Source organism: Nuphar pumila, chromosome 2 (genome assembly GCF_984573655.1).
Source record: "Nuphar pumila chromosome 2, dmNupPumi1.hap1.1, whole genome shotgun sequence".
Lineage (NCBI taxonomy): Eukaryota > Viridiplantae > Streptophyta > Magnoliopsida > Nymphaeales > Nymphaeaceae > Nuphar > Nuphar pumila.
Genome location: NC_143250.1, coordinates 139,931,164 through 140,003,252, shown reverse-complemented (window position 1 = coordinate 140,003,252; position 72,089 = coordinate 139,931,164). Strand labels below are relative to the sequence as shown.

General features: G+C 37.6%; 2 protein-coding genes across 3 annotated transcripts in view; one reads left to right on the top strand and one right to left on the bottom strand.

The window, feature by feature from the left end:
• Nucleotides 1-23,764: 23,764 nt before the first annotated feature.
• Nucleotides 23,765-62,227, top strand: LOC149847334 (putative magnesium transporter NIPA6). Of its 2 annotated transcripts, none has more exons than XM_089996937.1 (10): nt 23,765-24,065; nt 24,244-24,486; nt 24,603-24,659; nt 24,751-24,841; nt 25,033-25,193; nt 25,340-25,449; nt 30,816-30,953; nt 60,294-60,386; nt 60,861-60,978; nt 61,486-62,227. In XM_089996937.1, the coding sequence occupies exons 2-10, from the start codon at nt 24,336-24,338 to the stop codon at nt 61,617-61,619; spliced, it is 1,053 nt and encodes a 350-aa protein (XP_089853063.1). In that variant the 5' UTR covers nt 23,765-24,065; nt 24,244-24,335; the 3' UTR covers nt 61,620-62,227. The 2 variants fall into 2 exon arrangements, with proteins under 2 accessions (XP_089853063.1, XP_089853062.1); XM_089996936.1 differs by having other exon boundaries at nt 25,322-25,449.
• Nucleotides 62,228-64,182: 1,955 nt separating this feature from the next.
• Nucleotides 64,183-72,089, bottom strand: part of LOC149847333 (uncharacterized) — a 20,377-nt gene continuing 12,470 nt past the window's right edge. Inside the window, exon 9 of the mRNA XM_089993985.1 lies at nt 64,183-64,545. Coding sequence (XP_089850111.1) covers nt 64,237-64,545 — 309 coding nt within the window. The 3' untranslated portion in view covers nt 64,183-64,236. The remainder of the gene's footprint in view (nt 64,546-72,089) is intronic.

Genomic DNA, 72,089 nt, shown 5'->3' with positions numbered 1-72,089 from the left:
AAACATTGGAATTCGATGAAGAACCAATTGAAATTTGAAGGACCAGCGTGAAACTGGAATTTTGAAGGACCAATTTGTGAAAATTGGAAATTTGGAAGGATCAATTGGAAATTTTGAAGGACCAATGTAAACATTGGAATTTTATGAAGAACCAACTGGGATTTTGAAGGACCAATTTATAGAATTGGAATTTGGAAGGACCAATGGAAAACATTGGAATTTGATGAAGGACCAATTGAAATTTGAAGGACCAGCGTGAAACTGGAATTTTGAAGGACCAATTTGTGAAAATTGGAAATTTTGAAGGATCAATGCGAGAATTGGATTTGGTGAAGGATTCTGATGAAGGACCAGTGTTAGACTGGATTTGGAAGGACCAATGTGAGAATTGGATTTTACGAAGGATTTTGATGAAGGAACAGTGTTAGACTGGATTTGGAAGGACCATTATAGAAGGTTGCGCTGCTTCTATGAATGGTTTCAGGATTATCCCTTATCCTGAACGGGAATGAAGGGATTTTAAAGAGAATAAAACTCAATTTGGATATTCAAGGAGATGGAATATATAAAAGGGAAAACCCGAGTCGGAACCCAGATTTTCAAGATAAAAGATGAAAGAGAAAATTGAATTTCGAAAACTTAAATTTCTAAAGAAACAATTGTTTTCCAATGCGAGGATTGGATTTAAAAGGAAGTCCGAGTCGAAACTCCAAACTTCAAATGAAAATAATAGAAGAAAAAGCCCGAATTGAAATTCGGTTTTCTAAAGCAATGATGGATTTCCAATGCGAGAATTGGATTCAAAAGGAAGTCCGAGTCGGAACTCAAAACTTTGAATAAAAAATAATAGAAGAAAAGCCCGAATTGAAATTCGGTTTTCTAAAGAAATGAGGGATTTCCAATACGAGGATTAGATTCAAAAGGAAGTCCGAGTCGGAACTCGAAACTTCGAATGAAAAATAATAGAAGAAAAGCCCGAATTTGAAATTCGGTTTTCTAAAGAAATGATGGATTTCCAATGCGAGGATTGGATTCAAAAGGAAGTCCGAGTCAGGACTCGGAACTTCGAACGAAAGAATAAAAAGGAAGACCCGAGTCGGAACCCGAATCTTTTAAAAAGATAAAAGATAAAAGAAAACAATTGGTTCAATCAGAACCAAAGGGAAGCCCGAGTCGGAACTCGAAACTTCAAATGAAAAGATAAAAGAAAGACTCGAGTCGGAACCCGAATCTTTAAAAGGAAAAGATAAAAAGAAAATTAAGAATTGATGAGAATGGAAGATGATTCAGGTTTATCCCTTAACCTGAAAGGGAAATTGAATAAAATTTATAAAAATGGGGAAGAATTTAAAGGAATTGATTTTGAACAAGAACTTCATAGGTAGCATTGGTGCTCTTATGAGGGGTCTCAGGATTTTTCCTTATCCTAAACGGGAAAACAGAAGAAGGAAAAAAGGAATACCTCATGGGAAAGAGGCATCAGGTTTATCCCTTAACCTGAAAGGCTAATTTTTGAAAATAAGAATTTGACAAGAAAAATTAACAAAATCAATGAAGGATTAATAAATTTGACAAAATTGAAAAAAAAAATTGATAAGACTGATGAAATTGCCAAACAAATAATAAAAAGAAAGAGTTGATTGAGAAGAAAAAAAATTTTGTTTGATCCTACCTGCAGGTGGGATCTTTTAAGAAGTAGGAGAAGAATATGAGGAAATCATTTTTGAAAAGAGGATTAACTGCGAGAGCTTGATTTTAGAAGGGGGATCATTCACGAGAGATCATCATGAAGGTTAATTTTTGAAGCAATGATTTTAAAATCAATTTTTAGAAAATATGATCAACACGAGGGTTGATATTTGAATGAAATGATTCGAAATCAATTTTTTTAGAAAATATGATCAACACAAGAGTTGATGTTTGAATGTAATGAAATCAATTTTTTTGAAAATGAGATCAACACAGGGGTTGATCTTTGGAATGCAATGATTCAAAATCGATTTGTAGAAAGATATGATCAACACGAGGGTTGATCTTTTGAATGCAATGTTTCGAAACCAATCTTGGAAGATAAGACCAACACAAGGTTTGATCTTTTGAACATAAATGATTTGAAACCCATTTTGGAAGATAAGACCAACACAAGGGTTGACCTTTTAATGTGATGGTTCGAAAACTTATTTTTGAAAACATGATCAACTCGAGGGTTGATTTTTTAATACAATGGTTCGAAAACCTATTTTCATCAATATGATCAACACGAGGGTTGATTTTGACAAAGGTTGGACCCAAGAATATTTGACCTTTTTGGTCATCATAATGAAGATTTTTGAAATTTCATGATTTTTGGAAAGACCCTCATAGGTAATATCATTTCTCTCATGAATAGTGTTAGGATTTTGCCCCACATTCTGAAAAAGAACAGAAATTTAATGACAAAAGAATATTTTGAAGTGTAAATGTAATTTTTAACAAAAGACGCCCCAATATGGCGAAAGAAGTAAGAATTGAACACAAAGGTATGAAGGAAATTGATATTTCATTTACAAGTAACTACCGCAAATAAGAACTTGACTATTTACAAGCATGCGACCAAAAAGATCACAAAAGACTAGGGCTGACTCGCCCCTACAAGACGATGGGAAAAAGCAAAAGGAAGAAAGTAAGAAAAACTTTGATATCATCAGTTTTTTGAGTGATCTGGGAAAGGCTTGGTTAGGACAGTGGGCTGCTCTTCTTCTTCGTCCTCTATCAGAAGATTTTTATCAATGCAGTCCTGGATGATGTTCTTTAGGATAAAGCAGTGCTCGGTGTCGTGCCCCACTGCCCGGTGAAACTTGCAGAACTTGTCCTTCCATTTTCCCAGGGATACCGGAGGATCAGCAACTCTCTGGAGTTTAATCATATCTTTGCTCAACATATACTCCAGAACTTGCTCGAGGGACTGTTCAAGAGCAGTGAATTCGCGGTCATAACCCCAACCTTCACGTTTTATCTTTTCCTTCTGCTTGGCCTGAACTGGCTTATCATTCTGTTTGAAGGGTTCCTTTTGCTGACCCATCTGCTTGGTCTTGTTATCTTTGCTGCCACTGCCCCCAGAATTAGCCGAGAATGTATAATTCACCTTCTTTTTGAGGTCTTGGCTGCTCTTGACGAGAGTGATGCCTTCATAATTCCCATTGTCCATCCCCATCTCGAGCCACTCAGCTCGTTCGATAAGCTCTATGAATGATTTTGATGGGTAAGTGGAGATGAGGCTTCTGAGAGGCTGAGAAAAATTGTTCAGGATAACTTGGAGTGCGTGCTCCTCTAAAATGGGGGTTCTCATCTTGTTGCAGGTATCTCTCCACCTCCGAATGAAGTCTACAGCCTTTTCCTTATCTCCTTGTTTCAAGTTATACAGGTGATTGAGGGTCGGAAGTGCCTCAGTGTTGAGCATGAATCTTTCCACGAACATATTAACAACTTTGTCAAAATTTTGCAGCTCGACGGGGTTGATGTGCTCCGCATACCATTTAGCTGCTACGCCTTCTAGACTGCGAGGAAAGCACAAGAAGAGGGCCCGATTGTCTTCACTGAATCTGGCACATTCGGCAAAGAACATCGCGAGATGGGCCTTTGGGTTACCGGACCTATCGAACTTAATAAATTTTCGGGGGAGATCTTCCAAGCTGCTGTCCCCATCTAGACCAAGGTAGAAGTCTTGTCTGGTATATACCCTATTTCCCTTATCTCGGATCTGTAGGTCTTTGACCATCTTCGTCAATATTTGAACTGAGTCTTCCGCCGGGACTCCATCTTTAGGGTTGTTGACTGATTCGGGTTCCTCCGTCACCTTCTTGACTTGTCGCAGATGTTTCGGGACGAACACAAACTGTTCTTCCTCGGAATCCTCATCTCCTGACTCTGTACCTTCAGAGGTGCTGTCTTGCTGAACCTTCTTCTTGCTGATCCTGACATGCTTCTTCACTGGCTTCCTTTTGACCTTGGTTTTAGAGGATGTTTTCTTTAAACCTGCCCCAGCTTGCTCAAACATCATTTTTGCCATCATCTTTTGAAAGATTTTATACATCGCCGGGTCGACATCATCCTCATCTGAATCATGTTTTCGGGACAATCTGGAAGAGTTCATCTCTTCCACTTCGCTGTTATCGCGCTGCTGAGCTGCCCTTCTCTCTGCTCTCGTTTGAACCATGATTGGAACTGTTGGTGTTTTCTGGCGAATAAATGAAAGGTTCAGATCAAAGAAATTTTGGAAGGAAAAGAGATAATGAAAGAGAATTTTAAAGAGATCTCTCCATAAAAGGATTTTATATGAAGAAGATGGAATATACGAGGAAGAGTATTTTTGAAGATGACAAGACCTTGAATATTTTTTAAAATTGCAGGCAGGATAAAAAAAAATTAAATAAATTAGAAGAAGAAGAATACGCCTGGACTTTTGAGAGATAAGGGAAAGAATTTAAAAGAATGTCCAGGGTTTAAGAAATTTATGGGAGAATAAAGAAATAAAAAAAAAATATACCATCTTGGATTTTGAGAAAATAAAAGATTTTTTATGAAATAAATATCCAGGGTCTTGAAAGATAAGAATTTTCAAGATAATATCTACAAAAAGAATCAATTTATACAAGCAATGATGCACAGAATAGCATTCCCTAGAAGCTGACTCTAAATGTAAATTTTGAAAAGGCTTGTAGGACCTTAATCCTAATTCTAAGGTTTAGATCATCTGATTCCAATCAATGTATGCCGATATACCCAAGCCGAAGCTCGAAGTACGTGGCATAAGAATTATTTCTCCGGTTCTAAGGTAATGGTTTCCCAACATCCTTGAGCACCTACCGATATACCTCGGACTATGGCCCTTAGGTACGTGGTAGGGGGGCGCTGTAAACACCCCAAATTTTCCTCACTCATTCTCAAACAATCCTCCTTGTTCAGTGCCAACCCTGTTAGGTCAGTGTAGGAGTCAAACCCCGAGTCAGTTTCAGAAAAGCACCATTTTACCCATTTTCATTAGGAAAATTACCATTTTACCCCTAGGTCATCCCGGACCCCAGTCAGTCGGAGTCAACCAAGCTCATTGGTCAGTTCAAGACAGTTAGAATATCAGTCATCTCAAGCTCATCTGAGCTCACAATGAACAGACCATTTTCATTTCTGACCATTCCTGCCAAAATGGGATCATTTCTTCAAAAATGAGCTCATTTCTCACTCGAATCCAAGCCAATTGTCTCAAAGTCAGTCATTCCCAGTCAGTCATGTTCCCCAGAGTCTAACTTGAGCTCACCACAAGTTCAAGTGCTCCAATTTCAGTTCAAAACCATTTCCAAGTGTCTAGGAGCCCATTTTAGTCCATTTCAGCTCTTTCAGCTGAAATTGAGCCGAGTTCAGTCAGTTGAGTTAGTGTTTGAGACTTGATTTTAGTTCATCTCAGTATTACTGACCTTTGTTTTAGCTCAAACCCAGTTCAGGTTCGTAATTCACTTCATTCCAATGACCATTCCATACCATTTCTCTAAAAATGGCAGCTTTTCTTGAAAATTCAGTTGGAAAGGTCAGTTGAGTCAGTGTTTGTTGAGTTCATTTGAGTTCTGAAACTCTAAAACCCAGCTCAATCCAGTTCATTTCAGTTGAATCCAGCTCAAACCCTAATTTTCAGCGTTACTCTAGCTTGGCAGAGCTCGAAAATCATTTCTTCAACCATTTTTGCAAATTTTGTCAATTTTAACACTTTTTGAACTGGTACAAGTGTCAATCGGTGTCTAACATCCAAAATTCTTCATTTAGGGTTAGCATTTTGCATAGCATTTCATGTCATTTCTCATCATTTCATATCATTTCTCAGCATTTCATAACATTTCATCACATTTCATTTCATTTTCGAAGTCCAGAACTCCAGCTTTATAAATTTCAATCCAGATTGAGTTTTAAAAGTTTTCAGAAATCAATTTCAAACCTCAGGTTTCCAAAATTGACATTTTCACCCCAGGAGTCTAAATTTGGAAATATTTTCTCAAGAAAAATAATCTGGATTTCTTTCAAAATCAAATTTTTAAATTCTACATTGGATTTGCTTCGCAACGGGGTATTGAACTTCAAAATCCGAGCTCATTTCAAAAACTACCAAAAATAGCTCGTTTTGTCTAAAAATAGATTTGGAAGCATTTTCTCAAGAAAAACAATCTGGATTTCTTTCAAAATTATATTTTTAAATTCTACATTGGATTTGCTTCGCAACGGGGTATTGAACTTCAAAATCGGAGCTCGTTTCAAAAAACTGCCAAAAATAGCTCGTTTCGTTTGGAAATATTTTCTTGAGAAAAACAATCTGAATTTCTTTCAAAATCAAATTTTCAAATTCTACATTGGATTTGCTTCGCAACGGGGTATTGAACTTCAAAATCCGAGCTTGTTTCAAAAACTGCCAAAAATAGCTCGTTTCGTCTAAAAATTTTCTAAAAAGACTATTTTGCCCCTCTAATCGTCAAAATGAATTTCAAAATCAAAATTTGGACCCGCTCTGAGATGGCCCATTCATTTGCATTTTTATTTTATTAAAAAAAAAAAAAGATGCTTCTTTTTATTTGTTTATTTTTGTTTTTATTGATTTTTATTTATTTTTTATTTTTATTTTTATTTTTTTTAGAGAGGAGGTGGGACCCACAAGGTGGTCACCTAAGCCTCCAGCCCCACTTTCCATTTTTTTTCCCCATGTTTTTCTTTCCCTTTTCCTTTTTCCCTCCTTTTCTTTCTTTCCTTTTCTTTTTCTTTTTCTTCCTTTTCTTTTTCTTCTTTCTTCCCTTTCTTTCCTTCTTCCCTTTCTCCCTTCCTTCCTCCCTCTTGCCCAGCCATTCACGTAAAGGTTGTTTCCCTTTCCTTCCCTAATTAAAGCTAAGAACTTAGGGAAAGACATAATCTTCCCTAAGTTAAGAAAACCAAAAAAAGAAAAAAGAAAAAGAGAGTTATGGCTGCTATCTCTCCCCATTCAATTCTCTCTCTCTCTCTCTCTCTCTCTCTCTCTCTCTCTCTCTCTCTTTTGGCTGCAGCTATCCTTGGCTGCAACTCCCAGCCATTGAAGCCACTTTGAAGCACCATCCTCACCACCTGCAGCAGCCTTCTAGCAGCCCACCTTGCTGCACCTTCAACTGCACCAAGGCAGCCACCACCTTCAACCACCACAGCTACTTTGAAGCAGTCTTCAGCATCATTGGCAGCTCCCTTCCAGCCTTCCTTCAGCCCATCTCAAGGAAACTCCAACCACAGCAGCAAAGCCTTCCAGCCACCAGACCATCTTCCCTTGGCTCCAGCCACACCTTATCAGCAACAAACACAGCAGCAACTTCAGCCCTGCCATCAAAGAGTGAACAACTCCAACCGGTGCAAGGAGCTTCCCTCCTTCTCCCTTCAGCTACCTCTTCGGCCATCTTCATAGCAGCCAGCTTCGTCTCCAAACTCCCTTCAACTTCAGCACCTCCAGCCAGTTCCAGCACTCCTATATGTCCCAGCAGCACCACCAATGTTGAATTAACTCCATCACCACAGTTAGAACCTTGAAGCGTCACCTACAGTCGGATCTTAGAAGTACCACCTCTCCCTTTGAGCCGTACCCTAGCAGCCTCCTCTTTTGCTGCTTCAACTCCATTCGTTGCAACCAAACCCTCCAAGGTAAGATCCTCACATCGTTAGTACTTGTTTGATGAAGTTTATGATTTTTTTTTTTTTTTTTATGTCAAGGCTATCTAGGTGAGAGGATCCATCCGATGGATGGATCGGATCCATTTCATTTGTAGCCAATATCAAAATAAGCATCATACCCTCTCAACTTTTATTTCATTTTCTGTTTATTTTCATGTCGACTATACATTTGTAGGCATTACATTTATTTTATTTTATTGCTTTATGAGTGTTTCATTGGTCTCATTAATATTTACCTAGAGAACTATATGTTTTGATTTTATGCATGGAGTCCAGTTATTATTTTATGCTTGATTATTTGTCAATAAATTCTAAATTTTTTTTATGAATGCCTCTGTTTGTCTGAAATCTTCTAACAAAAATTCGGATTGATTTAATGTATGTAACTTCATTTTAAAAATCAAACCCTAAACCGGGTTTTCTGTCTCTCTGAGATTTCAATTTCTGATTTAGCAGAAAAGAACCTTCAAAATCACCCATGTGGGAGATTCAAATCGTCCTTAAAAAAATCATAGTAGATTCATCATTGAATCTACTAATGATCTGGAAATTTTGAGGTTTTTCCAGTCAGTTTTGACCTCTGTAAAAAATCGGATTTCTCAGACCCCTAGGAAAATATCGATTTTCTTTTGTCAGGATATAGACAGATATTAATGCACAGACTCCTCCAAATCTGTAGTCTGTCTGCAAAAACTTTCAACATGAAAGTTGTTCCTAACAAGATTTCCTGTCATTTTCCAAAATTTTGGAATTTTTGGATCTGTTTCATTATTTTTCCCGGATTTTCTCTTTCTGTCTAACAGATTCCAATGTCCAGAAATTCCAGAGATTCAGGTCTCTGATAATAGTGTGGTCTTTTCCAAACCGTAACCCGAATCTCAATAGTGTCAAAATATAAAATCTTCCTATGTTTGTCAGGGACATTTTCCCACAATTTCAGCCATTTTCCCATCTGTCTGCCATTTTTACCACATTTTCTACCGAAACCTGTCTGTTTCCTTCATTTCCTAGAGTCGTCGGATTCCGATCCGACTTGCCGGAGTGACACAGCTCCGATCATAGGTCAAAAACAGAAAGTGTAAAAGGCAAAAATTCTTGCCTTACTGTCATCTGTCATCCCATAAAATTTGGGAAATTTTTATGGAAGTTTGATATCCTAAATCCCCTTTAGAATCAATATTTTAGGCAAAAATCATGAAATTTAGGGTTTTTTATTTGAATTTCCATATTTAAAAATACAAAAAAATTATATTTTCGAGATCCATTCTATTTTTAGGGTTATTTTAGGTGTCCATGCCAAATTTGGTTTAATTCCAAGTTCATTTGCTCCATGTGTTAGTTTATCTTTAAATTCAGAAGCGAAAATCAAGCGAAAATCAGGTTAAATTCGATATTTTATGATATTTTCGCCATTTTAGGTTTTTTATCATGTACATAAGCATGTAGAATCATATTAGGGTTAATTTTAATCTCCTTTGCATTTCATATTTTTCAATTTTGCAAAATTTATTTCAGAAAACCCTGGTTTCAAGGCCATAGTCTTGTTATTGGGGGTATTTTGGTCATTTTGACCTAAATTTCGAAATTTCAATTTCTAATTCTCCCAAAATTTCATGCATATCATCATATTTCATCATATTATGTTTGATTTATTTCATTTTATTTTCAAATTTCCAAAATTTACAAAAATTCTTTCAGAAAACCCTGATTTCAAGGTCATCAGGGGTATTTTGGTCATTTTGACCCCAATTTCGAATTTTCAAGTTTATTTTCGAAATTTATTCATTATTCATCATGTTTATATCAAAGGGGGTATGATTTTGGGTTTATATCTGAATAATATCCGATAATTTCCCATATTTTCGGATAAATTCAGAAAAACCTACATTTTTGTGCTAACCTTGTTTTCTAGTTTTGCAGGAATATTCAAGAAGAAGATTTTATTTTCTTATTTTATTTCAATTCAATGTAACATCAAATGTAATAATTTGGAATAAGAGTTACATTTCTGCTTAGAATAGGGTTGCATTGCATATAGTTTAATTTATGCAAATTTTAATATGTGATGTATGATTCATGCATATTTGTTTCAAATTCACTATGGTTTACACAAATGGCACGTGCACAAGCTTTTATGGAGTTTATAAACTCGGTGGGATTCGTATTTATGGCCATAGTCAGAATACGAAGAAAACCAAGATTTATGATCTTCGTATTAGCCACATTCAGCCTACACACTTAGGCTAACTTCAAAATGCACTGCATTTTTCAAAGTTTTAAAAGGATTTCCCAATTCCTCAATGAAATTCCCTTTTCAAATTCATATTCATTCATTCATATCATTCAAATTGCATTATTTCAAACTCATTTTCCAATTTCAATTTCAGAAAATTCAATTTTCTCAAGAATTTCCAAGTCTTTCTCAGGATCTGATTTTCTCAAAATCCTAAGTTTTCAAATGACATTTCAAAGCATTTCCCAAGTTCAAATCAAGATTTTCCTATGTTTTCAAATTCTCAAATTTCAAAATCCCAAGTTTTCAGAAATCGATTTTCTCATATTTTCTAGTTTTCCTGAGAATTCATTTTCCATTTCAAAAGTCATTTTCCAATGAATTTCTTAGATTTTCTCAGAATTATCAAATCCATTTTCTCAGAAAAGCAATTCCAAGTTTCCAATCTCAAAACCAATTTTCTCAGATTTTTAAGCTTTCCTGAGAAATCACTTTCAAATGCAAATTTCTGATTTTCAATGAACTTCAATGATTTTCCCAGGAATCCCAATTTCAAGCACTTTTTCAATCAATTTTCAAGCATATTTCAAATTTCCAAAGCAAACATCATATTTTCTCAAACTTGCATTTTTTTAAAAATTTCATAGCACAAGCCTGATTCTTTGTGCATTCTAGGAAAAATAGAGCATAATTTAGATATTTGAGTTGAGTTAAAGCACATAATTGGTCCTTGGTTCAATTACCCCTGGTAAAGGCGCCAGGAACGGTTGAACCTCGTACCCACAGGCGGATCCCATTCTACGGAATTTTCCCGCAAATTTTCAAAACGGAGGCGAGTAATTTTCAAAACCAATTTCAAAACTTTGGTCGAGTTTGACTCACGAAATTCGTTTCTCTCTCGCAAGGGAGGGGAAATTTTTTGCGATGATAACAGGCGCGAACCCAAATAAGTGGCCCAGTTGTGAGGCTCTCTCCCGAACTATGGTTCAGTGAGACAGCCCAGCAACGTGAAGACCGGGACAATATAGGTAGGAATGTTTTCAAAATATGATCAACATGCAATAAAATCAGAAGGTTCTAATGCAAGTCCTACAGAGATAGAATTTAAAATAATAGAAGCATACACTTGCATACATTGTTTGCATTCAATCCCTAGAATTGAGGAGAGTTGTATTTAAGACCTAAGTCTAATGTGAACATGGATATAATCTCCTCAATATGGTCCTACCAAACCATACTTAAATCCTATATGCGATGATGTCAGCTTAGGACAGAATCTAGGTTTCCTAAGGTTTGCATGGAAGTGAAGCTGACATTTATAGAATAAAGACTTGGAAAATATTAAAGCAAAGCAAAGGCATAGATTCAACCGGACGAAGACGAGTCCCATCTCGGTCGCCACTTCTGTGATCATCGCAAAATTTTTCCTCTCGTAATATTCTCTCTCTCCCTTCTCTTTTCCTTTCTAACCTCTATTTTCCTCCTTTTTGAAGGGAGAAAAATAAAAGAGAGAAAAGAAGAGAGAAGAGAAAAAGAAAGAAGTGAGAAGAGAAGATGAACTATTTTGCGCGGTCTCACTTGACCTTGATTTGAAAAGTTTTAAAAGATTACTCGCCTCCATTTTTGAAATATTTGCGGGAAAACTGGGAGACGGGATCCGCTCGTCGGTACGAGGTTCGACCGTTCCTGGCGCCTTTACTAGGGGTAATCGAACCAAGGGTCGAATCTATGCCTTTTGCTTTGCCTAAATATTATCTAAGGATTTATTCTAAATCTAAATGCACAAAGAATCATGCTTGTGTAATGCATGGATGTATGCTCCTTTTGAAAGATGTTTTGAAAATTTTTACGTATTCTGAGATGAACTTGATAAGGGAATGAAGAAATAGTTGAATCTAACTTAGAATTTGAGATAGATCAGAGAAATTTTAAGTCTTTGAAGTAAATCAAAGTTGGGAAAATAAATGAGAAAGAATGATTTGAAACTTTTTGAAATGAAATTTCAAAGTCAGAAATGGACTTTGAATTTGAACTTTGGATTTAGGAAGGGAAATAAATACTTGAGATGGAATTGAATTTTAGTTTTTTGAAGTTTTGAAATTGGAATGGACTGAGAAAATTAAATGGTATTTTAGAATAGAAATGGATTTAGATTAGATCCGACAATGGAATTGAAATCTAGAATTTGGAATGGAGTTGGATCTAAAGATGGATTTAAGATCTGAGATCTGAGATCCGAGATAAAATTGGGTTTTGGATCCTAAGATGGATTTGGATCAGAAGTGTAAGATCCAACATGTGATTGAATTCTGGATCCTAAAATGGAACTGAATCTGAAGTCTAAGATCCGAAGTAGAATTGGGTTCCGGATCCTAAGATGGATTTGAATCTGAAGTCTGAGATCCAAGGTGAAATTGATTCTGGATCCTACAAGGAAATTTGGATCTAAAGTCTGAGATCCAATGTAGAGTTGGATTCTGGATCCTAACATGGATTTGGATCTGTGTTCTGAGATACAAAGTGAAATTGGAGTTTAGATCTTAAAGGAGAATTGGATCTGAAGTCTGAGATCCAATATGAGTGTTGAATCCTAGATCCTAAAGAGAAATTGGATCTGAAGTCTGAGATCCAATATGAGTGTTGAATCCTGGATCCTAAAATGGATTTGGAGTTAAATTCAGAAGATGAATAAAAAAACTTCCAAGTTTAATTTGAATTTGAAAAATGAATTTTAGAAATTGAATCTTTGAATATACAAATGAATTTCAAAGTCAAATTAGACCTCGGATTTGAAATTTAGAAGATGAATCAAGAATCTCAAAGTTAAATTGAACTTGGAGATTGGATCGGAGTTTTGAATGAATTTTGGAATGTCAAAGTCAAATTTGATTTTTGAAATCTGATTTGAATCTGAATATGAAATCTCAAAGTTAAATTGAGCTTTGAGATTTGAAAATAGAATTTTGAAAAAATGAAAGGATGAATCGGATTTTATAAGGATTGAAGATAGATTGAGGAAGATATTTACATTTACTTGGAGTTTTTGAAAAATGAATTTTTGAAAGTATGATGTAATTTTATCCTAAATGATGAATGAATTTGAAGAATTTGAAATTGGATTTTGAAAAGCTATTCCATTCTTTAAATGAATTAAAACAAGATTGAAGATATAATACATCCTTGACTATGGTCATTGGATGTATTATATAATAATCTATATTTAGATTCAAGTGAAGAATGAAACACATTTGGTGCTTTTATAGAATTTAAGATGAAATTAATTCTCAATATACCCTGACTATGGCCATTGGTATATATTTTGAATTAATTTTAAGTTAAATTCTGATAAAAGAAGAAAATATTTAAGGAAAATATGATGAATTTTGAAAAATGGAACCAGTGTGGATCCAGTGTTATTTTGTAAAAGATAAAAATGCTAAGTTTTGTCCACACCCTGACTATGGCCATTGATGTGGATCATCAACTTAGTATTAATTACCTCTTACGAAATGGTGCACGTGCCATTCGTGTTTCACCATTGTGAGAATTTTGAGAAATAAAGGCAAAAATGCATGAAAACAAACAATTTCATGATATTTTATAATGCTCATTCATTCTACCTAAAGCTGGAAATGTAAGGTTTGCATTAATATCTAGCTGTTACAACCCATAAAATCAAATTTACAACTTTCAGAAAATAACTTTATCCACATATTTCCTGCAAAACAACTGGTTAGTATGCAAAGGAGAAGAAAATTTGTACATACCATATGGGTGTGAATAGTAAAAGAATGCTTACATGCCGAAGCATTTGAGACCTAAAAGTGTGGAAGCATGAAATATATATATATATACCTATATACATATATGCATATGAATGTATATATACGTATATATCTATATATAGGAGGAATGATATGGTAAACAGGTGTTTCATATTTAAGCCAGAGGAGTGTTGCCGAGCGGGCCCGAAATCCGATTTTTCCTATGAAGGCTGCTGCTCAGTAGCTTCCGGGTTGAGTCCAATTCATCATAGAAGTTGGGTTTGACACAATCAGTGGCTAGAATTACTACCTGGGATGGTGACTCTTGCTCATTGATTCATCGTTTCAACAATGGATGAATCAGTGAATCAGGCAATGAATGTGTCACTGTGAAAATATGGATGGACCAATGGGAACTGCTGCTACCAGGAAATCCTAGAACACAGGAAAATGAATAAAAGAAAACTGAGGGAAGGGCATCGGCCACAGGGGATGACCATGGAGCCGTGAGCAAGGGCCACTCTTGGATTGCTGGGAGTGTACAGTGGAGTGGAAATATGCAGAAAAAGTGTTGTGAAACAGGGGGTGAAATGTACACAGTAGATTGGAATGTTACAAGAAATAGAAACTACATTCCTAGGTCCAACAAACTGGGCTAGGATGACATGCCCAGCTTAATCCTTCAATGATCAATCTAGTAGTCGGATAAATGACTACTGACATTCCATCAATTGCTTCCATTTAATGTCATCTCTTAGTTGAAATTATTTAACACACCAGAACATGAGGACAATGGTTTAACTAAATATGTTTATTACTTAACCATAAATAATTTTGGCAGTCATGACAGTCATGGAGCAATGTAACCGTAAGAATGAATCACTATCACAGCTATACATTTGGAATTTAAATAACAGGTGACAGTTTTATTTACTTGTCAAGATGACTGTTGATCTTGGGTTTCCAAAAAAAAAACTTTCAAGATATCTATTGTGAGCCCACCGGTAAAGAATATTTCAATCTAACTGATAAAACTAATTGCAGAAACTACTCTGAATGAACAGAGTACCTTGTATTTGACAGATATATTTTTTTTCTTTATCAGTAAGAATCCTTATGCAAGGCAGCAACCCCTGACCTTATGGGAAATCTCCTTTTCCCCAATTTAATGTTACCTCCAAATCATAATTACAGGAAGGAGAAAGGATCATTTCGCCAGTTCATATGACACAAGATTTTCAGCAGATTTATTTCTCAGATATAAGGTCTTCAAATTCTCATAGAATTGACTAAAACAAGCATGCTGAAAGAAACAAATGGAAGATGAGCCTCTTACCGTAGATGCAAAAATGGTGATCGCACACTGTCAATATGATGGCGTACTATAATGTCCTGCAGCAAACAAAGGTAGATCAAAATTAGAATGAGAAACTGGAGCAAACAACCTGACAACAACAAAACCTTTGGTTGAGTAAGACGAGAGACAACATTTGGCCTTGCTTCTGATTGATCCAAAACCTTCCTTGATATTAGATCGCAAAATTGTTTCACGCTGAACTTTGGTTTTCATCTAGTGAAACATGTAGTGAATCTTACACTGTTAAGGAATGCAACTTTCGTTTTCCCTATGATAGGCAAACCAAAAAAAAAAAAAAAATGGAGACCGTCTGTAGTGAAGCAAGTAAACCAACAGAGTGAATGATAGCCATTTTCAAGGCAGCAAGATCGTAATTGAAATATACGAATATACATATAGGCGTGACTTTGATTTCTCAAAACAGGAGAATAGCTTAATCTTCTCTAGTGACTAAGATAAAGACTGAAACTAAAAATAAAATTCATGTTCAATCTTGGATGATCGCAACTTAAATCCCAATCCCCTGAGTTCTTGGCAGACTGGTTTGATGTTCAACTTAGCAGATCATCTTAGCTTATTATCCAGCCCTCACCGAGAGCTTAATACCTGATTTTTAACAGGAGGATTTCCAGAGAAGTTGTACTCGATTCATGGTGAGGATTGCAGCAGGGCGATCGTGAGCATCTCTGTGCTATTCAAACAGGGCTCATGTTGGTTGCCCGTAATGGAAAAAGGGGCTGGGATGGTTTCCTGTTCTAATTCCATTGGGGAGATATGGTACCCCACAAAAACCCATTTGAAGTGCAGAGGTTAACAACAGAAGATTAAGACAAATGAATCCAAACAAACTAGAAAATAAAGGAAGACAACTATGGGAAATTCAACTGGAAATAGGAAATGAAGCTGGAAACTACAGTTGGATACATCTTATGATATTAAAACAGAGATGGAATCAAAACCAACTAATATAATCAAAATTAGATAACAATAGATGGAAAGCTTCAAAAGAACCGATTGCCAACCAATAAGATGCTCCGTTGTGCCTGTCACATATGGAATATATTCGCAGCTACCGAGAAATCAAGCAGGAAGGATGTCTTGTAATATTGAATCACAAAGTAAACACAGAAAAGACAAATCGAATGACACAGAGACAACTAGTGATGCTAGAAAATGACAATAAAACAGAGAGAACGACGATGATTGTATACAAAGCAACATACCAAAAGGGAACCAAAACAACACAGATGAACCAGAATGGGCGTATATATATCAAAAATGATTATTATAACGACATGAATGCAACTAAATTAATAAGAAAATGCGTGGTAACAAGAAAAACTAAAAAAAAATTATAACTGAGGAAAAGAAATGTCGAGATCTTCAGACTCCATTGATATTGCACGAAATGTGTGGGTCGGTATTTGCTATATGCAAAACCGACGCCACAATGGTGCTCTGATGAGATGATAAAAAAAAGAAAAAAACTAAAAAAAGAAAAGAAGACAAAATCAGAAATAACAAAGAGAAATGAGAGGGAGAGGCTCTTACCCGCTTTTTGTAGAGAAGAAAATTCAGGAAGGACAGGGGAAGGATGAAGTCAGAGCGGCAATGGAAAAACTCGATGCCAGAGAAGTTGATCCCCAGAAGAAACTGATCGATTGAGTAGATCGTGGGTCGGGTGGTTCCTCTGGAGGCTGAAGATGAAAGCTCCTTTAGTCGACCCAGGAATGAAGAGATTAGCTTGCTTCACTATGTTGCAGAATTCTCCCCAATTGGTCCAGTGATGGGAAGAAGGGAAGCAGAAGGGGAAAACTCGGTGGTGAAGGAGGTCTGGGTTTGGCAGATGATGGATGTCGATAATAGATTCTGCAGGGGAAAGCTCGATCGATAATGGGGAAAAGAAGAAAAGAGGGCAGAAGCAAATGTAAGAAGGGTGGAGGGGTGAAGGCGATGGCTGGAATGGGGCTTCCTGCATCCCCTTTTAAGGAGGAAGGAGGTGATTCGAGAAGGGGAGACAGTTGAAGATGAAGGGCGATCATCAATCGAAGGGCGATCGATCGATCGATCGATCGATGGAGAAGTTCCGGATCAAGCGAACGAGAGAGAGAGGTAGAGGGAGAGAGAGGCGCCGTCTCCCTTTTCCGATTTTTACGAAGGGTTCCCAAACCCTAAAAAAAAAAGATTTTGCAAAAGGGGGCCCTCTCATTTTCGAGATTTTTCAAAAAGAGGGATCCTTAACAAATTTCGATTTTTCAAAAGGGTGCTTTTTAAAAGTTCACTTTTTTGTATTTTCTTCTTTGATTTCCTTGTTCTTTTCTTGAGTTTTTCTATATATATATATATATTTGTATTTTCTTTTGGTTTTTCTATTTTTTGGCATTTTTAGAATAAAATCCTAAAGTTTTACGAGAAACCAAAGATTAAACTATTTTTTTTGTGTTTTTGTAAAATATTTACAAAAGAGAATTTTCTGAGAATTCAGGTTTTTATTTTTGAAATTTTTCTCAAAGAGGGGTTTTGATCCGATTCGGATCAAAACTGGGTCAGAGATAAGACTTTGGGTCTGAATTCTAACGACTCCAAGGAATGAATGGAATTTTTGGTTAAAAATTTACCCGGTTATTCAGAAGATGGAGGTCAGGGGCAAAGAAGGAATTTTTGGATTTTTTGGAAAATTTGGGGTGTTCACAAAGGGAAGGGGTTGGTTAAATAGAGAGGGAATGAGGAGATGGTTACAAAATAGTGGAAAGGGTGGAGATCGTGGTTGGCTGCTGCGTGAAAGGAGGTTTCATGCAGCCGCTTCTCCTTCATCCCTTTTTAAAAAATTTAATAAACCCTACTTAGTGTTTACGGGTTGATCATCAATTTTTTTTTATTCGAGTCTCCCACATGGTGACCCGCGATCCATATGTCATTTTGGGTCCATGCTTTGGGCTTATCCGGATCCATTCGAGGATCTAGATCTTCTTTTTCATTTTTAAAGTTCTAACATTTGAGAAGTATGAATAAGGATCCAAATTGAATCACTATAGATCCAATTACATTAACATAGACCTTAAGTAACTTATTATGGATCCAAAATCCGCTAAGTTCATAAATTTCTATAAGAAATCTAGAGCTAAGGATCCAAAGTTTTCTTTATATTCTAATTTGGAACCATGGATCTAAATTAATATTCACGGATCCAAACCAATTATTATGGATTCCAGGCAATGTATCTGAGATCCAATTAGAAATTTTAATTAGACTCATACCCTATTTAAATCTTCGATGTCCAGGATCCAAATAAAGTAATGTGGATCCAAACATCGCATAGGCTATTATGGATCCTAATAAAGTGTTGTAGGTCTGATATAGAAATTTCCTTATTAAAAAATCGATTTAAACTTCATGAATCCACTCAATTCGTCCTGGATTCAATATCAAATTTGATCATGATATTGAGGATCCAATACCAGAGATCCGATCCATTTGACCAAAATCTAATATTAAATGTCTAATTAAATATTTGGGATCCGACATCTAGGATCTGAATGAAATATCGAAGATATGAACTAGATATTAGGGATCTGATATTAAAGATCCAAACATGATATTCGAGATACAAATATGAATAAACAAATAAAATGTTAGAATTATCTTTATACTAGCTTAAGGACATAAATTTTAAGTTTATTTATCTGATAAAATTCATGAGTATTACAATTTCATTACACCTTTAACCTATGCTCAAGCCAAAGAACATTCTGAGTGGATCGAGGCTATGAGAATAGAGTTAGAAGCTTTAGAAAAAGCTAATATTTGGATCATCCAAGATGTTCCACAAGAGAAGAAAGATTTTATAAAATCAAAACCAAGAGTGATGGAACTCTTAAGATATAAAGTCAGGTTGATTGTTAAAGGTTATTTCTAGGAATATGACATAGACTACGGGAAAACTTTTGCACCAGTTGCTAGAATGACCGTTGTTAGGACTCTAGTAGCCTTAACTTTGATTAAAAAATGGCCTAAATTTCAAATGGATGTCAACAAAATTTTTTTAATAAAAACTTAGTTGAAGAAGTTTATATAGAAGCACCTCCTAGTATAAATGTTCTTAAGGGTAAAGCTCTTCATCTAAAAAAGGCTCTTTATGGCCTTAAGCAAACACCAAAAGTTTGGTATGACAAGTTTAATCGTGTTATGATTGATCTTGGATTCAGATCTTGCTTAACTGACGCTACCTTGTTTATTAAGATTTCTGATGCAGATATTAGTACCTCACTTCTCTATGTGGATGACATGATCATCTCTGGAGGAGACAAATAGAGAGTTAAAAATATTAAAAGAATTCTCAAAAAGTATTTTGAAATGACTTATTTAGGACTCATGAAATATTTTTTAGGAATTGAAGTTGCTCGCTCTCCTAGAGGGTACTTGTTATCTTAATGTAAATTTGCCTTTGATATTGTTTTCAGGTCTAGAATCACGGATGATAAGAAAGTTGATATTCTTGAGATTGCCAATACCAATATGCGAATTGGTGATGGAGAACCTCTTGAAGATCCTACTCTTTACATACAACTCATTGAAATACTCTCTTATCTTTTAATTACTAGATCTGATATAATACACATTGTACATACAACTAGTTAATTTTGAACACACTCCCACTTCTGTTCACATGGGAGCAGTTCTGCATATTATTAGATATATTAAAAATTTATTGACTTGAGGATTTTTTTTGTCTGCTTTATCTTCACTAGATTTAATTGCTTACACTGATACTGACTAAGGAGGTGATCTCAATAACAGGCATTCAACCATGGGTTTTTGTGTGTTTTTAGGTAAATCACTAATTTCGTGATGATGTAAGAAACAACAAAAGGTTTCGCTTTCATCAACTGAAGTTGAATATTGAGCAATGACAACTATAATAATAGAGATTGTCTAGCTCAAAAGGTTGTTAGCTGATATGTGAGTTCAAATAACTGATGCTTCATGCATGTGTTGTACTGTAAGTTTCAAGAAGAGTGTTAAAATGTACATATGTAAATATATATATATATATATATATATTTCTTATTTTTATTTTATTATTTTCTTATATCTTGTTTAATTTGAACTAGATAGACTGACTAGTCAACTAAAAATAGAGTTGTTGGACTAGCTCCAACGACTCTATTTGAGTCTCCTTTTCCCCCTCATCTTGTATATAAATAGGGGTCACCCCTCTTCAAATGCATGCTTCTTGCATTTTAGTGGATGAATAAAATATTTGTTTTTAAGTGTTCTTGTGAATACCTTATGTGTAGGGTTTTGGTAGTGTGCCCTTTTGTGGACACTTGTTCTTCTTCTCTTGGATCCTTGAAGGACCCATTTTGTGTCTTCAGAAGATTCTTGTTTCTTTACATAGAGGATGCCCTTTCCTACAGGAAAATGTACGTTTTCATGTGAAGCTGATTGTTAATTGTCCCACAAAAAGCACCCTTTTCCTGTTAAACAAACATGCCATAGTAGTTTATCTATCCACGTCTATCACAAAAACATTTATACAGTGTTACACCATAATAATTTTTTTAGACTAAAATTCTGCTAAAACATGTTACACTAGATTATGAGAAGGAAGCTCTTGTTGCTTAGCCTATTTGAATGTACATCAGCTTATTCTAGGGAAAATAGTTTTGAATGCCCAGTTATTGTTTTGCTCCATATTATGTTTGAATTACGAGTTAAAGCAATGCCCCTTTTGTGATTTGATTTTGGTTTGATATAGATGTCTAGTACTTTTGTTTGAAATATAGTGCTTTTAGGTCCATGCATGTGATTAACTACATGCACATTTTTTCATTAACTTTCATTGTTTCACCCCGAGGTTTGTCATAAACCTCAACTCATTCATAGCATAGTGCATCGTTGCATTGCGAGAGTTGCCATAAACCTCAACTCATTATCAGTGTATAGGCATGTCTTGCACGTCTGGTAGTACAACAGTGATGTTAATCAACCTGATTTTAAAAAAGATTCACTTTTGTATTTGAAAACCAACAAGGGTATTCTAAGAATTTATTGATGTCAAAAATAATTTCTCAAACATCAAGTCGAGGTGAATCCATGTTGTTCCTAGATGAATATCGAAGAACTTGATGTGCGTGCGACCAGAGTCCACGTAATCAAAGTCTCATATTTGCCCATTCAAAAATAGATTTAGTTGTGTATTTTTGAAACATATAGATTTATTTTTTTTGAACAACTTTTAAAGTTTAAACTATGAATGATTAATGTTTCGTAAAGTTTGGCATTTGAAAATGTTAGATGCATGTGAACGAAAAAATCTTGCACATGTGCTTTTGAAAGGTGAATTAAAGCATGTGTAAACACATAAAAATGTACGTACATAAGTAAATTGCGCATAATTTAAATGAAGCAAGCGTCTGCAAAATTGTGTACGCAAATAGATGCATACTTAATTTAAATAAAGCAGTATCCACATAAATGTCATCATAAATAAATGTGTGCATAATTTAAATAAAATCATGTATAAGCAAAACTGCGTACGTAAATAGATGCACCCGTAATTTAAATAAAGTAGTATTCGCATAAATGTCATCATAAATAAATATGCACATAATTTAAATAAAGCAAATGTACGCAAAACTATGTACGCAAATAAATCATACATATATATATTTATATATATTATACATATATTAGGACTATACAAATATAGTCATCACATGTATTTTTTCTACCTTAAAAAATGTGTGATCCTTCGACGAATTTGAGTGTAGGTGACATCTCACTCTTGCCTAAGTATTTGTGCTAGAGGTACGAGAATGCACATGTTTATAGCGCTCCAACATGTTTGCAAAATGATGCAGTAATTTGCAGCAAGAGGTGGCAGTTCGTAGAAAGAGAACCGACACAACAACACTCGGCTTGGGCCGAGCTGAGGTCTGGTGAAAGCGGCAAAAAAACTGGCCATGAAAAATGATAGTTAACTTTTTTGGCAGAGGTGGTTGCTACGGGCGGCACTGGGGCCGAATCCGAACCGAGTTTGAGTCAACAGGACCGAGCCGGGCTTGGCTTGGCAGGGTTGAGTCGAGCTCAGTTTAGGCCTAATCGATTTGGGCTCAGTTGGTTTAACCAAGCTCGAGTTTACTAAACCGAGCTTGACTCGATTGAGCCAAGAACCAAGGAAACAAGAGGAGGTTTCTCAGCTAAGAGAATCAAAGAACCAAGAAACCAAGGAAACAAGAACTGAGCTTGACTTGGTTGACTCACCTGAGGTTGTTCAGTTAGGGTTTTCGGCCGAGAGTCACCGGAGGAAGGAGGGGAAACAAAAGGAGGTTGGTGGGAGGGGGTGGCTCCAGGCAGGTTCACGCAGAGAAAGAGGGTGAAGTGCGAGGAGATGGGGGAGTGGGTGGCCTCCGACAGGGACCACCACCGGTAGAAGTGGGTTGCTAGAAGATGAGGAGGGGTGGTGGTGATGCACACAGAGAGGATCGAGAGGGTGAGAGAGGTGGGTGTTGGGTTTTAAAAAGAAACACACAGGGTGGTGGTGGTGGTGGGGTGGGTGGGTGTGTGTGTGTGTGGGGGGGGGGGGGGGGGGGGGTGTGTGGATCTCAATTGAGTTTGTGTTGGATCCCCAAACCGGGTAAAACCAAAAAGGGTGGGGGTGGGGGGTTATAACGGGTTGGGGTTGGATCCCTACGGATCCAACCCAAACCAATCTGGTGAGGGTTGGATCCTTACGGATCCGACCCAACTCCGGTAGTTTTAGGTTGAATTGGGTTTGGATCGTTACGGATCCAACCTAAACCTGATAGGTTTAGGTTGCCATAGTTATTTAATTGAGACCTGCTTTGGGTCTCACTTGGATCTTAGATCCAACCATAGATATCCACTAATTCCAAACCCGGTGTACTTAATACATTAGATCGCTTCTGAATCTAACTTGTTTTGACATTGGATCCACCTAACGGATCTAAGTCACAAATCCTAGAGTTTGAGTAACCTGGATCTCTTCCTAGATTCAAAATTTGAAGTTTATTGTTAACTTGGACTGGGTCCAATCGAATGGATCTGAAATCTAATCATATTAGTTTAACAATTCGGATCTCTCTAGATCCAAACTTAATTAAACTATGGGATCCTCTGGCTCAAGTGTTATAGTTGCACAGTTTTGAACTGGATTTCATGGGAGTCTATCCTCGTGGATCCCCCATTGCGATCCAAAACTGAAAAGTCTTAAAATTTTGTAGGTCTTAATTGATTATCAAATAACCTGATAAAATCCATAAATATCACTGATAATTAATTGCCAATTAACTACATAGAGAAATACAAGGGTAACCCCATATCATTTTTAAAAATTATCCAAAAAATTTGAGAATTTTATACATCTAATTATATTTATATTTTCTATATAATTAATGTAACTAATTAGGTAAATAGTAATAGTTACCAAGTTGCTATGCAAGCCCGTGGGTCAACCCGAACTTGGCCCTTGTATATAACAAGCTAGGTTTTGGCCCGGTAGGTAATGGGCCAGAACGTAAAACCTTGACCCAAACCTGGTTTATGGTGGGCCGGGTCGGCTTGGGCCGCCCGGCTCATTGCCTCCTTTTAAAGAATCGTAATTCAGTACAACAGCAGTCGATAAAGGCAACTGCGTATCGCGGCAAACCAAGATCCGCTAGTTCAACACGGCTTCTCTCTCTCTCGTTCAAAAATCAAGACAGCATACACAACAAAACAACTGAGAAAGGCTCCGTGTCTTTTGCTGGCATCACGCGACATCTCTCTCTCTCTCTGCACCTTGGACCGGCATGTGAGGAAGAAACCGAGACCATCTTTGCTTATTCTATTCTTTCTTTTCGTTTTCACCTTTCTTCCATGTGAACTTCTAAGTTTTAGACTTGGGCAATTACCGTTCTATGACCAAATCGAACCTCATCCCTTTCATTTCCATAATCTTTCCTTCGTTGGAGTTCAAGTTTGGTGCTCTTGATTCTACTGCTATTGGGTAAAGTTCTTCCCCTGGTTAAAACAGCCTCAGGCTTTGGGGTTGCTTCGTTATTCATGGTTGCACTTTGCTTTTATTGAAGTTACGGTGATTTGTCCAATCAGAAGTGGTGTTGGGGCCACTTTATGAAAGTAATTGTTATGTGGGTATTGATTTTTCCTTCCAAATTTGGCTTCAGGGTATGCTAGATTGAGGAGTTGTTGGAAGCATGGTGATGTGAATGAGATCTAAGGAGGTTGTCTTGTGGTAAACAAGAGGGGCAAATGAACCATGACTCTGCTGAGCAGAGTCGGTTCTGTATTGGATTCGGATAATCTCAAGGGCTTTACTCTTGCTGTGTCTTCGAGTGTTTTCATTGGATCGAGTTTCATCTTGAAGAAGAAAGGGCTTAAGCGGGCGGGGGCGTCCGGCGAGCGGGCAGGTAAAATTCGACTTACCCAATTCAGATTTTCATGTTTTCTTTGTTGGGGATTGGATTTTATGTGGTTTTTTACTCTAAGGATTGAGCATTGGATTGTGGTTGTATGTGCGTGTAAGGTTCTGGAGGATATGGTTATCTATTAGAGCCCCTTTGGTGGGCAGGAATGGTGACTAGTAAGTGTGATGTTTCTGTTCTATTTTCACTGTAGATTTTAAGGTTTGTTGTGGATAGATTCCTTATAGGTTATAAAATCGATTTATGTAGTGATTGTTGGAGAGATCGCGAACTTCGTAGCTTACATTTTTGCTCCAGCTGTTTTAGTGACACCGTTAGGGGCATTAAGTATAATTGTCAGGCAAGTATGTTATAATCCAATTGCTCAGAATGAGAATTTTCTCTTTCATCTTGTGGATTGTGTCATCTCTTAGCTAAGTTCCTCGATTCTCTTTCATCTTGTGGATTGTGTCATCTCTTAGCTAAGTTCCGGATTCGAGACAATGTCTTCACACGTATTCGTGGTGTCTGTCAAATGTTATTGCATGGCAGTGCTGTTCTAGCCCATTTTATGCTGAATGAAAGATTGCAGAAGATGAACATGCTTGGTTGCCTGCTGTGCATAGTGGGTTCCACTGTGATTGTGCTCCATGCACCTTCGGAGCATAGCGTGACCTCAGTAGAAGAGATCTGGGATTTGGCAACCCAACCTGGTGAGTTAGATTGTTAACCCACATTGTGTTTTTTATAAATGCCAATGTTTTACGTCTTTCAAATGCATCTTCATCTTACTTCATGCTGGCTTGTGCTCATTTTTCCAACTTTTTGTGGATTTTCCCAGCATTTCTTCTTTATACAGCATCAGCAGTTGCAACCTCATTGGTTTTGATGTTGCACTCTGCCCCTAGGTGTGGCCAGACAAATATAATGGTGTACTTGGGCATTTGTTCCCTAATCGGCTCGCTGACGGTAATTCCTGCTGTTTTTCAGATTGTGCATATTCTTATTTAATTATTATGTTCTTGAGACTTATTAGATTGTTATTGTGTTAAAATACATGTAATTCATATATATATATATTTATATATATATGTAATACCTGATAGGGGTATTTTAGTCATTTCACAAGTACCCGATAGGGGTACTTGTTTTTCTTCTTTTATTTTCTCTTTTATTTTTTGTAAAATATATTTTTTGTTTTTATGTTTTTTGCTCACACAAAAGGGGCCCCACCATGTAGTCGATGGGGCCCCCAACGGTCACATTTGTGACCGTTGGGGGCTCCCAACGACTACATGGGGAGCCCCTAGGTGGATCTCCTTTTAAGGCCTCTTGGCCATTCCCCCTCTCCTTCTCTTGTGTATAAATAGGGGTGAACCCCTCTTGTATTTTCCATTCAAGAGAGCTCTCTCTCTTTTCAATAAGAGACTTTTATATTTTTATGTTGTGTTGTCTCTTGTGAGTTTGGGTGTTAGCCCTTTTTGTTTGTTCCTTAGTGGATGTTGTAAGTGCTTAATGCACTCTTTGCTTTTCCGCATATTTCATTACATGGTATCAGAGCCTTGTTTATGCTCTTCTTCTTAATATAGCTAGTCGTATAGCTATATTTTTTTCTTGTTGTTTCTCTCTCCATTTACCCTCTTGTGAGTGTTTGAAATGGAAGGAGAACAAAAGATTGATCTCTCCTTCAAGCTCAATGGCTCCAACTACATGATGTGGGCCGCCGCTATGGAGAACAACCTCAAAGGTAAGAAACTTTGGGGATACGTTATGGGCACCATTCCGGAACCTCAACTCCAACTAACTAAGATGGATGGTGATCAAGAGAAAGCTCTTGAAGGCATTGCCCGCATGAAGGCCATTGAAGATCACCAATCTAAAGTGGAAGATTGGGAAAGCAAGCATGCCAAGATTCTTGCTTGGTTCATGAACAATGTGGAGCTCAAAATTTGCGCCAACATTGCCAAGTTTCGGATGGCGAATGAAGCATGGTTCTTTATGAAAGGTATGTTTACTCAAAAAGACCTTGCTCGTCAATTCTTTCTTCAAGAAAAAATCCGGACTATCAAGCAAGGAGAAATGAGTGTAAGGGATTACTTTAGCACTCTTGGTCCCCTATGGGATGAATTATCTTTACTAGAACCAAAATGGGTTTCTAGTGTGGATGTGGAATTAAGGAGAGAACAAATGGAAAAAAAGCACTTTTTCCAATTTTTACATGGGCTTAGGCCCGAATATGAACAAGTTAGATCTTCCCTCCTACATAGATCTAAGCCTCTTCCCTTGGAAGATGCCATTGCCGAAATATGCTAAGAAGAAACTCGTCTTGGCATGATTAAAGGAGGAGATGATGTCTTGGCCGTATCAAAACCCGACAACCATATGAAAGCTTACAAACCTCCACATTTTGGGAAGCAAAATAGTTATAATGGCAACTATAGAAAAGCCATTTGCCATCATTGTCAAGAGCCGGGTCATATAAGACCTAATTGCCCTAAGTTGAATGAAGCACCTAAAAATAAGGTTGCTTCCGTTGAAGAAACTACTCAAAAGAAAGAGGAAGCCATCAAAGGAAAGGAATCTTTTTCTCTTGCTCAACTATCGGAAGCACTACAAACTCTACTCAAGATACCATCAACCTCGGGTGCCGCCATAGCTTCTTCCTCTCCTCCAGGTATGTCGTCTTGGATCCTTGACTCTGGAGCTTCCTTTCATATGACACCACTTGAAAATGAGCTCTCCGATTTATGTAATAATTATAAAAACTCTTATGTTTCAACTGCCGATGGTACATCCTTACAAGTAAAAAGTTTTGGAACTTTAAACTTTTCAAAAGATTTCTTTGTGCCAAACGTGAGAGTTGTACCTCAACTTAATTTAAATCTCCTCTCTGTTGCTCAAATATGTGATCATGGATGTGAAATCTCCTTCTCAACTAAGGATTGCTCTATACAGGATCTCCGGTCCGGGAAGCAGATTGGGCAAGGCCATAGGAGGGGAGATCTCTATTACATGAGCAACTTGAAACTCCCCACTAACTCTTTTTGTAACCATGTCCAAGATAAAAATATTGATATTTGGCATCAAAGACTTGGACATCAAAGTTTCTCAAAAATGTACTCCTTTCCATTTGGAAAGAAATTTTGTAATGAGAAACATTTTGTTTGCAAGAATTGTATTTTTGGCAAAATGAAATCTACTCCTTTTCCAAACCGAACTTTTGTATCCAAAAGACCCTTTGAGTTAGTCCATTCGGACGTTTGGGGTCCTTCCCCCGTCATGCCTAAAGGAGGGTACTCCTATTACGTCACTTTTATCGATGACTACACTAGGTATGTATGGATCTACTTTCTCAATTTAAAATCTGAAGTCTTTGACTTCTTCAAAAAGTTTCATATGATAGTTAAAAATCAATTTTCAAGTAATATCTCTACTCTTAGATCCGATTCGGGTGGAGAATATTTATCAAATGAATTTCAAAACTATTTAGAAGTACATGGAATTTGTCATCAAAGATCGTGTCTTAGGACTCCCCAACAAAACGGCTTGGCCGAAAGAAAGCATAGACACATCATGGAAACCACTAGGACACTCCTTATTTCCAAAGAAATTCCAAAGAGTTTTTGGGCCGAAGCGACCTTAACCTCAACTTACTTAATAAATAGAATGATATCTTCATCCTTACAAAATACATCTCCATATGAAAAACTATTTGAAAGAACACCCGATTTCAATAGATTAAGAATTTTTGGATGTAAATGTTTTGTCTTTACTCATAAACGGGACAAATTATCTCCTAAAGCTATTGAATGTGTTTTCTTGGGATATGAAGAAAATCAAAAGGGCTTTAGATGTTTTGACTTGAAAAATAACAAACTCTATGTATCTAAAGATGTAACATTTTTGGAAAATGAAAATGGTTTTGTGAAAACTAAAGATATTGACGAAAGTGAATATGCTTTCTTATTTGATCTTCTATCTCAAGAAGATGAGACTCCTCAAGAAGAGGAAATCTCTAATGAGTCTTTGAATGACCTAGAGGAAATTCCTCTTGATGATGTTATAGATAGACCAATCCAAACCTATGTTAGGCGTGGTCAACAAACTCAGATGAGCGCCTTAGAAAAATACTCTCAAGGATCCAACCTAGAAGAAACCTCTTTAAGGAGATCCGGTCGGATCTCCAATCCTCCTAATAGGTTTGTTTCCTATGAGTCCCTAACTCCAAGATATAGAGCGTGTCTAATTGTGTTGCATTCATTTCATGAACCCTCACACTATAATGAGGCCAAAGATATTCCCCAATGGGTTGAAGCCATGAACTTAGAGCTTAGTGCCCTTGAAAAGGCAAAAACTTGGGAAATAACTTCGTTACCCTCTGGAAAGAAATCAATTGGATGTAGATGGGTCTTCAAAATTAAAACTAAGAGTGATGGTTCATTAGAACGTTATAAAGCACAGTTAGTAGCTAAAGGATATGCTCAGGAATATGGTATAGATTATGAAGAAACCTTCGCACCTGTTGCTAGAATGACTAGTGTTAGGACTCTTATTGCTATTGCGTCAGTGAAAAAATGGCCTATCTATCAACTCGATGTTAAGAATGCATTTCTAAATGGTGAATTAAATGAAGAAGTTTACATGGATCCCCCACCAGGAGTATGTATTGGTAAAAATAAAATTCTCAAACTTAAAAAGGCATTATATGGTTTAAAACAAGCCCCAAAGGCTTGGCATGACAGATTTAGTAATGTAATGACAAGTTTGAATTTTCGTTCATGTTATACTGACACTGCGTTGTTTGTGAAAAGTGCAGGGTCTTCAGTAGTTATTTTACTACTTTATGTTGACGATATGATCATCACGGGAAGTGATGAGCAAGGCATTAATGATATTAAGAAGGTTTTGAAAGATAATTTTGATATGTCTGACCTTGGTTTCTTAAGATATTTTTTAGGAATTGAAGTGGCGTACTCTCCTCGAGGGTACATTCTCTCTCAGATGAAACTTGCTGCTGACATCTGTTCCAAATCTGGTATCTCCGATGATAAGAAGACAGAAACCCCAGAAGTCATCAATGCAAAATTAAGGTTGGAAGATGGAACACCTCTCGAGGATCCTACTCCCTACCGGCAACTTGTTGGGTCTCTAACCTACTTATCCATCACTCGGCCAGACATTGCTCATGCTGTCCACTCTGTCAGTCAGTTTCAACATGCACCTACAACCGTGCACATGAGTGCAGTCTTAAAAATCGTCAGATATATAAAAAATACCATAACTAAGGGAGTTTTTCTTTCCTCTGCCTCGTCACTTGATTTAATTGCTTATACTGATGCAGATTGAGGAGGAAATCCCAATGACCGAGTCTCAACTACCGGATTTTGTGTTTTCTTAGGTGACTCTATGATTTCTTGGAGATGCAAGAAGCAACACAAAGTATCCTTGTCCTCGACGGAAGCGGAATATCGTGCTATGGCCACTACAACCATGGAACTTGTGTGGCTAAGAAGCCTCCTCAGTGATATGGGCATTGTCATCTCTACTCCCTTGAAGATGTGTTGCGACAACAAAAGCGCAATCTATATTGCAAGCAATCACACCTTCCATGAGCGCACTAAGCATATTGAGATGGACTGCCATTACGTACGGGATGAATACCTAAGAGGAACCATAGCACTACCTTACGTCACATCAGAGTACCAGTTGGCAGACTTCTTCACTAAGGCTCTTGTTGCTCCTCGCTTTTTGTTTCTCCTTAACAAGCTTTCGGTTATATCCCCGTAAAGCTTGAGGGAGGGTGTTAAAATACATGTAATTCATATATATATATATTTATATATATATATATATGTAATACCCGATAGGGGTATTTTAGTCATTTCACAAGTACTCGATAGGGGTACTTGTTTTTCTTCTTTTATTTTCCCTTTTATTTTTTGTAAAATTTATTTTTTGTTTTTATGTTTTTTGCTCACACAAAAGGGGCCCCACCATGTAGTCGATGGGGCCCCCAACGGTCACATTTGTGACCGTTGGGGGCTAGGTGGCTCTCCTTTTAAGGCCTCTTGGCCATTCCCCCTCTCCTTCTCTTGTGTATAAATAGGGGTGAACCCCTCTTGTATTTTCCATTCAAGAGAGCTCTCTCTCTTTTCAATAAGAGACTTTTATATTTTTATGTTGTGTTGTCTCTTGTGAGTTTGGGTGTTAGCCCTTTTTGTTTGTTCCTTAGTGGATGTTGTAAGTGCTTAATGCACTCTTTGCTTTTTCGCATATTTCATTACATATTGTTCCATTACGTTCCATCATCACATACTTGTTATGTTATTCTGAAGGTTATGAGCATCAAAGCTATTGGAATTGCCATCAAACTCGCAGTTGAAGGAACAAGCCAGACTGGATATATGCAAACATGGTTTTTAGCTATGGTGGCAGTCACATGTATCGTCATTCAGTTGAATTATCTGAACAAGGTGAGTGAAATGCTATTCCTTAAAACTCTAGGATAATGCAGAATAGGACCTTTTTGGGCTAGATAAAGAACTATCTGGCCTTTCATGTATGTGCTTGACTGAAATACGTATTCTGAAGCTAGAAACTACTTGTGAGTTTTCTCATCTAATATATCACCAAATCTGAGCTATGGGGGCAGTAAAACTTCATTATAACAAAGTTTGTGACCAGTGACCACGAAAGTATGATTTCTCCAACAGCATCCACTTGAAAATGCAAGACAGCACTTCAACTTTTCCTTGTAAGGGACTTCGTGCAACAAACTTTAATATATCAGCTTTAGGTGAACAGCCTAGATCCTAATTTCTAGAGTGGTGGGGCAGGGTGTGGGGAGATCCTTGCCTAAATGATAGCAATAAGTGTATCTGACTGTGATAAAAATCATAAAATGCAAATACGATTGTTGCTTCTTAGAGGAACATGGTTTTGTGTTTGAGCATCACTTAAACATTTGGTTCATTTTTTATATTTTTTTAGCAATTGAATTCCATCTCTTGCATATATTATGTATGTATGTAACCAAGAAAGTAATCTGTCAAGTGGTTGTCAGCTTGTTTTCCAAAAAATACTTAATTGAATATTTTTTATATCAGCTTTATTTTATATGTCAAATTATATTTTATTAATTTTTGCATCACACAAACAACTATTAGGCACATTTTCTCTAATCTACTGTAGCTCATAGTTTGAAAACACAACTTGTGACTTAACTAGTCTGATCTTAGAATTGGACTCGTCTGGGTTTTGTTTATATGTATATGTATGCGAGGGTAGAACTTTTTGTGACATAACATATTAACAATTAAGTAACAATTATGTAAGCTTTAGTGATATATATTTCACATCAAAGTATAAAAATCTATGATTTGCTAATGTAGATTCAGCATATTTATGAGTCACTAAACTAGCATGTCAAAGTGTCACAATCCGCTAATTGTAAACAATCCGATTCCAATCAACTATCTTGAATTTAAACATAGGTGTGAAATTGCGGTGTCAAGAAACTAATCAGCATTGTCATTGTAAAAATAATATCTCAAATCTAAATTAGTAAAAAATAGTAACTAGAAAAGCTATAATACTATATCTTAGTGAGATTTATTGTGAGAAGAGATTCATTCATTGCTGGGGACCAAAACAAAAGTTGGAGAATAAACAGAAAGGAGACTTGTTTTGATACGCGTTTTGCTTGCAAATAAAAAAGTAAATTTCCATTTTGTTTATCACATTAATCATGTGAAATTGGAATCTCAAAATTGAGATATATTTGGACTGAGTCAACGAATTAGGTTGAGCCAGCAGAGGTTTGGGAGCTTGGGAGGGCATCTAGGTTGACTCCAATGAATGACTCAGTCAGCCTGCCAGGTTTTATGTTGTAGTCTTTTTATAATGAATAAAGATCTTGCTAGTGTAATATATCACATTCATGTCTTCTCATCCAAAGCATATTTTACCAACAGACATCCTAGTGTCACATCATTTGATAACACATAAAGGAGGAGTCATCTCCCATGTATGGGTGGTTTCAAGGCACTGGGATTTTGCAAATGTGTTTTTGATCCTTGTCTTTTTTCAAAACTAATAGAATGCCTTGCATCTGATTGTTAACTGGGAAATGGGCCCCCTAATGGCTTGAAGACTTCTTATTAATCTGAATTCCTTGAGAAACCTAGAATAAGTGCAAGGGATGGCCTAGTATATGTTTTTTTTATTGAAAAATCTGAAATAAATTTGTAATATTAAAATATTGAAAATAAGTGAGTATATTTTGAAAATCTGAGATGCGTATGCTTAGATGGATGTGTGGAAATACAATAAAAGATAAGATTCGAAACGAGGAGATACGTAAGAAGGTAGGCGTTGCATCCATTGAAAATAAGATGAGAGAGAATCATTTACGGTGGTTTGGACATATTCGGCGAAGGCCTAATGATGCTCCAGTTAGAAGGATGGAGAAATGGGAAAATATATTAGTAAAAGAGGTCGGGGTAGGCCTAAGAAGACTTGGATGGAGATGAGAGGAAAGGATATGAATGCTTTGAACCTCACCGAGGACATGGCATTGGATAGAAATGATTGGAGGAGAAGGACCCAGAATGATTTTCTTTTTTGGTTCATATTGCCGACCCCAATTGTTTTGGGATGAAGGCGTAGTTGTTGATATTTTGAATTATATGGGAGTAAAGTCTAGTCTTCAGGTGGAGTGCTTTCTTGTGTTTTCTAGTACACGTCCAACAATTATGGGAGCATGTTAATTCAGAGGGTGAATCACGTTCGCCAATCTAGTATTTAGACTCATGAATCTGGATCAAGAATGTTATTGGGTTAGGAAAATTCTTCTGATAGCTATAGAGCATAGTTGAAAATTGAAATACTTAAATTCCACTCTATGTCACATGGGTGCGGGTGCGGCGCAATTTCAAAAATTTTGGACACGGGGACTCGGCTATATATATATATATATATATAAGACTCGGTCAAAGTTATGCCCATTAGGGGACAAGTGATGAGTTGTGAAGCCTGATTCAGGGTTTTTTTTTCTTACAGGAGGGGGGGGGGTTCCCCCGGCGTGGGTCCCGCTGCGCTGTGAGCGGGCGGGGTTCAGGGGGGGCAGCCCCCCCCACCCCCCCCCACAAGATTTTTTTTTTAAATTATGTAGCCCAAATTTTTTTTTGTTTTTAAAATTTCCAAAAAATGGACCAAAATGACCCTAGGTGCGTTGACCACACCCAGGGTCGGGTTGACCGAGTCCGAGCCGCACCCGTGTCGGTGTGTGTCGACGCGGGTGCGTCGACCTTGGAGCCGAGTCCGTGTGACATAGATTCCACTTAATATGGATCTTCCTAAAGTGATAAGTTTGATCTAGGACTGTTTCTCAAGGTAGCAGTCTATGTCACACGGACTCGGCTCCAAGGTCGCCGCACCCGCGTCGACACGCACCGACACGGGTGCGGCTCGGACTCGGTCAACCCGACCCTGGGTGTGGTCAACGCACCCAGGGTCATTTTGGTCCATTTTTTGGAAAATTTTTTTTTTTTGAATTTTTTTTTTTGAAATTTTCTGGGCTACAGCTGTAAGGAAAAAAACCCATCACAATTAAAAAACCTGTACACTTTCAAGTTTTAAGTACAGAATGGGCACAACTCAAGTTTTTGTGGTTTTTTCCTGTACGAAGAAAGTGAATTATTACAGTGTATGAAGAAAGTGCCCAAAATTGAATTATTCTTGTATGAAAAAAGTGTACAGAATGCCTTCACAACTCATCACCTGTCCCCTAATGGGCACAACTTTGACCGAGTCTTATATATATATATATATATATATATATATATTTTTTTTTTTTTAATATATATATATAGCCGAGTCCCCGTGTCCAAAATTTTTGAAATTGCGCCGCACCCGCACCCACACTCATGTGACATAGGTAGCAGTATTATGGGAAACATACACACGATAAGGCAACATCAAAATTGAATCTCAGAATAGCATCTGATACAGTTGACAGAGGAATTCTGTTTCTTGTGATGCAAATAATATGATATTTTAAAGTCTGAAGGCACTTCTTCATGAGAATATTGATGTGAGGCAGAAAGAAAAGGGAAGCCAGAACTAGGGTGGATGGCTGCAGCAATAGGGCTCCCAAATTAGCTGGTTGGGTTATCCTCTCCTCTTTATTGATATTTATTATTTGTATACTAGGGTTTGGTCATTTACCAAAATGCCTGTGATACAAATGTTATGTTGCAACTATGTGTCATTAGGTACAATTATGGAAAAATATAAAAATTGAAACTTATATTATAAGTGTCCCGTTAGTTTCACTCATGGTTGCCAATTGAGGAAGCGGGAGCGGGAAGCGATACGGGAAGTGGGAGCGGGAAGCGAGGTATTTTCAAAATTTTAGGAAGCGGGAAGCGTGGGACCACTTAGGAGCGAATCGGGAATCGTCTCAGGAGCGACCTAGGAAGCGAACCGAAAGCGACCTAGGAAGCGAGGGGGAAGCGAAAAATAAAATAAAATAAATACAAAATTTTTTGAAAAAATGGGGAAAGCGTGGTGGGAAGTGCGCTTCCCATAAAAGGAAAGTGCGCTTCCCATTTAAAAAGGGCGCTTCCCCGCGCATTTTGGAAGCGCGACATTCCACGCTTCCCCACTTACCTAGGCGCTTCCGGTAACTCTGGTTTCACTTTCACTCCAAGCCCCATTCCCCTATTCTGTAAACCCCTCATCAGACTGGGCATGGTCTGTGACATGGAGAGTTTGTTCTTGACCATATACTGTCAAACGGCAAAAGCTTTGTCATAATTGTCAGTTTTGGTAGAGTTTCAGATCTGAATATAGTGTGAGAGAGAGAGAAAAGATGAATAGGTCCTATGGGACGTTCCTCTATTTCTGCATGCACGAGAGGATGTCCCTAGGTATGCTTATATAGAAAACAATACAGATATTGTATTACATCAGGACTGTTTCACAAGACTTTGAATTGGACTAAAACTGGTCCAACAATATGACTCAAATACCCTCATTTGGGTTCCTATTCTGACTAGAATTTCTATTATGACCAGAATACCTTCACGTCTTCTATCCTTAACACTCCTCCTCAAACTGTGCAAGGGTTATGACCATGGACATTTTGTTTTTAAGCATCCAATAACGAAGAAAGTGTAACAGTTTGGTGAAGAGATCAGCCACTTGATGTTTTCCAGAAATAAAATGTGGCTGCACTTATTTTCTACTCATTCACGAACAAAATGCTGATCCAACTCAACATGCTTCATCTTTCCATGTTGAACGTGATTAGTTGCAGCTAGGGGTGGCAATTTCTGACACGACCTGCCAACCCGACCCGCCAACCCGCCTCTTAGGCGTGTTCGGGTTGGGCTTAAGCCAACCCGTTTAATAAACGGGTCGACCCGCGTAACCCGTTTATTAAACAGGTCGGGTTCGGGTTGGGGGTATGCCAACCCGCCAACCCGTTTAATAAACGGGTTAGGCGGGTGGGTCAACCCGCCAACCCGTCTGCCAACCCGCCAACCCGACCCGTCAACCCATCAACCCGACCCGTCAACCTGACCCGCGAACCTGAGAACCCGTTTACCCGACCCAACCCATTTATTAAATGGGTTGGCGGGTCGTGTCGGGTTACCCGTTTATTAAATGGGTCGGGTTCGTGTTTGCCACAGCCGACCCGTTTAATAAACGGGTCGGGTTCGGGTTGAGGTATGCTGACCCGCCAACCCGTCGGGTCGACCCGCCAACCCGACACGATTGCCACCCCTAGTTGCAGCTGCTATTGCACTTAGATTATCACAATATATGAAGGATTTGTTAGAATATCCTCTGGAACCTGTGGAGAAAAGAGAAAGGGGATAGAAGAAGAAAGGGGCTGCGGCTGTCACAATGTCAGTAATGAAATCGTGACCTAAAGTATATATTAATATGTTTGAGTGTACATTGTGGGTCCGGGTCTGGTATAATATCCAGACTCAAAATGGAATAAAGATATACAAAGTTATACACAAAAGCTATACATAGATAGACCCGGGTCTGGTATGAGATCCAGACCCTAAACACACTTTTTCACCCTCTCTCAAGTTGATCATGGTTCTGAACCATGAACAACTTGCCTTTAAGCATCCAAAAGCGATATTTTGTCAAGCCCTTGGTAAAAATGTCTGCAACTTGTCTCTCAGTGTTAACAAATTCAGGCTCAATCTCTTTTTCGTCCACCTTTTGTCTCACAAAATGTTGGTCGATCTCAATATGCTTAGCGCGACTGTGGTGTAAAGGATTGAATGACATATTGAGAGCACTTTGATTGTCACACAACAAGGTAGACGGAGAGATCACTTCTCCTACTTCAGTTAGTAAATGCCTGACCCATGTGACTTCAGCAATAGCGGCAACCATGGATCTATACTCAACTTCAGTGCTTGATCTAGCAACCTTTTGTTTTCTACTACTCCAGGAGACTAGGTTTCTCCCAATAAAAACACAATATCCTGACGTAGACCTTCGCTCATCAGGATCTCCTGCCCAGTCTGCATCACAATATACAGTAAGTTCAGGCACATTCTTACCAGACGCCTGTGGAGAATATATCAACCCATCTCCAATGGTCCCTTTCAGATATCTGAGTATCCTCTTAACCGCCTCCATATGTCCAGTACGTGGTGCATGCATAAATTGAGACACTTGATTGACTGAATAAATAATATCAGGTCGAGTAAATGTGAGATACTGCAACATTCCTATTAGACTGCGGTACCTGGTGGGATCCTCATACAGGTCTCCATCATGAGCACTTAATTTTTGGTGGAACACACTAGGAGTTGCTAAAGGTTTGCAGCTTTTCATACCTGCCTTGCTGAGAACATCTATCGTATATTTGTGCTGCGTGAGGGTCAAGCCATGAGCCTGGCTATCGACTTCTATGCCAAGAAAATAGCGTAAGGCTCCAAGATCTTTCATTTTGAATCTCTGTCCTAATAGGTTTTTAACTTCTCTGATATTATCTTCAGAGTTTCCTGTGATAACTATATCATCAACATAAATTAACAATAGAGTGATCACATTCTTACTTCTAAAAATAAATAATGAGTGATCTAGTAGGGAACGTGAAAACCCATGCTTTTGAATCTCAAGTGAGAAGTTGTCAAACCAAGAGCGAGATGCTTGTTTTAGGCCACAAATAGCTCTTTTTAGCCTGCACATATGTCACATGAGTGCGGGTGCGGGTGCGATGCAATTCCAAAAAATTTGGACACGGGGACTCGGCTATATATATATATTAAAAAATATATATTATAAATATATATATTTTAAATATATATAATTATATATAACAATAAATTAATACATAAAGATTGTAAATTTTAAAGCAAAAATAAAAAAGCAATTCTTAACAACACAAACTTACCAAAATATAACACATAAAGAAGCTTGTGAGTGTGATAAACAACAAAACTTATCATAAATTTGCCTCATCGTCTGAATTAGAGGGAAGAACAGGATCAAGGTAGTCCATGTTGAGAGTATGTAAATTATGTTCTCCCTCAAAGTCAAAATCTTTTGGATTTACATCCCAATTCTTGGATGGTCCACAACTGCATCAAAAAATGACTATATTAGTATCTAACTTAAAACTTTGAATACAAATATTTAAATACAAACTTTGAATACAAAGAAAAAAAAGTACCTATACTCTTCTTTGGTGCGGCGAGAAATTAATCGTAGATTTGAGTGAACATAAACCAAATCCTTTGCTCTTTTACTAGTGAGTTTGTTTCTTTTAATGTTGTGAATTTGAGCATATGTACTCCAATTTCTTTCACAACAAGATGATGTAGCAGGTTGAGATAACAACTTTATTGCAAGACGTTGCAGATTTGGTGTCTCTGATCCATATGTTGCCCACCAATTAAGGGGATCTTCCTCGTCCCTTGCCACAAGTGCTGCTAAAGAATCAAATCTCTCAGTAGAAAACTTGCCAAACTCACTATTTACAACCTTAAACATGTGAGGATCATTAAAAAGTCTTCCCAAATATATCATTCTATTTCTTGATATCTCAGGATCTTCATTTGGAGAAACACGACCAACACCTGCTGTAAACCATTTTTTTGCATAGTATTTTGGATTGAGAGAGTGTGCCATGCAATGCAAAGGTGTATTGCTTTTATCCCATCTTCTCACTAAAACTGAATGTACATGATTGTAAAATTCTGAATCATCAAGTGCAATATCTTTCTTCTCATGTTTAAAAATGATACTTTGACCTTTTTCAATCATATTGTCTCGCATTTCATAAATTTTATGAAGCATGGGTACATCTCTGTCAACTTCTCTCAACATTCCCAAATAGGCTCTGTAAATTCAACAAAATATGTAATTTTATCCCACCAAAAATCATCACAGATGCATTTTTTGATAGCTTGAGCCTTGACATCATCTTCAGTACGATAAAAATCCCAATCTTGATCAGCCACCATCATCATCAATGCATTCTTGAGTTGCTTAATTCTTTTTATCATAACAATGAGAGAAGCAAAACGAGTTTCAACAACTTTCAGTAACTTGAGATCAGAATGCCTATTAAATATATAAAGGGCATGATGATGGTTTACAACAAAATTTCTAATATTTCGAACATCATGCTCTATTTCCTCAATCCATAAGCACATTTCATGTGCATGTGCATCATCTTTTGATGGATTGCATATACTCTTAAGTGTCAAATTTAAACTGTGTGCTGCACGAGTCCAAAAAATATGTGAATATGTATCTTCACTTGCCAAATTCATTCCTGCACGACTGCAAACTGGAGCATTGTCAGTAATGATTTGCACAACACTTTCTTCACCCACTTCTTTTATCACTTCGACAAATAATCTCTTTAAATATTCAACATCTTTATACTCTCTAGATGCATCAACAGTCTTAAAAAAGATTGGCCCATTAAGTGAGTAAGCAATGAAGTTTATCAGTGGTCGCCTTTGTATATCAGTCCACCCATCAGAATTAATCGACACTCCATGTTGTTTCCATGCAAATTTTTGGGTCTCTAACAAGTCTTCAATTCTATTTTTTTCCTCTGCAAGAATGACTGTTCTTAGTTTTTCTGAACTAGGAGGCACGTAACCAATCAAATTGCAATTAGCCAAAGATGTAATCATTATCTTTCCAGTATGGACTTCTAGCTACATTAAAAGGAATTGAGCTTGAGTAAAAGAATCAACCAATCTTTTTATCAATTTCTGCTCTTGCCATGTTTTTGAATGGCGCTTGTATTGTTTTATTGCTTTCCATCTTTCTTTTCTTTAAAAGTTCTTCTTATATACCACTAGCAGTAGGAAAAGACAAATTAATCGAATCGCTTCTCATCTCTGCAATTTTCTTCTTTTCAGCTTCCTCTTGTTCTTTTTTTAATTGCTTTAACATGTCTTTGTCAACCCCAGAACATGCCCAAATTTCTTGAACACGAATATGCAAAGGATGTGCTTTTACACGCGTATAAGAACCTTTGAAAACAGTCTTACATAGATTACAATGAAACTGCACATTCCCACCAACACCACTACTAACTTTTACCCATTTTGTCACAAGCCTCCAAAGTGGTTGACAAACTTCTAATTCAGGGTTAGAACTTGAACCAAATGTATTGACAATACCGCTAGAACTCGTCATTATATCTGAAAAGTGAAAACTGAAAAGAAAATAAGTAAATAAAATAAAGTTAATAAACACTTCAAAATAATAGTAATAGGAGCTCCAGGTTCGTTCCCTCTGTGCAAATCAGGTTCAAACCAAGCCCTCCTCTGCAAACCAGGTTCGAGATAGGGGGCCTACCCCCTATCTAACACAAAAAGGAGGGGCAGGGCAAGACCCTGCTAAACCTTATCCGTGCCAGGGGCTTCGCCCTTGCCAAAAAGCCAAAGGCAGCAGGGGAAACGAGGAGGGGCCGAGCCCCTCCTCATTTTTCTTTTGTTCGGCAGGGGTAAGAAGGAGTGTGGGAAGGAGGGGGCTCGGCTGACAGGCCGAGCCTTGCTACGCCGGACAGAAGGGAAACGAGGGGCCTAGCCCCTCTTCTGTGAATCAAAGGCAAAGGGAGGGGCCGAGCCCCTATTCTGCGAGCAGAGGGTGCAGGGAGGGGGAGTCCATGTGATAAAAGGGAAACGAGGAGGGCTGAGCCCCTCCTCTATGAATCAGAGGCACAGGGAGGGGCCAAGCCCCTCTTCTGCGAGCAAAGGGTACGGGGGGGGGGGGGGAGGGGCTTGCCTGACATAAGCGAAACGAGGAGGGGCCAAGCCCCTCCTTTGTGAATAGGAGGCACAGAGAGGGGCCGAGCCCCTCTTCTGCGTGCAGAGGGTGCAAGGAGGGAGGCTGCGAGTAGAGGGTGCAGGAGGGTCGATCGACATACCTGTTGAGTGTTGGAGGGGGAGACGGTGGCTGCCCGTGCGTACCGTTGCCGGAGTCTGGATCGCCGGTGTGGGTGTAGGAGAAAGCTACAGGGGCTGAGGGGGAGAGGCAAAATCGAGAGGGTAAGCCCCTCCCCCTGTCGATAAACCCCTTTTAGGGTTCGGCTGGAAAAGAAATTTGGATCTGGGTCGGGTCCGGACCCGACCCGGATCCAAAACGTAATTTAAAAATCAAAATGGACATTTTTGGACTTGGTCAAAGTTGACCGAGTCCAAAATGTGGATAGACTCGGCCTCGACTCATTGACCGAGTCTGACTCGGTGTTGACCGAGTCCGCACCCGTGTCGGGGCGTGTCGACTCGGGTGCGGCACCTCCTTAGCCGAGTCCGTGTGACATAGGTCTGCACACATGTGTTTTACAGTTTTGCTCTTGATATCCAGGGGGTTGTTCCATGTAGACTTCCTCCTTCAAATCCCCATGCAAAAACGCATTCTTAACATCAAGCTGACTCAGCTTCCATCCATGTTCAACGGCTAGGGAAAGATTAATTCGAATCGTTCTCATTCTCACTACAGGATTGAATGTCTCATCATAGTCTTGTCCTGCTTCTTGAGTGAATCCTTTTGCAACCAGTCTCGCCTTATATCGTTCAATGGTTTCATCTGGTTTATACTTTATTTTGTAGACCCATTTACATCCAACAACATTTTTGTCAGGTGGTCTTGGGACGATTTCCCAAGTACCACATTCATGTAAGGCTTGCATTTCATCATTCATGGCTTCTACCCATTTAGTAGAAGTAGCTGCCTGATAATACATGATAGGTTCATCTTCCTTATTCAAAGAAAGGGGATAGAAGAAGAAAGGGGCTGCGGCTGTCACGATTTCAGTAATGAATCCGTGACCTATGTCACACGGACTCGGCTCCAAGGTCGCCGCACCCGCGTCGACACGCACCGACACGGGTGCGGACACGGGTGCGGCTCGGACTCGGTCAACCCGACCCTGGGTGTGGTCAACGCACCCAGGGTCATTTTGGTCCATTTTTTTGAATTTTTTTTTTAATTTTCTGGGCTACAGCTGTAAGGAAAAAAACCCATCACAACTAAAAAACCTGTACACTTTCAAGTTTTAAGTACAGAATGGGCACAACTCAAGTTTTTGTGGTTTTTTCCTGTATGAAGAAAGTGAATTATTACAGTGTATGAAGAAAGTGCCCAAAAGTGAATTATTCCTGTGTGAAGAAAGTGTACAGAATGCCTTCATAACTCATCACCTGTCCCCTAATGGGCACAACTTTGACCGAGTCTTATATATATATATATTTTTTTATTTTTTTTAATATATATATAGCCGAGTCCCCGTGTCCAAAATTTTTGAAATTGCGCCGCACCCGTGTCGCACCCGCACCCGCACCCATGTGACATAGACCGTGACCTAAAGTATATATTAATATGTTTGAGTGTACATTGTGGGTCCGGGTCTGGTATAATATCCAGACCCGAAATGGAATAAAGGTATACAAAGTTATACACAAAAGCTATACATAGATGGACTCGGGTCTGGTATGAGATCCAGACCCTAAACACACTTTTTCAGGATTTATCTATCCACTGTCTCAGAGCCGACAATAGTTGACGAAGCCATAAAATTTCAGTTGTGACAGCAGTCATTGTTCTATATTCAGCTTCCGTGCTTGATTCTTTGTCTCTTGCTTGACCATGTGACCAAATGCCTTTTCAAAAATACTCCATAACCTGTAATTGACCTTCTTGTGGAGGGATTACCCGCCCAATCTGTGTCTGAATAGGCAACTACTACAAAGTTCATTGAATATGTATGATTCGTCAGTTTGGAGTATATAACACCATCAATGATCGTGGCTTTGATATATCTAAGAATTCTCTTCACAATGTCCATGTGGCTTTGCCTAGGAGCATGCATAAATTGTGATACTTGGTTAACGGCATAAGCCATATCTGGTCTTGTAAAGGTTTGGTATTGAAGTGCCCCTACTATGCTTCTGAATTTCTTCGAAGTGTCCAACAAACCATCATTTTCAATATCTCCATGCAGTTTTGTATTTAATGCCATTGCTTTTTAGCAGGCTTACATTCTGCCATACCACTACGTTGTGAGAGATCCTGGGCATATTTACTCTGTGAAAGATTCAAAGAAGTAGGTGTTTTGTCCACTTGTACACCAATAAAATACTTCAAAAGACCAAGATCCTTCATGTAAAACTTATGACAAAGGAAGGTCTTGAGATCTTTGATACGTGACTGACCACCCCTGTTGTAATAATGTCGTCAACATAGACAAGAATCAATGTCATATCAGAATTATCAACATGAGTGAATAAGGAGTAATCACATTGACTACATGTGAAGCAAATAGATTGAATTGTTGTACTGAATGTTTCAAACCATGCCCTAGATGCCCGCTTGAGCCCATAGATGGCCTTTCTTAATCTCAAGGTTGTCTTTGCAACATCACCTTCGGGATAACCGGGTGGATGCTCCATATATACCTCTTCATATAATCTTCCGTGAAGGAACACATTAAGCGAGAAACGATACGAGAAGCGATGCAATTTAAAATGTATATGAAGCAGGAAGCGATGCAATTTAAAATGTATATGAAGCGGGAAGCGAGGAATAAAAAAAAGAAATATAAGAATTAAATGCAAATCAAAATGAAACACAAATAAAAACTAAAATAAAAGTGACAAATATTAAATTTCATGTTTTTTTTAGTGTAAGAATTAAATTTTTAACAAAATCTAAAAATGATGACTACTAGTTTAGAGAAAGCACATGGAAGTGAGTGAGAAGAGTGGGAGAAAACACATAAAAAACAAAAAAAAATTGAGTAAGAGAACATATAAGAAAAATAGATGAAGCGTATGGAAAGCATATGAGAAGCGTGGGGGAATCAAGGTTCTCATCAAGTTTTAGAAGTGAGGAGTATCGTGCTTTCGAAGTTTCCGAAAAGCGAGCTTCCCACCTATCTAAGAAGCTTCTGGTAACTGGTTGATACATCTACCAACCAAAGGAAATTACAAGAGAAAGAATAACACAAATTGTTCTCATTCTGACAACAAGGCTGAAAGTTTCATCAAAGTCAAGACTATGTTCCTGGGTATATCCTTTGGCAATTAATTTTTTCTTATACTTCTCAATACTGTCGTCAGCCTTATACTTAATTTTATAAACCCATCTACATCCAACAATGTTTTTATCTATCAGTCTGTCGATGACTTCCCAAGTGCCACGTTCATGCAAAGCATTGATCTCTTTATTCATAGCTTCAACCCACTAATTATTTTTACATGCCTCAGCAAAATTGTATGATTCTTTTTCTTGATGAATGGCAATCATAAACAATCTAAAGTCAACTGAAAAGTGAAATGAAACAAGGGTGCACGAATACAATGCCAACAAATAGCTACACAAATGCACAACAACAATGTGGTCTCTAATGGACCGATCACAATCTCATAAGAAATAAAATACAAAAACAATAATAAGGCATAAAAGCTTATTGAAAAAAAAATGAGAAGTCGAATACCATAGCAAATGCTTTATGAAAGCATACATACAAAGTAGAGGTGAAGCTCTATTTATAGAGCCTTACCTTTAATGAATGGGAGGCAGTCCAAACAGTCAAAAAGACTGACACAGAAATGGACAAAAAACAGAAAATAAAGAATAAAAAAGAAACAGAAAAATTTACATTTCAGTCCCTAGTGGACTGTTCTAAATATAAAGGACAAAAATACCCTTGTCTGGTATTTGTATACATTTAATTTTAACACTCCCCCTCAAACTTACGGTGAAATCACCGATAGTTTGTTAAGAAGATACAAAAATCTAGGCAAAGGAAGAGCTTTGGTGAAGAAGTCTGTGATCTGAAATTCTGACTGAACATATGGCAATGTAATAGTCCCCTTCAAATATTCTTCGCTAACATAGTGACAATCTATCTCAATGTGTTTTGTTCGCTCATGAAAGGTATGATTGCTGGCAATGTATATGGCACTTTTGTTGTCACAACATAATTTTGTAGGCTCTGTAATATCAACTTCCATATCTAAAAGTAATGCACGCATCCACACAACTTCAATGGTTGTTGTAGCCATTGCCCTATACTCAGCTTCAATGGAGAATAAGGACATCTTTTGTTGTTTCTTGCATCGCCAAGAAATGAGGGAATCACCTAAAAAAACACAAAAACCAGTAGTTGAGTGACGATTATTGAGATTTCCTCCCCAGTCAGAATCAGCATATGCAATAAGATTTAAAGATGAGGAAGAGGATAAGAATATCCCTTTAGAAATAATTTTCTGAATATATCAAACTATTTTCAATACGACACTCATGTGAATTGATGTGGGCGCATGTTGAAACTGATTGGCGTTGTGTACAGCATGCGCAATATCAGGTCTGAAAATAGAAAGGTACATTAGTGATCCGATAAGTTGCCTATAAGGTGTTGGATCATCTAATAGTATGCCATCTTCAGCTCTCATTTTTGCATTTATCATCTCAGGCGTGTCCACATACTTTGTGTCAGTGATTCCCGAACGTGCAACAATATCTGCTGCAAACTTAATTTGAGATAAAATGTATCTCCTTGGTGAGTAAACCACTTCAATGCCTAAGAAATATCTCAAAAAACCAAGATTAGTCATATCAAAAGATTTTTTAAGCATAACTTTAATTTCTTCAATTTCCTTTTGATCATTACCAGTGATGATTATGTCATCAACATACAAAAGAAGAATAATAATAGAGGTATCTGTAGATCTTATAAACAAAGCAGTGTCAGTGTAACAGGATTTAAAACCAAATTTTAATATGGTATTACTAAATCGATCATACCGTGCTTTAGGGGCTTGCTTAAGCCCATATAAAGGCTTTTGAAGTCGAAGAACCATACCATTTTCAATAGTCAAACCGGGAGGAGGAACCATGTACACTTTTTCATTTAAATTTCCATTTAGAAATGCATTTTTAACATCTAGTTGATAAATAGGCCATTTTCTAATGGATGCTACTGCAAACTAAAGTCCTAACTGTGGTTATACGGGCTACTAGAGCAAATGTCTCCTCATAATCTATTCCATATTTCTGGGAGTATCCTTTTGCAACTAATTGTGCTTTATGTCTTTCTAGAGACCCATCACTTTTTGTTTTGATCTTAAAGACCCATTTACACCCTATAATCTTCTTTCCATTGGGAAGAGGTTGAATTGTCCAGGTATGAGCTTTATGCAGTGCATCTAATTCTATCTTCATGGCTTTTACCCACTCGTCTATGTTTTTAGCTTCATTGTTGTTAGATGGTTCATGATATGAATGGATAGCTAGAAGGCAAGCTTTATAGTTTGGAGTAAAAGATTCATATGACACGAATCTAGTTGGAGGTCTATGAATTCGTTCAAATCTCCTAACACTAGTTTCCTCAATATTTGTTGATTGATTATATCTTTCAAGGGCACATGGATGCTCTCTAGTGTCTCGTCTAGAATACTGTAAAAGATTTTGAGATGGTTCTCTTTCTTCACTAGAGTCATTAATAGACTCAAAATTTTCAATGTTATTAACAATTTCATTATTTGATTTAGGTAATAAATCAAATAAAAAAGCATACTCGGTTTCTTCCTTGGGTTTGTCAAAATCAAATCCGTTTTTTTTTCAAGAAAAATAACATTTCTACAAACATAAAGTTTGTCATTTGTTTATCATAGCACCGATAGCCTTTTTTATTCTCGACATATCCAAGAAAGACACATTTTATGGCTTTGGGAGAGAGTTTGTTATATTTTTCAAGAAGCACAAAACATTTACATCCAAATATTCTTAGTCTTTTCAATTCAGGAGAAATTTCAAAAAGATTTTCAATTGGAGATTTGTTTTCCAAGACTTGAGAAGGCATTCTATTTATTAGATATACTGCGGTAAGTGCAGCTTCGGTCAAAATTGTTTTGGAACATTTTTTGAAATAAGAAGGGTTCTAGCCTATGTCACATGGGTGCGGGTGCAGGGGTGCTGCACTTTCAAAAACCTAGGGTGCGGGGGTGCGGCAGGGGCAAAAATGTAAAAAAAATTATATATATATATATATATATATATATATATAGAGAGAGAGAGAGAGAGAGAGAGAGAGAGAGAGAAGGGGGTCCAAAATTGAAACTTCTAAATAAAATCATTTAAAACTTCAAAATATGAGTTTAATTTACACGTTGGACTTTAGGAGACCTTTCCTATTCTCAATGAAAGCTTTTAATTTTCAAGAATCTAAATAAAATCATTTAAAACTTCAAAATATGGGTTTAATTTACACGTTGGACTTTAGGAGACCTTTCCTATTCTCAATGAAAGCTTTTAATTTCCAAGATAGATTTTAGGAAACAGTTTTCTATTATCAACACTTTCCAAAGCTGCCTTGTTGAGAAACTCGTTTTATGTTTTTGGTGGATGAGAGGAAGTTTTATTACTATTAAATGTGTGAGAGAGAGAGAGTTTAATGAGAATTTATTCACTTGAAAAAAATGTTGTTCAATGCATTTTAAATGAATTTAAAGCAAGGGTCTCTTTTTTTTATTTTCCAAAGCAATTTTTTTTAATCCAAAAAATGGACCAAAATGACCCTAGGTGCGTTGACCCCACCCAGGGTTGGGTTGACCGCACTGGGTGCCACACCCACACGCGCACCCGCGTCGATGCGGGTGCGGCACCTGTCTTGGCGAATCCTTGTGACATAGGTTCTAGCAGTCTCAATAATGTGCCAATGTTTTCTTTCGGAAATTCCATTTTGTTGAGGAGTCCTTGGACAAGATCGTTGGTGTAAAATTCCATGATTTTTTAGATATGATTGAAATTCATTTGAAAGAAACTCCCCCCCCTGAGACAGAGAGGACTTTAATATTTGTTTTAAATTGGTTTATAACAAGGTTATGAAAAGTTTTAAAACACAAAAAAACTTCTGATTTAAGCTTGAGGAAAAAAATCCAAGTATGTCTACTAAAATCATCTATGAATATAACGTAATATGAATATCCTCCCTTTGACATGACAGGAGTGAGACTCCATACATTCGAGTGCACCAATTCAAATATTTCACTAGATGAGGAAGTTCTTGATCCAAAATGTATCATTTGTATTTTTCCAAGTATACAATCTTTGCATACAAAATCTTTATCTTTACAAAATTTTTTCAAAAATAGAAAATGAGATAATTTGGATATACTTGGATGTCCTAATCTTTTATGCCAAAGGTCTAAATCTATGTCTTTGACATGATTACAAAAAGAGTTTTTGGGTATACATAAAAAGTCCATATAATAGAGATCCCCTCTTCTATGGCCTTGCCCAATCAGCTTCCCTTACTGGAGATCCTGCACCCAACAAGCCTTAGATGAGAAGAAGTGTAACACCCCGAAATTTTAACCCAAATTTTAGAGGATTTTTTTTTTTTATATAACACCGGAAACAAGAAATAAAATAAGGTTAAACATTTCAAGACATTACGGTGGAGAGAAACCCAAAACATTTATTTCATTTCAATATTAATGAAGATCATCAGAGTTTTAAATGATATGAACAGTTAAAATTTACAATAAACTCAAGCGATCCCTGGAACAATAAATCCAAAAATCTCGATCCGATGCCTCATTCCGCAGCCGCTCATAAACTCTATTCTTTACCTAAAAATTAGTAGATTGATTGGAATTAGACTACCACGTCTAAGTAGAAATTACTGTAAATTTGGCAAATATACTAAGTAACAAGTATGCAAGGGATTTGTTTAATTATGGACAATAAAACATAGCATGAGAATATAAACATTACTAAACTACTGCACATTGTTAATTTAAGTTTCTAGCTAGAATATATAAACACTACCAAGACCAAATCAACCATTGCAGGAGTACAGAATTCATCTCATGATAAGGTAATATCATTTGCAGCATTTAAATATATCATGGCCACCGATTCCATTGAATGCTTAAAAGTAAGTGAAGCAGACTATGCAACAACTATAACAGACATATACATAAGCAAGTAAAGCGGATTATGCAACAACAGCAACATGCATAACAGTCATGTAACAACAACAATATGAATTCAATTATCTCATATCTACATCTTTCAGTATTTCATTTCATCACAAGCTCAGAACATGCTGGAAGAATATAAACATGTCTCCCTAAAACTCCACTCACTGTGATACCTAGAATGTTCTAATTGATGTTTATCTTTTCTTATCTTATCTTATCCCGCGGGTACACACGGGCCGAGACAACCATCACAGAAGAGAACGTTCAGGGGTATATTATTCAAAGTTGTTTTATTAACCCGAACATTCTAACTGTGACTGAAATCCCAAGGGAGCGGCCAGTGACCGAGAGAAACTCCCAAAGGCCAAAACCAAAACAGGATGCATCCCTAACTTCTGCAGAAGAACATGGAACTACCACCTAGGACACATTTGGTAGTCCGGGTCCCCCAACCCTGAGGACTGGGACCAACGAGTCGCTTTACGCTCGAAACTAAACACATGTCCCCAGAGTTTTGTACCACCTACCCTCTCCAAGGTAAGCTCGAATCTGAGTGGGTTAATCTTTTCATTTAATTATTTTCCCGAAGTATGGGGCATTTCCCCAACTTCTTTCTACTATCATAGTAGTAGAAATCTCAACCTTAGTCATTTTACCAAGGTGCATAGAACAGTTCCCATCCTTTGTCATATTGATTGCATAACCCACTCAAAGTGCTCCGGTGCCTTTAAACCAGTCGAGCAACAAGAATTAAATTTAAGTTCTTATCAGTATTATGATCATTATTCTAAATGCTTTGGTACTTTTAAACCAATCGGACACAAATGCCCCGGTATCTTTCAACCAGTCAGGCTCACAGAAATTAACCTTTAATTTTTCTCCCCAATGTTATTGACATTGAGTACACGTTCATTAACAAAAGTACCTGCATCAGGTACCCAATCCATATTGCCCAATTAGGCATGATTCCCAAACTCCCTATCATTCATTTTGAATTCTTAGTGGACAAGGGAAAACAATTCACATAACTTGACTGCATGCAACAAACAATTTTAATAAATGACATTTCATTAATATGTCTCATAGCTCTTCTACAGAAAGCAGTCAAAACTCAGACATTTTCAGATTTGAATGTCAGCAGTTTATATGAAAAATCTCAGATAAAACCAAATTGCACATACGCCCATCAAGTTACAATTCCTTCTATCACTAAAGCGAAAACCTAGTGTTTCACAAATATGTAGCATCACATATTTCCCACTATAATCAGGATGTCATATACATGTTCCTAATGTCAATAAAGATTAAAACACACTTTGTTCTCCTCCTTTTTTTTTCAAAGTAACTAGCACGTAATAGTAGTTGATTTACTTAAGGAATATGCATTGCATAAATCAGACACGCAGTTTCAGAGATTTAGTAATGACCCTATATGACAACGTTTCGGAAAATATGTGGGTTCTTTCATGTATAACACCAATATACTTCTGCGTACGTACCACAATATGTGCAGTAAGAGTGATGTCGCGTAATGAGTGTGTGAGTACTGTGAAAATGCGCAGAAACTTTAAACGCGAAGTGCATATCCATTTGGTTGTGTACATAAGGTTATAGCCAAGGCTCAATGTACTCACCACTTATAACACATATACCGTTCAGGTTATACAGCAATGGGCAATCTCCATTATAACTACCCAGATATATATGTAGATATTGTCCTGCATATGGATAGGCATACACTTGTACAGCCTAACAGGTTGACAGGTGTGTACAGGTTATTGTTCTACCAAAGCTAAAAAGAATTATCTATCAATCCATCAGTATGTGCATGCTTCTATTCTAAACCACGCAGTAATCTGGGCATAAAAATTTTAGAATATGCAGTTATCTGTGCCTGAGAAAAATCAGGACATACAAAACACCTGGACATGTAGGCTCCAGTGTAGTGGCATGTTCAGTAAAATATGTCACTAGTTGAGAGGTTACTAACAAAAATAAAATCAAGTCAGCTACAGGAGATTCAAACGCTCATTGGCTGTCTTCAGAACCAATTGCATATCGAGTTATTGAAAAAGAATGCAGAGCATACAAGCATGCTAACCTGTGCCACTAATTATTCATAACTCAACTATGTATGTATAGTAACAATTAGAGTTCTCAACATGGAATTAGTATATGTATGTCCTGTACATGCTTATACACTGACTGGACAGTTTCGCAAGAAACAGAAATAATTTTGTCTTTCGGTCTCAGCCCCACAGTTCTGATTAAGTGCATACATCATCGATTATAAATTAGTTAACGAACTTACCAAGCATTGTTTTATTTCCAATCACAACACATATTCTCAAAACATACAATCATGTTTTTTTTTTTTTAGCAAGTACAATGTTTGATATCCCTTGATAAAGCAAGATTTTCAGAACCTAAAAAGGAAAAACGAAAGTCATCAAACACAATCCACCTATTAAGGTCACAGAACACTGTAGCTAAAACTAATACTTTCAGAAGTTAGCAATACTGGAAAATTAACATTTTATGAAGCCACACTCTTACACGCATATACTTGAATTAAATTACTCACATAACTGATTGAACAAAGGCCTCTTGTATCGAATTAAAAGAAACACTAATTAGACTTTTACAGCAAGTATTACCCATTGATTACACAACATCCTATACAGATGACATAGTTGAATAAAAGAAATGGGCCTGAATCTTCATTGAGCAACCCAAAAACCCAAATCCTTCCTAGTCACTTGAACATATTAAGATGATTATAACCTGGATGATAGTTAAACATGATCTTATGCAACAATCGTGTATGACGCACAGATAAACTGGGACAATAGAAAATCCTATATGGATTTTTGGTAGCTTAAACCCCAAATCCCCTTTCCTTTTTTATTAGGGTTTCACGGCAACCCCAAAACCCCAATTTTTTTCGAGTTGGGAGTTACGGCAAATCCAAAGGATGCTTGAAACTTAGTAAATATACGTAATCACAGAAAAACCTACCTCTTTCCAGCGTGATGGTGGTTGATGCTGCGAGAGGGAGGTTTCGCCGGCGTTCACGGCTCCACTACCGAGCACAATCGAGAGGAGAAGGGAGACGAGAGTGCAGGAGGAGGAGGAAGAATGAGAGAGAGAGGGTTCGGCTAAATGGGAGAGGAAGAGCGCAGGGGGAGATGTAGAGGGTGTCGGCTGCCCCTGCTGGCGCGTGCAAAAACGAGAGGGAGATGGGAGGAAGAGACTCGGGAGGGGGATTTTGTAGGATGGTGGCCCCCGAAACGAAAGGAGGAGGTTACCTCCTTCACTCCTCTCGGCTGCGCATCCACGCTCCCTAGCCACCCCTCACGACGAGTTAGGGTTCAAAAATGAACCCTAACACTCGATTTATCGGGTAGGGGCCCTTACTTAACGCACGGTAAGGTGCGGGGCGCGGATCGATCGGATCCATGGCCCGCGTTCTTGCCCCGATTTGAATATGCGGCCCATCGATGGTTTGGGTCCGATATTTGGACCCATACGGATCCAACTATGGATCCATATATTTTTATTTATACTTAGTATTGTTATTATTATCTTATGTGTATATATATATTACACTTCAATTGGGTACGGTTTCGGTTTGGCCACCACCGAGACCCGCAACCCAAATCTTTTAATGAAACCCCCTAGTTGGGCAATTTGGATCCGTCTAAGGATTCAAAATGTTACTAGCTTTAAAATACCATATTCTTAATACATTTGGTTTATTCTTCGATACGATCTTGTGGGTCTTTCATAGGTTAATATAGATCCATTTACGTTATCCAAAAATTAACATAAATTAATATGGATCCAAGATCCATTGTGCTTCGTCAATCCTTTTAATAAATTCGGATCCAGAAATCCGAAGTTTTGATCATACTCTGATTTAGAACTACGGATCCAAATGAACTATTATGGATCCAGCTAAATGTACATTGATCTTTATGATTTCAATTTAAGGATCCTGATTAATATTTGAAGTTCTGATATCGAAGATCCAAATGCAATATGGTGGATCCGAACATCGCCTTAAGCTATACCAATTCCCACTAAAGTGTTATAGAAATTGTCTCATAAAAAAAATCCGATTTATTTCCAGGATCCAAATAGGTTATTTAAGATCCAATTACGAATAAATAATTAAAACCATAAAATATTCGTGTATTACCTTAATGACTTAAAATCTACATTTATTTATCTGATAAAAATCATGGGTATTACAAGAAGTCTTAACACCCATTATTAGAAATTTGGGAAACTGAAAAAAGGTTTAAATCTAACTTTGGAATAACTCGTACGTTTGTAACAAATTTTTTTTTTGAAGTGTCTTTGAGATTTTCTATGCTTTTGACTTTTAAAGAAGTGTCATCGGTGGTTGATACACATGAAAAGCTATGTCACAGGGATTCGGCTAGCAGGGTGCCGCACCCGCGTCGACGCGACTCGACGCGGGAGCGGGTTCGGGTGCGGCACCGGGTGCGGTCAACCCGATCCTGGGTGCGTTGACCGCACCCAGGATCATTTAGGTCCATTTTCTTTTTTGGATTTTTTTATTTAAAAAAATTTGCCCTTTGAAATGGGCTGCGAAATTTTTAAAAAAAATTACTGCTGACAGCTGGGGCAGCAGCTTCTGTCAGCTGCTGACAGCTCCTGTCAGCTGCTGAGCTACGATTTTTTTTAAAAAAAAAAAATCTGCTGACAGCTGAGACAGCAGCTTCTGTCAGCTGCTGACAACTGCTGGCAGCTGCTGAGCTGCGAATTTTTTTTAAAAAAATTTTCTGCTGTCAGCTGCTGACAGGAGGCTTTTCAAAACCTTTTTTCGTGAATGATTTTCTCTCTTATATATATATATTTATATATTTTTACATTTTTGCCCCTGCCGCACCCCCGCACCCGGGCTTTTTGGAAGTGCCGAATCCCCGCACCCGCACCCACGCCCGCACCTGCACCCGCACCCGCACCCATGTGACATAGATGAAAAGTATGAATTGGTGCAATTGGATAGTAGGGATTCATTATATGTCATATGAAAAGATGCTCTCGAATCCAAAATCCAAGTGGATTTACCTGGAGAAGAAGAGGACGATATGGCGGCACCAGATGTAAAAGGAGTCGCTTTAAGGATGTGTGAAACAGCCTCCGCTATTTGAGCAATTGTCAGATCATTGAAATTGTCTTTTTTCTTGATATCTTGAGTTTCTTCACTTAGAGTGGCTACCTTCTTAAATTTGGGACAATCCGGTCTTATGTATCCCGGTTCCTTACAATGATAACAAATGATTTTGCCCTTGTATCCTCCATGATGTCCTTCTCCATTGTTTTTTCTCTCAAAATGAGGGAGTTTATATGTTTTTACAAAGTTTTCGGGTCTTGCCATGGCAAGAACCTCATCATTCGACTTGTGCATGCCAAGTCTTGTTTCTTCTTGGCAAATTTGCGCAAGAGCATCACTTATAGAAGGAATTGAGGTTCTATGAAGTAAAGAGGACCTAACTTGTTCAAATTCCGGTCGGAGGCCATACAAGAAAGAGAAAAGGTTTTCTCTTTCTATTTGAGCTTTTCTCGTTTCAATAGCCGAACCTTCCCATTTAGGTTCTAACATGGCTAATTCATCCCAAATAGGGGATAAAACCCCATACAAATCTCTCACACTTTTGTCTCCTTGTTTTGTATTACGTACCTTGTCTTGAAGATAATATAGTCTAGCCATATCCTTTTGAATAAAAGAGTTTTTTAAGAAGGCCCATGCATCTTAAATTCTATGGTATTCATAAACTATGAAAGAATTTGAGCGTTGCTTGCTTCCCAATCTTTCAACTTGTCTTGGTATTCTTGTAAAGCTTTTTCCTTTTCTTCTTCGGACAATACTTTGACTTGATCTCCTTTTCTAGTCAATTTCAGTTGGGGTTCGTTAGTAAAACTACTAACAAAACCCCATAGCTTTTTGCCTTTGATGTGATTTTCCATTGTCGTCGCCCACATCAAATAGTTGTTCTCATTTAGCTTGTATGTGATGATGGAGGCAGAGTCTCTTTCTCCCATAGCGACTTGCGAAGATTTGAATAGAAGAATGACTAACATGAGCGTGAGGAGCACTTACCACAAGAGGATCACTCACTAAGGAAGCTTTTTCAAAAAGGCCTTAGCTCTGATACCATGAAATGAAACCAGGGTGCACGAATACAATGCCAACAAAGAGCTACACAAATGCACAACAACAATGTGGTTTCTAATGGACCGATCACAATCTCATAAGAGATAAAATACAAAAACAGTAATAAGGCATAAAAGCCTATTGAAAAACAAAGTGAGAAGTTGAATACCACAACAATTGCTTTATGAAAGCACACATACAAAGTAGAGGTAAGGCTCTATTTATAGAGCCTCACCTTTAATGAATGGGAGGCAGTCCAATAGACGTTGGACTGCCTTCCAACGGTCATATTTATGACTGTTGGGAGGCAGTCCAATGTCTAGTTGGACTGTCTCCCAACAGTCAAAAAGACTGACACAGAAACAGACAAAAAACAGAAAATAAAGAATAAAAAAGAAACAGAAAAATTTACATTTCAGTCCCTAGTGGACTGTTCTAAATATAAAGGATAAAAATACCCTTGTCTGGTATTTGTATACATTTAATTTTAACAAAAAGGTATCTTTAATTGAATATGTTGTCCGTCCGAACTACCACTAGTTTATGTTATATCATGCAAATCTTCAGTTCCCTCTTGGATCCTATCGTCGTCATTAGCTCTTTGATTGGGTTGTGATTCCAGTTGCACCTTAGAATGCCTCTTATATACCAAGGGAAACTGTTGAAACTGAACTGGACGAGAAATATCGTTAGAACCAACAGTAAATGATTTGGTTCCTCCTGCTTGTTCAATATCTGGTTTTGTTGCACGCTGAATTCATGATCCTAATTAGTATTATAGCTAAACTGAAGCTCCAGATGGCTGCTGACTGATCACATATGATTGGGATTGGTTGGATGATGTTGGGACTGCCATAGGCCAGAACTTTATTAATGCTTTAAACTGACCTGACTCATCTTTTTCAGCTGAAACTGCACACACGTTTTCATGGCATATAACATGTCTGGAAATGACGAGATGATTAGTCTCTAAATTATAGCACCTGTAACCTTTAACCTCATCATCATATCCAACAAATTGACAAACTTGAGCTTTCGAGGCAAACTTATTCCAAAGGGAATCATCTATATGAACGTAATAACACATGCAACCAAAGGCACGAAGTATAGAATAATTAGGATGATTTCCAAACAATATGAAGAAAGGTGTTTCTCCATTTAACCCATCCAAAGGCATCCGATTAATAAGAAACACAACGGTGTGGAAGGCTTTTGTCCACATGTCTGCTCTCAATTTATATTCATTCATCATAATGAGGGTTGTTTCTGTCACATGACGATATTTTCTTTCAAGAGTTTCATTCTGAGCCCCAGTCCTTGGGCAAGACATTTCATGCACAATGCCATTATCACAAAGATATTTAATGAAATAATTCGAGGTGAATTCACCTACCCCATCACTACGAAAGGCAAGATTTTTTTTTTTAGAAATTTGGGTTTCAACATAGGCTTTGAACTGTTTAAAAGTAGGAAAAACTTGATCCTTGGACTTCAAAAAGAAGATCCAAGTGTACCTGCTAAAATCATCGACACTGATAACATAGTATTTGGATTTACAACGAGACATAACAGGTGCTGGTCTCCACACATCAGAATGAACATGTTCAAATGTGAATGAAGTTCTTTTATTATAATGTCCAAACGATAATTCATAACTCTTACAAACGCGACAATTGTCGCAAGAAATGGAAGACCCCTTGACTTTATCTCTCAATAGAATGAGATTTTTATTAGATAAAAGACTCAAGAAACCAGAATGATAATGGCCTAATCTACGATGCCATATCTCAACATCATTAATAGAACGAGTTACTCCAGATAAAAGTAATGAACAACTAGAAGGGAAAGGCACACAAAAATATGGAGGAACTTCATTCACCACATAAAGGTCACCATATCGCTTCCTTTCAACGAGCATCCTTTTCATTTGAATATCCTTGGTAGAAACAAAAGATAAACATGAGAATTCATTTGATCAGATAATTGAGAAACAAAGATAAGATTATGCTTAATACTAGGAGAAAGAAGAGGGTTGGACAAATAAAGAGGACCAGAATTGGTACATACCAAGACAATGCCTATATGAGTGATGGGGTGATGTTTACTATCTCCTGTAATAGTGCGACCTAATCCATGATAAGACATAACATGCACGAATTTATTTGAATCTCCTGTCACATGATGTGCTGCATCAGAATCCAGATACCAAGTGTTTTTTGAAGGAGGAGGAAGAAACAGTTTGTCCCTTAACAATGTGTTGTGCATGTGAACTCATAGACCATGGATTCATCGACTATGATTGTTGCAAGTTCAATTGGCTGAATACGGTGCTAAGAGTATCATGATCCTGATATGATGTCACTGACATAGGATACGAAGGCGGTGTTGTAGAAGGTGATGGGGGCCTTGGACCCCCAAAAGGAACTCCTAAGAGTGCGCAAAAACGTATAGGAATAGGAACTGTTGATGGACGATATGTGGGCACATACCTCCAATAACTGTTTGAACTAGTGTGCCGACGTTTGTCACACATCTGACATGTGATGTTGCTATTTGGACATGGTCCACCACCGAGAGTCGATAAAAGTCCTACACCTCTACCAAATGAGTTGGTTCTACTACGTCCTCTACCTCTTCCACCGCATCTAGATCTAAAATATGAGCTAGTAAAAAAAGTCTTATTAGATGCTTGATCCATATTCTCCTTTCTAAAGGAGTTGCTAAGATCAAACATAGCCTCGTGTTCTAGTAACATAGAACATAACTGATCGAAGGGAGGTCGTGGTCTTTGTCCTGAGTACATAGTAACAAACGTGTTGAACTCTGACCCAAACCTTGAAGGGTCTGCATGCATATATCTTCATCCGCAACAAGAGCACCTATTGCTGCAAGTTGGTCGGTGATAGATTTTACCTTGCTCAGATAATCTATCACACTAGAATTTCCTCTGGCTATCCTCCCAAAATCTTCTTTGAGATGATAAATTTTAGGTGTAGAGATCTGCTCAAACCAATGATACAGAATTTGCCAAAGCTCGCGAGCGTTAACGCCTATGAGAATATGAAATAAAACTTCCCGAGATAAAGTGGCTGTAATATAAGCTACGATAGCTTGGTCATTTTTAGATCATAAGGAGAAATCCGGAATTAGCACAAGTTTATCTGTCTACTTGCCATCCTTTGACATCCTTTGATTCACACTATAATAAGAACTCTGCAGGAACAGGTAAGAGTCCCGATGAGATGCCCAATCAAACCATGGCTGCTGATAAAGGGGATGATCGGCTTCTTCAAAGTAACAAAGTTATAAGAGTCTAACTTGTCAAAGACAAGTTGACTAAGGAAGAGTTAATGGGAGAGCTGGAACTTAGGGTAGCCATAACAAGAGGGATATTTGGAAAAGAATCAAAAGATAGAAGGAAAGCAGAAAAAACAACAGTTTTTTTTTTTGCTGGTCGATAACAATCACTGCAGACCAACAGAATTCTGCAGATGATATATGCTGGAACATATATATATATATATATATATATATATATATATATATTCTTTCAAGAAACAAGAAAGAAAGAATCAAGAAGAAACAAAAGAACTCAAGAGGATAGACTGTCAAGCAGATTCAGATCTGAATCTGTAAGATTCGTTCCACCTTTCCTTTTTTTTGGAACGACAGCAAGCTTTCCCTTTTCTTTTTGAGAAACGATAAAGGAATCTGAAATAAAAGAAGCCACAAAAGTAACACCTCAGATCTGAATCAATTTTTTTTAGAGAACGTGACTCAGATCTGGATCCTTTTTCAGAGTACGTGATTTTGTTTTTGGAGGATGTGATTCTGAAAGAAATAACAGAATTTTTTTGGCTGGAAAGTAAAACAGAATTTGAGAGAAAGAAAGAAAGAAATGGGAGTAGAAGAAGAAGAAAGAAGATAAATCAAACCTTACATCAGCCTCTGATTTGATGGGAACTTATTCTCGCCCCTGCTCTGAAACCATGTCAGTTTTGGCAGAGTTTCAGATCTCAATATAGTGAGAGAGAGATGAATGATTCCTCTATTTCTGCATGCATGAGAGGACATCCGTAGGTATGTTTATATATAAAACAATACAGATATTGTATTACATCAGGACTGTTTCACAAGACTTTGAGTTGGACTAAAACTGGTCCAGAAATATGACTAAAATACCCTCATTTGGGTTCCTATTATGACCAGAATACCCTCACGTCTTCTATCTTTAACAATAATATCTGCTAGAAACTCTATGCTAACAAACTTTCATCTCTTGGTTTTCAAGGTTCTCTCTCGGAGTGCTTAATGATCTTGTTGTGATTTGTTATATGATGTTGTACTGGATTGAATGTGATAGAAATAGCACCTCAATTTTTTTTACAATCAAAGGGTACCATATGTCTGAGTGCCCTTCTCAGCAAGTTGTAAGTTTGCATTTACTTATATGATGTCGAAATGCATGATCTTCTTCTGATCAACTTCTTTTTAGTAGGTGTGCTGTATGGAGTTAATATTGTTCTCATTTTAATCATGTATTCATTTCTTGGTGTTTGTTTGGATAGTTTGTGTATACTGCAGATGATGTTGCATAACAATTAGGAGTGGACCCAAAATAATCTATTAAAGAGAATATGCTAATGGCGATATTAATTTGATCACAACAGATTTGTGTGTCAATAAACTGTACCCACCAACATCAAAGTTCTCTTTAATTTCTCTTATTTTTCATGATACTTTGGAACATTAAAAATTGCATAATTTATGTGACAAAATGTTTATTTATAAATAATTCCAGGTGTTTCTTTTATATTATTTTTTAAATGTATTGAACATGTGAACCTTTTTCAATAATTTTCCAAGATAGAAAATATTAAGATCTCCCAGGAATTTCATTGCTCATAGTATCCCCATAGAGATACTGGTGACTACGAGAGATTACACATGTATATGTCACTGGTGCCTACATATCACCACTGAGCTTGCTTTGACCAAAACCTTCCAATCTGCTTCTCACTCTCTCTTTCTGAATTTAAAGAACTTGGTCTAGGGTAGGCAACGTGGTAGCAAATTGGTCCAAGTCTCTAAATCTTTTTTATCCTTAATTATGTGTGGAAATTCTGTAGGCTCTTGATGCATTCAACACAGCAGCTGTTTCTCCAATCTATTATGCGATGTTCACAGTTCTTACCATCTTGGCGAGCTCAATAATGTTTAAGGTATCTAAGAATGAAATTGTTTTCATACTCTTACAGCTTTCTTCTTCAGGGTATTTGATATTGATTTTCATGTTCCTTCAACTTTCTTCTTCAGGGAACTTAGGCTTCGTTTGTTTCATTCCCATGTAAAGGAAAGAATTTCATGGGAATGGACATGGATTTGTAAAAAATCCTGCTAGCTCAGCCTTTCTATGAGAAAGATTTCATTGAGGGGGGGAGGGGTATGAAAGGATTTACACATAAAAAGTGGTAGGTGGTGGAAAAAACTGGGGCCTACTTGTGCCAGCATGGCATTTTCCCACCATGATGATTTGATGTTTGTTTCATTCACGGTGGGAAAGGAAAAGAAAATGATTGTCAGCTCAGCACATTCCCATGAAAGTTTCATGAAAAAAACAAGCCCTGATTACTGTTTTTTCTTATGACTTTCTTCTGTGAATTTGATATTGTTTTTCCTTGTTGGACATCACGTAGGACTGGTCTGGCCAGAGTGCAAGTAGTATAGCTTCTGAGATTTGTGGAATAATCACAGTACTTTCGGGCACTGCACTATTGCACACTACAAGAGAACCTGAACCACCTCCAAAAACAGGTGAGCCCAGTTGATTGGCTGCTATTTCTCTACTAAAAACTTTTGCTCTAACAATGTAATCTTTCATGTTTATCTGGACATGTTGGGGCTGATTTTAGCGTAACTTGCATGGAATGTTCATGCTTGAATGAATAATCTACTAAAGCATGTTTGCCACATACGAGGCCAATTTTCGGTTTTCTTGCCTGCATAAATTGTTTAATTGATGCAAATTCTCTTGCCTTGAAAAGGGAAAAGATGAATCTCTCTTCAATTGTAAACAAAGCTGCTCAAATATTCCTAGTTTTGATAACTGTCAGTTTTGATTCTTTTAATGATTTAAAATTTTCTAGGTTTTATCGGCTTGACTATTTTTACTGGATTGCTCCAGTTTGTAAAATGGAAAATGAAAAACCCAATTCTACCCAGAAAATTGTGTATATTCTCCCATTCTGTGTATATCCTCAATCTTTCAAGTCAATTCTTACCAATGACTTGCGTTATACTAAATCGAGAAAACTTATGCAGATTTGTATGCACCACTTTCTCCTTCAATGTCATGGCAACTATATCTACCCAATGGAGAGTTTGAAAAGCCGAAAGATGAGGATGGGCTATCTCCAGATTTTGTTACCATTGTCCAGCAGGATTACTTTGTGTAGAGAGGGGTTTCCAATGGCTTTCATAGTAGTGCAGCTGAATTGTGAGTTTGGAGTAATTAGGGAACTTGTGGATCAGATTACACACTGAAATTAGGCCCTTGTTGGTAGAGCGCACAAGTCTTGGCATTGGGTTCTTCTGATCTGACATGTGGATGATGTATATCAAGAGCTCTACATCATTCCTTGCTTACTCATCTACAGCCTATCGGCAGCTCTAGATCAGTGCTTGTTTATTCATCCAGTAGTTTGTGTTTATTTCCTCCCCCCTTTTTTTCTCTCCTAACAGAAAATCTGGTGGCCTTGTGTACTTTGGTTTCCACCATTTGTATTGTTTTTCACTGCAGATACCTTCATTGTTGCTGCCTGTACAGGTTAAGAAATGATACAGGAACTGTATATTGACATGATTATTATATTTGTAAGTGCAATTCTTTTTTCATACTGTAAATATTTTAGGAGCAGGATTTTGTGTAATGATACTATGAGAAAGAAGAGAGGAAGAAATCAGTGGCACACTAGACTAAAATGTACAAGATTGTGATCTGCAGCTTAACATTTCACTTGGTTTTGAAATTTTGGCATCATGAGTTAATTTACTTTTTCCCTCATTTTGTCGTGGTGGTGCATGCGTGCATATGTATGCTGTTAAATAGGGCTGGTAAATGAGCTGAGCATGAGGTGCTCGTACTTGTGGCCAGCTGAGCCGAGCTTGAGCAGACTCATTTGAAGCTTAAATAGAATTTAAACTCCATGCCTATTTGTCCAGCTCAAACCGGCTTGTTCACAAAAAAAAAAGAAAAAAAATGTTTCAAAGCTAAAAGCAATAGGGTTTGAACTCTAAATCTAATGCTTTCCAGCCAATCATTTCAACCATTGGTTTTATGCAAAAAAACATACTTGAAATATATTTAGTGCTACTTAATGAAGCTTATATGAGCTGAGCTAAATATCTGCTGTTTGTATTTGCCTCGCCAAGTCTATTTCACGATTTTGAACGAGCTCTTTTTGAGCCAAGCCATGAGCTGCTCATCTTGTTTCCCAGTCTTGCTAATGTTAATGATCAGTAGAGAAGGTTTCTAACCAAGACATTGGTGCATGGTTCAGATCTGCATTTACTCACAGGAGTGATTTGTTAAGGCTCGTCTTCAACGAGTAAAGGAAAGCAAATCCCTGAAAGTTCACTCTTTCAAGTCTGAATAGTTGGCTTTGCTAAAGTTCACTCTTTCAAGCTCTCAAATCCCTCAACATCCTTTTCCCAAACACAGCCTTCAAAAGTACTTTAGCCAGTATCACTGTTCATTTCTTTACTAAGGACAACTTTTAGACAAAGCCTTATACGTGCATAATAAGTTCCCCTTTTTTCAGGAGGATTATGTCCTTGTATCCAACAATTGTTTAAGTTTTTAAAAACTTGTTAAAGTTGATGTGGAGGTAGTTTGCTTCAAAATAAATTTGCTTTCCACGAAATTTCAGAATGTCATGAAAACCTTCTTGATTTATAATGTTATTTATTTTTTTTAAGCCGGTTAAAATTTAGTTTAACACAAAAGAGGGAGTTCATTTTATCCAAATTCTATAAAAGAGCGATCTTGACTCTCTCTTTCCTCTTTTTTTTCTCATCCTTAAAATTTTCATTTTAGAATAAAATTATACCTTTTTTATTTGTTTTGGACATCCCCATGATGATGGTTTTGGCTAGTCCTAGATAATGAATAGTTAGCTTCTAATCCGTAAGTACCACAGGCAGAGTCATCACAGTTAGGTCTGATCCTGAGGGCAGTTTCTCCGTGTAAATATAAAAAAATATCCATAAATAAAATTTAACTTGTTCAGTCTAGGCATATCTGTTCAACAAGACAAACATAAGCAATAACATGAGTCTACATTTCTAATGCTTCATTCAGGAGGGCTCTCAATATCACGGGGTAAATTCCAACGCCAAATTTTCTGCCTTTCAAGCCAAGGAATGCCTGTGCGGCACTAGGCCTTGAGACTTCGTGTGCAATACTCAAACTGACCTAAGAATTAAATTGACCTTTTTTTGCGATAATAATTTGAAATTGGAGATGCATAGTTTCTCTTAGCTGTACCTGTTAAATTGGGAATTAAAACCCGACATGATTGGTGTCCATGAAAATTCCTTATAGTTATGAAAAAAAACAAATAGAATCTTGTGGTTTGTAATTTATTCCAATTTATACGCAAATATCTAAAATTGACAACTGCACGTGACCATCTGAATAGATGATATCATTGTTGATATGATTGGACTGATACCTGGTACAGTCCTAACACATGACATATTAGGCTTATCAGTAAGTGTGTAAACAGGTCGGGTAAATATGATCAAACTGATCCGGTCTGATTTTAGTAGACCCATAACTATAGCCAACACTGAGCAAATCCAGCAACAACATTGTAGAACATATGGCAAAACTAGGTAAATCCAGAAAGTTTCCCAAACACCATATGCTCGTAGAACATCATCACTGCTTGACTGCAAATGAAATATCGCTCTATGAAAACCTCAACATAGTGACAGATTGCGTGTCCAAACAGCAGATATGATTTATGTGATTTCTACAACAGGCAGCCATGCAAATGTACAGAATAGCACTCAGGATGTCCATAACTCGTACATGTCATTCAACTGTGCTAACCCGATGGCCTTAAGCGACACTAGATACATCTCTTTGACCTTCCTGACATCACCAGCCCTGTTTGGGGCACCGTGAGTGAGATCACTAGATCTGTTGGTATTTCCAGCCATTGCAGTTGACAGCATCTTCTTCAGTAATGACTGTAACTGATTGAAAAACTTCTCCTGAACCACTGAAAGATCACTTTCTGAGGCAGTGTCACTTTGTTCCCCCACAATAACCACATGGCGCCCTTCAAGCATGTGCGACAATGCAGATTCCAACATCTGTAACAAACGCTGTTAGATGCTCATCCCAGATATCATGGTATGAAAATAAAATGTCATTAAAATTGTCATAACAAAATAGAGCAATCACATCCGACTCAAGGCTTGATGATGAGAAGGGAATGCAAGATTCTGGTTGTTCTGTACAAGAACTACAGATCCAGACAGAGGAGTCATTTCTACCTGTAAATACTACTTACAGCACTGACAAGACAACAAGTTTCCCAAAAGATAACACCAGAACTTGAAAAATTACCAATTGATTCTAAGAAATCCAAACCAGAATCCTTTAACAGTTCTACAAAAAGGCAAGGGATATGTTTCCACCCTCAAGAGATCATGAGCATGTTGGCCTACTTAGAAATGTAGGTAAATAGTCATACAAATCATAGTCGATCATGTCCATCCAAGAAGATCTTACACAGGCCATGTCATGTGGATCAACAGAATCTCAAATGTAGATCTCTCAGGGCCACATCATGTGGTCCGAGAGGATGATCAATAAAAAGTCTTTGTCCCCCCCCCCCCCCCCAAAAAAAAAAGACAGATTCCTCGCATAATCTACAACACCAAAATTACCAAATTTTCTCTACATATATTTTCTCGAAACCTATGTCTATCATCCAGATCCATCTTACATGCCTGCAGCCTTCAAAACATTCTAAGATTCCAAGACTCAGGCATGCCAAGAAAAAATTTAAGATGACTCTAGCACAGCAAACTGTTAAATTATGTATATATAAATATATATACATATACTTATATATATATATATACATTAGTATATATATATAAGTATATATCCGTATATATGTATATATACATAATTATATTTTCTTTTTCTGTTTTGTATAAACCAAAAACCCGATAGGGGTATTTTGGTAATTCCCAAATGTACCTTTTTCTTTTTCCCTTTTTTCTTTTTCCTTTTTTATTTTGTCTTTTTGCTTTTTGGAATCATAAAGGGGCCCCACCCATCTAGTCGTTGGGACCCCAACAGTCATATTTATGACCGTTGGGGCTCCCAACGACTAGAAGGGAGCCCCCTTTATGGGTCCTCTTTAGTGCTTCCCTCCTCTATATAAAGAGGAGGTTCCCCCTTGTAAATGTATGGGTTTTTACACCCTTCTCTTCCTTTCTTCAATAAATCCAACTTATGACTTTAAGTCATTTCCTATATTTGTGAGTTTTGTGTGTGCACATTTGGTGTTTGTGTTCTTGGCTCTTATAGTCACTCTTAAGGAGTGACTTTTTGCTCTATTGGTGCTTCCGCCTCTTTTCATTACATGGTATCAGAGCTCGGTTGGTGATTGGGCTTCTCTTTTGTCATCTTGGAAAGCGTGCCTCTCAAAGTTTTGAAGAAAGGAAGTATATTTGGTGCCGATGGAACGTGACTCTAAGATGAAGCTCTCTTTCAAGCTAAATGGGTCCAACTATCTCATGTGGGCCTCCGCTATGGAAAATCATCTAAGAGGTAAGAAACTTTGGGGTTTTGTTATGGGGACTACTCCCGAACCCTCTCTTGTTCTTACCAAAATTGAAAATGAAGTTGAAAAGGCTTTAGATGGCGATGAGCGCATCAAAGCCATTAATGAACATCAATCCAAAATCGAGGATTGGGAAAGTAACCATGCCAAAATCTTGGCATGGTTTATGAACAATGTAGATCTTAAAAATTGTGCCAATATTGCCAAATTTAGAAGAGCCAATGAGGCTTGGTTTTTCCTTAAGGGTATGTATACCCAAAAAGATCTTGCTCGGCAATTCTTTTGCCAAGAAAAAATTCGTTCCACCAAACAAATGGATATGAGTGTCCGGGACTATTTTAGCTCTCTAACTCCTCTTTGGGATGAGCTTGCCCTTCTTGAGCCCAAATGGGTTGCTCCACAAGACATTGAACTAAGAAGGGAACAAATTGAAAAGGAGCACTTTTTCAATTCCTTCATGGACTTCGCCCGGAATTTGAACAAGTGAGGGCATCTCTTCTACATAGAAGCAAAGCCCTACCTATTGAAGATGCTCTTGCCGAGGTATGTCAAGAAGAAACTCGACTTGGCTTGAGCATTAGGAATGATGAGGTTTTGGCCGTTAATAGACCAGGATAAAATGTTAAAGCATATAGACCTCCCCACTTTAACAAAAATATCAATGGGCCTAGAAAGGGAATCATATGCCACTATTGTAATGAACCGGGACACATTAGACCGGTTTGTCCTAAGCTTAAAGGAAAGGTTGCCGCGGTTGGAGAAAATTCTCCAAAGAAGGAAGAAAGTACCAAAGAAGGAGATATCAAAGAAACTCTTAATCATATCTCCGAAGTTCTCCAACACCTTCTCAAGTCTTCCCCTTCAACATCCGGAGCCGCCATCGCCTACTCTTCATCACCTCCCGGTATGTGGATACTAGACTCTGGTGCTTCTTTCCATATGACATCTCATAAAAACTCCCTTTCCAATGTTTTTTCCGAACCTATGTCCTCCTATGTCTCAACGGCCGATGGAACGTCTTTAAAAATTGAAAGTATTGGAACACTTGACTTCAAAATTTCTCAAAACTTTTTTGTTCCTAAAGTAAGAGTTGTTCCAAAAATTAATTTAAATCTTTTTTCCGTTTCCCAAATCACCAACCATGGATGGCAAGTCTCTTTCTCACCTAAAGATTGCATCGTGCAGGATCTCCAGTCAGGGAAGCTGATTGGGCAAGGCCATAGAAGGGGTGATCTCTATTTTATGGACTTTTTGACGCTTCCATCTAAGTCATCTTGCAATCTTGTCAAAGACAAAAGTATTGGAATTTGGCATGAGAGACTTGGTCATCCAAATTTTGTAAAAATGTCTCTTTTCCCTTTTTTGAACAATACTTGTAAAGACAATCTAGGGACGTTCTCTGGTGGACAATGATGAAGAAAGGTGTTTCTCTCAAGTACATTAGTATAATTAAAGATATGTATGAAGGAGTAGTAACCAATGTCCGCACTTGTGGAGGGGTGACAACCAATTTTCCGATAACAGTTGGGTTACATCAAGGATCTGCTTTAAGCCCTTTCCTATTTGCGATAGTGATGGATGAGCTTACGAGATCAATTCAAGAAAATGTACCGTGGTGTATGTTGTTTGCTGATGATATTGTTTTGATTGATGAGTCTAGAGCTGGGGTTAATGCTAAGTTAGAATTATGGAGACAGACATTGGAAGCTAGAGGTTTTAAGTTGAGTAAGAGTAAGACTGAATATATGGAATGTCGGTTTAGTAAGCAACGAAGTAGTGATGGGAGTGTAGTGAAGCTTGGTGAGCAAGATATACCGGTGAATGATTATTTCAAATATTTGGGATCCATCATTCAAAAGTATGGAGAAATTGATGGAGATGTAAATCATAGGATAAAGGTTGGGTGGATGAAATGGAAAAGTGCTACTGGAGTGCTGTGCGATCGTAGAATGCCATTGCGGTTGAAGGGAAAGTTTTATAGGACGACTATTAGACCCGCTTTACTATATGGTACGGAATGTTGGGCTGCCAAGAGACATCATATTCAAAAAATGAGTGTAGCTGAGATGCGGATGCTTAGATGGATGTGTGGAAATACAATAAAAGATAAGATTCGGAACGAAGAGATACGTAAGAAGGTAGGTGTTGCACCCATTGAAAATAAGATGCGAGAGAATCGTTTACGGTGGTTTGGACATATTCGGCGAAGGCCTAATGATGCTCCAGTTAGAAGGTTGGAGAAATGGGAAAATATATTAGTTAAAAGAGGTCGGGGTAGGCCTAGGAAGACTTGGATGGAGATGATAGGAAAGGATATGAATGCTTTGAACCTCACCGAGGACATGGCATTGGATAGAAATGATTGGAGGAAAAGGATTCATGTGGAAGACCCAAAATGAATTTCTTTTTTGGTTCATATCGCTGACCCCAATTGTTTTGGGATGAAGGCGTAGTTGTATATATGTATGTATATATATATACTTGTAAAGACAATCACATGACTTGTAAAGATTGCATTTTTGGGAAATCTAAAGCTACTCCGTTTCCTCAAATAAGTTATTTTGCCACTTGGCCATTTGAACTTGTTCATTCCGATGTGTGGGGACCTTCCCCAATTTTATCTAAAGGAGGTTTTTCGTATTATGTGGTCTTTATTGATGACTTCACTAGATTTACGTGGATATACTTCTTAAGTCGCAAATCTGAAGCTATGTCACATGGGTGCGGGTGCGACACTGGTGCGGCGCAATTTCAAAAATTTTGGACACGGGGACTCGGCTATATATATATATATAAGCAATAACATAGCAACAGAAAAAATTTATTAGCAATTTCATTGTCATTTATCAGTACATGAATATATAAAAATATCAAGTTTTTCAGTAGAGAAAATATGACTTGCATATGAAAATATACATCTTACAGGAAGAGGGCACATTCATGCTTCAGTTACCTTTGCTCTGGCTAAATCCTGGTTGTATTGTATTTATATTCCTTTAAATTGATAAATTGAAAGATATTTCAAAGCAACTTTCTAGTAGGCAGCTCACCCTTCGTTGGAGGAATCACGCTTCCCCTTAAAGATCACACATCCCCAATCAAATGGGCTGCAGTTGCATAGACTGTGCAATGCAGTCTGTGACTGTGCACAGTCACAGATTGTGCAGTTGCAGTTGCAGTTGCACAGACTGTGCAGTTGCAGTTGCACAGTCTGTGACTGTGCAACTGCATTGCAGTCTGGTTATATATATATTTTTTTAAAAAAGTTATATAAAAAATGATTTTTTTTTGTTTTTCGTCTTAAAAATGGATATTTTTGGACTCGGTCAAAGTTGACCAAGTCCAAAATGTGGACGGACTCGGCCTCGACTCTTTGACCGAGTCCGACTCGGCGTTGACCGAGTCCGACTCGGCGTTGACCGAGTCTGGGCCGAGTCCGAAGCCGCACCCGTGTCGGGGTGTGTCGACTCGGGTGCGGCGCCTCCCTAGCCGAGTCCGTGTGACATAGATCTGAAGTCTTCTCGTTCTTTAAAGAATTTCATGCAATGGTTAAAAATCAATTTTTGGGAAATCTATCTATTCTTAGGTCCGATTCGGGAGGTGAATATATGTCTAATGATTTTCAAAATTACTTAAAAGAAAATGGAATTTGTCATCAACGTTCTTGTCCCAACACTCCGCAACAAAATGGTCTTGCGGAAAGAAAGCATAGGCACATAATAGAAACTACAAGAACATTATTGATTTCAAAAAATATCCCAAAATCCTTTTGGGCCGAAGCGGTTCTAACTTCAACATATCTCATCAATAGAATCCCTTCATCCTCTTTGAAAAATCTTTCTCCATTTGAAAAACTTTACAATATGTCTCCCGATTATAAAAGATTAAGAATTTTTGGATGTAAATGCTTTGTTTTAACTCGCAAAAATGATAAACTTTCTCCTAGGGCTATTGAATGTATTTTTTTGGGATATGGCGAAAAACAAAAAGGATATCGATGTTTTGACATCCTTAATAATAAACTTTATATCTCAAAAGATGTCACATTCCTCGAAGAAGAAAATGGTTTTTCGCATCAACCAAATGAAAATATTGACTATTCTTTTTTATTTGACTTGTTACCTCAAGAAAACATCATAGATGATCATATTGATCTTAATGAACCTCTTGAAGATCTTGTTGAACATCCAAATAATGATCAAAACTTAGAAGAAAATGCTTCAAGACAAATACAAGTCTACTCTAGAAGGAATGAAAGAAATCCTCCATGTGCCCTTGAAAGATTTTCTCAAAATGAGTCGATAGAAGAAACCTCTCAAAGAAGATCAAATCGCATTCCTAAGATTCCAAATAGATTTGTTTCTTATGACTCTTTTTCCCCTAATTATCGAGCATGTCTTCTTGCTCTTCACTCATTTCATGAACCATCACATTACAATGATGCTAAACAATATGATCATTGGAATGAAGCTATGGAGCTTGAACTTAATGCCCTTAAAAAGGCACAAACTTGGGAAATCATTGATCCTCCCAATGGCAAGAAACCCATTGGATGTAGATGGGTGTTTAAAGTAAAAACTAAGAGTGATGGTTCATTGGAAAGATATAAGGCTAGGTTGGTAGCCAAAGGTTATGCCCAAGAGTATGGGGTAGACTATGATGAAACTTTTGCCCAAGTTGCTCGAATGACTAGTGTTCGAGCCCTTATTGCTATAGCTTCTGTCAAAAAATGGCCCATCTTTCAACTTGATGTTAAAAATGCTTTCTTGAATGGTAATTTAAATGAAGAAGTTTATATGGAACCACCTCCAGGTATGAATTTAAATGGAAAAGTTTTAAAATTAAAAAAGGCTTTATATGGACTTAAGCAAGCTCCTAAAGCTTGGTATGACAGGTTTAGTAATGTATTAATCAATTTAGGTTTTTCTTCTTGTTATACTGACACTGCTCTTTTTGTCAAAAGAACAGGTGACTCCATTATTATGCTTCTGTTGTATGTTGATGATATTATCATCATTGGGAATGGCAAAAAGGGAGTAAATGATGTTAAGTCTATATTAAAAGATACTTTTGATATGTCTGACCTTGGTTATTTGAGATATTTTTTAGGAATTGAAGTGGCTTATTCAGCGCGTGGGTACATCTTATCTCAAATGAAGTTAGCTGCGGAAATTTGTACCAAATCAGGAATATCTGATGAAAAGAAAGTGGAGACTCCTGAAGTTATCAATGCGAAACTAAGACTTGAAGATGGTGTTCTTCTTGAAGATCCAACCCCCTACCGCCAATTAATTGGATCCCTCACCTATCTATCCATCACACGTCCAGACATAGCTTATGCGGTTCATGCAGCGAGCCAATTTCAGCACGCTCCTACTACGGTTCATATGGCGGCCGTAATGAGAATTGTGCGATATATCAAAAATACCATCTCCAAGGGACTCTTCTTATCCTCTTCCTCATCTCTTGAATTAACTGCTTTTACTGATGCTGACTGGGGAGGAAATCCCAATGATCGGATCTTAATTACGGGTCTTTGCATTTTTTTAGGTGAATCTCTCATCTCGTGGAGATGCAAGAAGCAGCAGAAGGTCTCCTTATCATCTACTGAAGCTGAATATCGGGCTATGGCGATGACAACTATGGAGATTGTGTGGCTCAGAAGTCTTCTTAGTGACATGGGCGTTAACATTTCCACTCCCACCAAGCTCTGTTGTGATAACAAGAGTGCGATATACATTGCCAGCAATCACACTTTTCATGAGCGGACCAAGCATATCGAAATGGATTGCCATTATGTTCGAGACGAATATCTCAAAGGGACCATCACATTGCCATATGTCACTTCATAGTATCAACTAGCTGACTTCTTCACCAAGGCGCTCCCAACTCCACGATTCATGTTTCTTCTTGGCAAACTTTTGGTCTTCTCCCCGTAAAGTTTGAGGGGGCATGTTAAATTATGTATATATAAATATATATATATACATATACTTATATATATATATATATATATATATATATACACATTAGTATATATATAAGTATATATACGTA

What these genes read in the sequence shown, in the direction of transcription:
- LOC149847334 (XM_089996936.1), top strand. Translation starts at nt 24,336, where the DNA reads ATGACTCTGCTGAGCAGAGTCGGTTCTGTATTGGATTCGGATAATCTC. An exon ending in AGTTGAATTATCTGAACAAG is followed by an intron (nt 30,954 to 60,293) that starts GTGAGTGAAATG and finishes GAAATTCTGTAG; the next exon opens with GCTCTTGATGCATTCAACAC. An exon ending in CGAGCTCAATAATGTTTAAG is followed by an intron (nt 60,387 to 60,860) that starts GTATCTAAGAAT and finishes GACATCACGTAG; the next exon opens with GACTGGTCTGGCCAGAGTGC.